The 72,089-nt window shown below is 35.8% G+C and overlaps 3 protein-coding genes across 3 annotated transcripts; all 3 read left to right on the forward strand.

Annotated features, from left to right (window-relative positions):
* The first annotated feature begins 4,059 nt into the window (after nucleotides 1-4,059).
* Nucleotides 4,060-17,356, forward strand: LOC132056227 (beta-ketoacyl-[acyl-carrier-protein] synthase III A, chloroplastic-like). The gene is made up of 9 exons (XM_059448321.1): nucleotides 4,060-4,461; nucleotides 5,495-5,659; nucleotides 6,739-6,887; nucleotides 8,242-8,378; nucleotides 9,624-9,729; nucleotides 11,692-11,810; nucleotides 14,799-14,863; nucleotides 14,942-15,164; nucleotides 16,842-17,356. Exons 1-9 carry the CDS (start codon nucleotides 4,358-4,360, stop codon nucleotides 17,061-17,063), a joined length of 1,290 nt encoding a protein of 429 aa, XP_059304304.1. The 5' UTR covers nucleotides 4,060-4,357; the 3' UTR covers nucleotides 17,064-17,356.
* Nucleotides 17,357-20,123: 2,767 nt separating this feature from the next.
* On the forward strand, nucleotides 20,124-27,265 carry LOC132056228 (uncharacterized). The gene is made up of 12 exons (XM_059448322.1): nucleotides 20,124-20,296; nucleotides 21,250-21,292; nucleotides 21,384-21,764; nucleotides 21,851-22,065; nucleotides 22,949-23,266; nucleotides 23,497-23,701; nucleotides 24,872-24,964; nucleotides 25,081-25,172; nucleotides 25,319-25,436; nucleotides 25,548-25,633; nucleotides 26,190-26,241; nucleotides 26,352-27,265. Exons 2-12 carry the CDS (start codon nucleotides 21,284-21,286, stop codon nucleotides 26,868-26,870), a joined length of 2,088 nt encoding a protein of 695 aa, XP_059304305.1. The 5' UTR covers nucleotides 20,124-20,296; nucleotides 21,250-21,283; the 3' UTR covers nucleotides 26,871-27,265.
* A 3,325-nt stretch (nucleotides 27,266-30,590) lies between these two features.
* LOC132056230 (SWI/SNF complex subunit SWI3A) lies at nucleotides 30,591-35,893 on the forward strand. The gene is made up of 7 exons (XM_059448323.1): nucleotides 30,591-30,791; nucleotides 30,871-31,460; nucleotides 32,656-33,135; nucleotides 33,731-33,888; nucleotides 34,824-34,873; nucleotides 35,042-35,205; nucleotides 35,461-35,893. The coding sequence occupies exons 1-7, from the start codon at nucleotides 30,737-30,739 to the stop codon at nucleotides 35,638-35,640; spliced, it is 1,677 nt and encodes a 558-aa protein (XP_059304306.1). The 5' UTR covers nucleotides 30,591-30,736; the 3' UTR covers nucleotides 35,641-35,893.
* Nucleotides 35,894-72,089: the final 36,196 nt, after the last annotated feature.

Here is a 72,089-nt window from a genome sequence, read left to right on the forward strand (position 1 = left end):
TGGTATCTTTGAAATAATATAGCGCTCAACATTAGATGGTGATGAGGATCTTGAATTCAAATCTGTCAAATGTGTACAGATATAATGATTGGCCAAATAAAATGCGCAGTTCAAGTATATTTTGTTTCACCTAGAAAAGTGATATTTTGGACCTATAGTCTAAGGACCTCAAGGTATAATGCCAATGGGGTACAAATGGGTTCTTGTATGAAAAGTAAAATGAAATCCATAAGATATAAAGTACGGCTTGTGCCTTGTGGCATAAAAGTTTTTTGCAAAGTCCCGACATTATTGTATGAGACGTATGTATTCTCCTATGGTGGATGCAATGGGGTTTCTTATTAGTTTGGCAATACATGAAAAGTTTGAATGCGTATGATTAATTGTTGTCAATATGGCTATAAAGACAACGGAAGAAAATCCATATGGATTTAAATTGTTCTGAAGCATACAAGGTTTACGAAAACAAAGCTTCAACAAATCTTTATATGGTGCGATTCCATTGAGTACCCCGATGGTTGTGATGTCGCTAGGTATAATAAAACATAATTTAGACCTCATGAAATGATGGGTATATTGGATCATGAACGATTAAAGAGATTACTGATATAGATTTGTTCATGCTAATAAATATTATCAAGGTTTTGTTGGTTGTGTAAAATGCAGGGCATTATTTTTATTGTTACATGAAGTTTGGTCTTCAAGTAAGTTACCGATTTGGATGTGAGAAGGATACTATCACATTATGACGTTCTATATGACAATCAATTATTGATACTTATTCAAGTCCTGCCAAGGTGATAGCTACTTACAAAACAAGTCGGGAATGCGTGTCTGGCCGAGATCAATAATTCAAAGATATGTTGCAATAGTATGATGTTTATTTGGAAACGAAGATTTTAACAATATTGTACGAAGCTTGCATAGCTCAATTAAAGAAGGATATAACAAAGGAGATGTATACAACACATTTCGTCAATGTTCTTTTCAGACATGATCTTCAACGGAAAGTGAAATAGATGTTCAAAAATACGTTCGATTGATAATTTGACCGATGTTCATTAAAGAATTACCAACCTCAGCATTTGAGAAGTCGGTATACAAGATTTGGACGTGTCGTCTCCAAGAATTAAGTGATATTTTTAATCGGGAGTATAATACGCGCCGTACTCTTTCCCCAACAGGTTTTGTCCCACCGGGTTTTCCTTGCAAGGTTTTAACGAGGCAGCAAGTAATGCGTATTACAAGATATGTCTACTCTTTTTCCTTCACTAGGATTTTTCCAATCGGATTTTTCAGTAACGTTTTAACGAGGCACATTATCTATATGGACGTCCAAAGTGTTATGAAATATTAGAATAATATGGTGGATGTCCAACTCCTAAAGAATTAACTCCTACTACTCTTCTCCATGACGTATAGTTTATCCTCCACTACTTCCTCACCATTACGTGGTTATTACTCCCACACCTCCATGATCTCCCCCATAACTATCCCATGATGTCAATTGGTTAATGTCATCTTTCGTACATCCTTTGTAACTCTACCTCTATGTAATAGTATAAGTAGAGGTATGTGACGTGATATGAAGACACACTTGTAGACACTTGAACACATTTGGATGAATAAGAAATCTCTCCTCTTCGTCTCTCTATTTCTATTGTTTTCATCCTTTACTATTATTACTCTTTTAGCTTAATTTTACAACAAATTGCACATTATTCATGTGGCGTATTTATTGGTTGTGATATAGAATTGATGAATGTGATTCTTTTTTTTTTTTGAAAAAGGAATATCATATTGTTAGGCACACATTGAAGATGATTTATATACGACGGTCGAAATAGCGTATCTTTCGGCTCAAATGCTTACACTCAGGGGTGGATCCACCCTTTGGGGGTGGGGTGGCATGGCACCCCCTAAATTAATAATTTTTTTATATACTTATATTGTAATTTGCTTAAATTAGGTTAATTATTTGATCCCGCCACCCCCAGTATTAAATTGACAAAGGTGCCACTACTGTAGACAATAAGTTTGAATCTATCTTAAACATTTTTCGACTCCGTTTTTCTTTTGTGCTTTTTACTTCCTTTGTACGGTAATTCCTTTTCGCTTCCTCCTAATTTTCTATTTATTTTTATTATTTATATCGCTTTCCTTTTTATTATTTTATCCGTTATATCTAGCGAGAACACACAAATAAAAACTTCAAAATCCCTTAAATTAAGCATTTCTCTTAATCTAAATGTGAGTATTTAAATTGAAAAACTTGGGTCTCAATGGAATTTTGATTGAGATCAAAATTCAATTTTTTTTTAATTATTATTTCTATTGTTTATTACTCCCTCCGTCCATGTTTACTTGTCTATATATGACTTGGGACACTCTTAATAAGCAATAAATAAAATGAGAAATGAATTGGAATACTTAATAATAAGGGTAAAATAGGTATAAAATGGTAAATTATGTCTTGATTTTTCAAACTATATAACTTACAAGTAAAAGTGGACATATATTTTAGTCTAATGGACAAATAAAATGGACGGAGGGAGTGTATTATAAAAATTTATGCTATTCTATAATTGTTAAATTTAATTTAAATCACTTTGCTACTTAAATTGTGATGGAAATTTCGTAAGCATCGCTTTGAAAAAATATGAAATTTATGATTTATTTTTGAGAACTTGTAGTTTATCTAATTCCAATTTACTTATGGGGTGTATTTACCTATTGAAGAGTTTTTTTTTTTTATTTTGATTGGTATAATTCTCTTATTGAAGATGTTATTTTACTTAAAAATTTATTTTTTAATATACATAAAAGATGCAAGTCCGTGAAAATGTTGATTTTAATTGTTGTTAATGGGTGCAATTCCTTGTTTAAGATCTTAATTATGTTCGTTGATTTTTGAGATGTAATTTCATATTTGCAAATAAAAAACCTATTACCGACTAATAAACTAAAAAAAGATGATCGATCGATCTCGACACGTTCCTAACAAGATGTACATCAAAAAAATCATGGCACCGCCGCCTTCAAATCCTAGATCCGCTCTCGCTTACACTTTAACGTTAGGAATGCATACAACGTTAGGAGTTATAGTATTTTGAGTAGGTTAGTTCAGACCCATACTATATGCAACCTGACAGAAATTAAATGTCACATTTTGAGCAAAAAGGAAATTGGTTACATAATTAACCAGATAGACCATTTATGATCCAAGTCCAGAAAAGGCCCAAACCAACTGAACCAAATAGAAGTCAGTCATTTCCCAGGTCATTCATAAAAGGTGCCGAATTAATACTCTCTTCTCGCATTTTACTTGTCATGATTTTTCCCACACTCACTAAAGAAAATATTAACTAAAAAAATAATTTAACTAAATTTATTCTATTTATTTTTTTAATCTAAGTTTAATTTACTCTATTTTTTTTATCATATTAATCTCTCTCCATACTTATTAAAAAGGGTAAAGATGGAAAAAGATACTCTCTCTGATTCAATTTGTTTGTCTTACTTTTCTGTTTAGTTTGTTTAAAAAAAGAATAATGCAATGTGAAGTTTACCAAATTACCCCTATATAATAAAAATAAATTACTTTTACCTTTTAATTAGAGCATGTATAAGGAGTAAATCTTTTGACATTAGTCCAACAATACCAAGCTTCTTATGCTATTTTTCCAATCACATTTTTGTTACTTTATTGTCTAAGGATAGAATTGAAAAAAAAAACTAGTCAATTTATGTCTTGGTTTCCTAAGATACACTTATTATGAGGCAAAAAAATTTGGCTAAGGTGACACTTATTATGGGACAGAGGGAGTACAATTTTTCTTATTTTGGTAACTCTCTAATTCCAACTTCATGATATATTTAAGAATATAAGATTAAAAAATATTTTAGTACATTTTAAATATATTTAATTTAAAATGACAAGACTCGATACTCTTCTTTATTTTCTTATTATATCTTGATTTTCTAAAATAATAAATAATTTTGGACTATGTATTTTTAGCTAAGAAGAGAAGTAAAATGGAACAAGCAAAAAAAGAAGAAATAGAGATACGCTAACCTATCTGTCAAACGATATTCCCATCAAACAAACGAAAATCGTGCAACCCACTTAGACAGTTTTAGGACGGAGATATCTATGAAAACAGCCCTCAACTGCAAACCAATGCATTTGATTCTACACATGGACGGAAATACTTAGATAACCACAACTTTGTTTTCCCTCATCAGTTCCCCCGTCACCATCTCTCTCTTATATTTCTTGCATTTGCAAACCCAAAAATTTGTATCACCCAAATTTGTACAGCTAATTGTTTGTTTGTTGACTTTTATTTTATTTGAGATGGCGAACACCACCATTGCTGCGGGTCCTACATTTTCCTTGCAACACCGTGTTACTGAACGTCATCACGTACTTGGCAGGGTTGGAATTACTACTCATAATCTGTGAGTATTATTATTATTATACCTTTGATCCGAGATCTGCTTAGGATTTATTTACCTAATTCGTGTTTTAACTCGTTAATTGTGCTTTGGTTTGTCAAGAACGTTCACGTTTAGAAGATGAGCGTAGCTGAGATGAGGATGCTAAGATGGATGTGTGGGCTACTAGGAGGGATATGGTTAGGAACAAAGTTATACGGGGTAAGGTGGAAGTGGCTTCCGTGGTGGAGAAGATGAGGGAGGCGAGCCTAAGATGGTTCGGGCATGTGAGGAGGAGGTGTGTGGATGCGCTAGTAAGGAGGTGTGAGAGTTTGGCTATAATAGGAGGTAGGACAGGTAGAGTTAGGCCGAAAGAGAACTGGGGAGGTGATTAGACAGGACATGGCACAACTACAACTTACTGAGGACATGACCCTAGATAGAAAGGTGTGGAGGTCGATGATTAGGCTAGAGGGTTAGTAGGTAGCCTAGTGGTCTCCATAGTAGTAATAGGTAGTAGGCGTGTTGTGTCGTTTCTTCAATGTGTATTACTATCTGTTACCTCATTTGCTTTTTATCGTGCTATTTTTGTTGCCATATTTCTCTTGATACCATGCTTTTTACCTTGATATTTGTTGTCACATCACTGTCTTTTCTTTCTAGCCGAGGGTCTATCGGAAACAGCCTCCCTACTATGGGGTAGGGGTAAGGTCTGCGTACATCTTACCCTCCCCAGACCCAACTTGTGGGACCACACTGGGTATGTTGTAGTTGTTTCTGTTGTTGGTTATGGTAATATTCAGAGTAGTTACCAAAAAAAGTTCTTCTACCCCTGGTAATGTATCTAATGAGTTTTCAAGGCTTTTACTTGTGATATGCTTTAGTAAAACATATGCTTTAGTAAAACAATCTCATCTTCTAATGCTTTGTTCCCGCTTTTACGTCATCAAATCAAAATGTTGAGCATATTTTCTGCTTCTGCTTTGTTATGTTGTTTATCGGTATTTGTTTGAGGGTTATTGAGTTATTGGTACATGTAAATGACGAATGAATATAGGTTCTTTACACCAGCAGCGCCTACTCTAAGGAGGAGATTTTGTCCATCTATAGACGTATTTCAGGTTGGGCAATCGTCCTCTGATGGAACCTTCAACAGCGTAATGTGTTCCAGCACTGTTGAAGGCGCAGATAAGCTTTCAACCGATCAGTCTCGAGTATCAAGGTAATGTAAAGAACATCCTTTCCGATTTCTTTTCAGAACATCTTAATTAATAAGATTTTCTCAGGTGTAATTCTGGACAATTATCACGTGGCCTTTTTCCTTCTGATTTTCTTTTAAAGTTATATTCTATTAGTTACATGAGTTTTTCCACCTGCTTTGATGTGTTTATATCCATGGTGGAATATATTGAAATATGATTTATGTGTTCTTCTTGATGCTAAATCAAAATTTTCGCGGGATATTTCGCGTTCAGAGAATCTTGATGTGGTTTTCAAATTCTGGTGCTCCATTGCACCAATTGGACAACTATACATGTGAGTTTCTGATGTTGCTGATTGATTGTGCTTTAACTGTCAATTATAAGGTTGAGCTCATTTTTACTAATATGCAAGTGAAGCAGTCTTTTGCATTGTGCATTGTGGCTTAGTATCTTAAAGAACCTATGAAATAAGTTACTCTAGATTGAAAACACAGTTAGACAAAGATTTTTGGATGAAGACAGTTAGACAAAGATTTCGAAGCAGCACTATGAGCAAAGCGCGGGGCACATGAAATTCTTTTGATTAGCAGGGACTAAAGAAGTTTACACGAAACAGAAGACATGGACTTGGCTAGTATGGGTTGGACACCCGCAAATTGAGCTCGTGAGAAGGCAGAACTATGGTGCCACTGTCAAAAACTTGGATCTATTATATTTTGAGAAAGCACAATGTTTTGGTGGATAGTTATGCCTGCTTGTAGAATCAGGCCATTTATTTCCTTTTTGGGTTTTATTTTCTTGTTTGCGAAAAGGAGCCTGTAGAGAAAGTTATCAAGTTGTGCCAATTTCTAGCTCCCTCATTGATTCCAACTGGAGATTATGAAAAAGAAAAACTCATATAAAGAAAGAGGGTAAAATGGCTCCAACTGGGTTCACTTCTTTCTATTTTTGTTATATTCGAGTGCCATCGTGGTGTATTTCATTGCCATATTAAAAATGAACTCTCATTTTCAACAAGCAGGCTCAAGTTTGTGTCAGAGCATTTCAGCTGAATCTGTGTTCCGTCATTCTTACCTTAATATTTTATTTGCTTGTTCAGGCTAGTTTACAGGGGCTGCAAGCTAATAGGATGTGGCTCTGCATTACCAGCTCTAAAAGTATCCAATGATGATCTTGCAAAAGTTGTTGATACTAACGATGAATGGATATCTGTTCGGACAGGAATTCGTAACCGTAGAATTCTTTCAGGCAAGTCTTTCTTTGAGTTCATTGCTTGTTAACTGACTGGATTCTGTTGTATTAGGTTCTAGGGGGGGAAAAAATTAAGCACCCTAGGGCTCTGGTCTAGTGGTAGCTGTGCATCGCGTGATGTGTGGATTAGGCGCAAAAGCCCGGTATATGTGTGGAAAAGGGTACAGGTGCGGGCCCATTATCCACTAAGTTTGGAACTGTGCATAAGTTGGCCTTGGGGGATTTGTCGGTTATAAAAAAGAAATAAACTTGATCCCCATTTGGGAGTGTGGTGCATCCGAAAAACAAGTAGCATGAGAAAATACTTTTTGGTGAATAATTATGATGTACATTTAGTTCTAGAGTTTTTATCAAAAGCACTTTGAAACTCCTTTCGGCCTATATTCTAGTATCATTAAAAAGATAATCTGCCCATTGTCAAATTAATAGTAATTCTAATTGACATTAAGTGGTAAATGCCACAATAAATTTTCTTTGTAAAGTGATCCTCCCAAACATCAAGCGTTAAAATAAAATTTATAGGAATGTTGGTACAAGCACTACATGAAAAAGTACCCAGCCAAAGCACCCTCAGAGGGCCCTAGTGTAATCTGTTAATTGCATATCCTTCTTCTTTGGTATATTTCCTTTCAGCCATTTCCTCAGAATATTTTTTGATAAGGTAAAATGTTCTTTGATAAAGCAGTACCTAGAGATTACTGCAAAAGGTTACAAAGTTCAAGATTACATCATCTGCTACATTAATACAGAATCAAGCGCTTCTGTAAATTCAGACATACTAATCACAGTATTTTCTCTATGCCAGCAAAATAAGCTTTGCAAATATCCAAACTTTATAGAGGCAATCATCTCCTTTCTTCCTTAACGACATCTTCTGTTTCTCTCGTGCCACACTGTCCATATGACACATAAAGGAATTAATCTCCAGATCTTCTTCAATCTTCTTTCCATTCTTTAATACTTCATTTTACTGTACATACTACAAATTTAGGTGATAAGATTGACATATTTTTATAGAATCAAATATTTTCAGGAATCATGATGCGTATCAGTGTTCTCTGCAATTTCCTTTCTTTGAATGTTTGTAGAACATAACCTTGTTTACTTATTCCAAAAATAAAAGAGTCAACATTTAAGATTTTGTGCATACACACGAATGGCACGGCAAAGACCAGCCACATGCATTAATTGGTTTGTGGTGTAAAAGATTTAAAATCAGAAATGCCTTTTGTGTGATGGGGGGTCAAATACCTCTATTTTTTTTCCCTTGAAAAAAAAGATGGAAAAAAATGTATTAACTTTTTTGTATTTAATGTAAATCAGCCACAATCTGATATATGCTTTTATACAGGCAAAGAAAATTTAACCGAGCTGGCTGCAGAGGCTGCAAGGAAAGCTCTTGAGATGGCAGAGGTTGGTCCTAATGATGTTGACCTAATTTTGCTATGCAGTTCAACTCCAGAGGACCTTTTTGGCAGTGCTCCGCAGGTATAACTTGCTAGAATAGTGTCATTATATTTCTGTACATTTGATACTGCAACAAAAGTCACCTTTCTAGTGGTATTGCCTGTCTTCCGCAGACCATTCAGAAGAGAACCTGCGATAGTGCTTTCTTTATTCCATGCCCATAACATGAGCTTTTGAGTTTAGACGTTTATTCTCTTTGCCTTCTGCTATATCCACTTTATAGAACATAATTTATGCGTAGTTCTGTGTGGATGATACTGTTGTTTATTATGCATTTTCTCATTCATATGCATATCAAAAAATGATCGACAACTTCTGAAATTTATTGTGTTTCATTAAAGGTCATGGACAACACTTCTACTTCCTCTCTTCATCAAAAAAACACTTCTACTCCCTCTGTCCCAATTTATGTGGCACCATTTCCTTTTTGGTCTTCCCCAAAAAGAATGTTACCTTTCTACATTTAGAAACAATTTAACTTTATGAGATGATTTACAACCACACATTTATATAAGGTTGTTTTGGACCACACATTTCAAAAGTCTTCCTTTCTTTCTTAAATTCCGTGCCAAGTCAAATGGTGCCACATAAATTGGGACGGAGGGAGTATTTATTTTGGCATTGTTGTTATACTTGAGTGTCACCATGCATTTCCTTGAAATTATGTGAAACAAAGAAAATACAGTTATGATGTAATGAGAGCTGTACTCTTTGTGTGGTAAAAGGTTTGAGCTATCCCCAAATTGAAAGGCCATTTGATGGATGATCCATCATCTTAGCATGTTATTTTTGACAAGGTAAGATAATTACTGTGGCAAAAGGTTGCTACTCGGGAAAATTAATTTGAACCTTTTCCCGCCATCATGATCCTACATCAGACAGTCCATATAGAAGTTCAACTTTGAGCTAAATGCTTGGCTCATTTAATCGGTGAATCCTTCAGAACTGCCTGGTTTTGCTGGTCACAAGTGACTGGCCAGCAATGGTGTTGTTAATGCTAATTTGTCTTTGTAATTACTCGCAATAGACTTCTGTTTCCTGCAAAGAATGTGTTTGCTTATTCAAGTTATTTTGGTTCTTATCTTTTTCAATGCTCTAGTTATATCATGCGTTTCCAACTGACTTGACTTTTTAATTCTGATTTCCCAAACTGCTTATCCAAATTAACTAAGTTGCTGCTCCGTCAAATTATACATTTAATCATGTTCTCTTCAGAATTTTCTTGGGGACTCTATCCATTCTTGTTTGGTACTTTTCTTTACTCAGATCCAAAAAGCACTTGGCTGCAAAAGCAATCCATTGGCTTTTGATATTACAGCTGCTTGTAGCGGGTTCATGTTGGGTTTGGTATCTGCTGCTTGCTATATCAGAGGTAGAATTTTGTAAAATTTTCTTTTTGATAATTAAGTTCTTTGTAAACTTTGCCATATAGGGATTGAATGAACCGGGTAATCAATCATCTTTTACTGGATATACCTTAGTGATCTGTAACTGAGGTTAAACAATTTGCTCTGTCTTAGATTCTTAAACAATGTTTTGGATGATTACTTAGAGATGATCTAAGGCTTGGAAGAGAGAGAGAGAGAGAGAGAGAGTATTTAAGTTTTTTCTAAGAATGAGTTAGCATAGGCTGTCAAGTTGTAACTGGGATAGTTATGCCTCTTGGAGGATTTCCCCTACCATTTTCCCAGAAAGCCTGTTCTGATTACTTCACTTTCTTATTTTAAGATCTCCTACCTAAGATTAACTCCTTGACGAGTTTTAATTAAGCAATTGTCTTCTCACTTGCAAAATCTTATATGTAACTTAAGTGTTTCATCATTTTTTTTTTTTTTTGGTAATTGCCTTCAAATGTCACGGGAGCTCCAAAACTTGCATTGGATGAATTAAAGATGTTTAACACTTCTAGATGGACCAGCGTTGCAGTCCATGTTCCAGGAGAGAAAGATCGATTTTCCAGCTGAATCCGATACACATGTTTAATGTTTCTTGAGGATTTAACAATGATCAATATTCCAGAAACCCAACATAGCTTAACCAGCAAGAACAGTGGAAACAACACCAATGGATGGCTACTTGGTCCAGCCTGTGGCGGCGTGGCCACACTGCTTCCCTAAATGCTCTGGACCTACCCAATGTCTTTTTGGTTACCGAGATCGCCGAGGGTCAGTGGGGCACGGTTTGAAACTCGATGGATACTGGGGCCCCCCTCTACCTTCCCCACTTAAATACCGAGCCTACCCAGTTTTTTTTTTCTTCCTTCAAATCCATTCTTTGTCACTGCTGTTTTTTCACTTGAATTTGGTGATATGATGGTAGCTGTTTGTCCTATGCTTTCACCATTCAACTTCTAGGACCCAGCTCAGGATTGTCTAGTTCGATAGATGTTTTTAATGGTTTCAGAAGTACAGATATGTTGCTTCTGCGCTAGAACTTCAAAGAATCAGATTTGCCATGTTACTGAGGAAATTGCTTGATCTCCGGTCTCCCTATCTTAGAGATTAGTCATGGAAGTACACTATCTGACTAATAGAAACAATGTGAACAAAATTTAGAGTCGTCAGTTGCAAATAGAGAACAAGCAAATGCCTGATTTTTTTTTGATCAGCCTCTAGGTGCAAATACCTCATTTCTGGATTATTGATGAACTCTCTTATTCTTAGTGTAGAGTCCTAAAACGGGTGGGCAATGTTTACTGCTCTATACCTAATTGGAGATGTAATGCCCGTTTGATGAACGATCTTATATGTTATTAGTAAGTCTAACAAAGTCCTGCTAACGTTCAGTATCACTAGTTATGTGAAGAAAAAAAAAACGATAGATCATTATCGTCAACACTTGAAAAGTGAAGTTGAGTTCATGCAGTTTGTGGATACTGAAGAGTGAAAGACAAATAGGAGGGCAGCTTTTCTAGATAAAGAATTGGAAATATATTAGCGATACTGAAATATTAACTTCTTGGATAAATCCTTTGGGAATATGGTTTAGTGAGTATTGGCCTTAAAGTTTTATTCTTTGCCTTAATATTAGTGGATTGCCAATACCAGCATAAAAAAAGAAAAAAGGGCAGCCCGGTGCACTAAGCTCCCGCTATGCGCGAGGTCCGGGGAAGGGCCGGACCACAAGGGTCTATTGTACGCAGCCTTACCTTGCATTTCTGCAAGAGGCTGTTTCCACGGCTCGAACCCGTGACCTCCTGGTCACATGGCAACAACTTTACCAGTTACGCCAAGGCTCCCCTTCGGATTGCCAATACCAGCATAACTACGATGTATTGATTTATATATTCATAAATATATGTTCTGCTAAATATTGAAATTCCTCTGTATTGCAGGTGGTGGTTTTAAGAATGTTCTTGTAATAGGGGCTGATGCTCTATCTCGCTATGTTGACTGGACAGATAGAGGGACCTGTATTCTCTTTGGTGATGCTGCTGGTGCTGTAGTGGTGCAGGTATGATAAAGTATTAAAGGAGAATTTAAGAATCAATTAGTATGATTTTTAGTTATTGCAGTTTCTCCAATGCTATCCTCAATTTTTTTTTCCCATTAAGTAAAAAGAGGGGTGAATCCTCTTTACTGGTTTAAGTACCACTATATTCTTCTGTACTCTTCTTGCAGTCTAAATTCGTGAAGTTCTTGAGGATTTTTTTCCTTCACCGGGGTTGAGGCTGAGGTTGGGTTGAAGATATTCATATTCACTGGACATGTATAGAATTAGAAAGGTCTCAGCCTCATCTCCATTTGCATTGGTTTAAATATTATGTGGGGCTGATTTACACAAATATCCACGTCTGTGGTCTTGTATTTAGAAGTTGACCACTTTTTCAAAATATACCAGTGATCTCAAGTTCAAAAGTGGCCACCTGGTCTGATGTTCAAAGTTCAAAACTAATCTCCAGACCACAGGTCTAATTTTGACAAAAAGGGTCAACTTCTTAATAGAAGGGCACAAAACTGACCACCTGGTGTAAATATGTGTGGTTTGCAATGAGTCTTGACACGATACATTTTTTGAGAAGGAAAAGAAACGTGAAGCTTTTTCTAATTTTGACAAAAAGGGTCAACTTCTTAATAGAAGGGCACAAAACTGACCACCTGGTGTAAATATGTGTGGTTTGCAACGAGTCTTGACACGATACATTTTTTGAGAAGGAAAAGAAACGTGAAGCTTGTTCTTTCATAGTCTAAAGTTGGTTTTCTTACTTTCTCTTTCGTATTTTGGGAGTTGTAGGTGCTATGCACTAAAGCAATTGACATTACTCTGGCTTCGTGTCAACTACTATGACTTCATGTCTCTCTTTTTTTTTACCCCTTTATATTTTAATATAAAAACTTTTACTTTGAGATATTTCCAATGTGTTGATTTTCCGACCTTTTCTGAAATTTCTAATTCTTGACAATACATGTGTAGATCTTTTTCTTTCATAGCTTAAAGTTGGTTTTCTTTGTTTTGCTTTCGTATTTTGGGGGGTTGTAGTAGGTGCTATGCACTAAGGCAATTGAAATTACTCTGGCTTCGTGTCAAGTGCTCTGGCTTCATGTCTCTTTTTATTTTCTCCTTATATTTTTCTTTAAAACTTTTAATATGAGATATTTCCTATTGTTGGCTTTTCAGACCTTCTTTTGAAATTTCTTATTCATGAAATGCTTATCTGTGGACCATTCCCAGGGTTTTGTTCTAGTGTTGAGAGCGCAATGTGTGATGTGCGGATTAGGCGCATGTCATGTATTCCCCTGCCATAGACAAAAGCGTGGTATTTAAGTGGAGAAGGGTAGAAGTACTGCCTCACTATCCCCAGAGTTTTGGAGCGTGTGCCACTGGACTTCGAGGATTTCTCAGTTATTAATAAAACCAATTTGTGGACCTACTCCAGCCAATTATTTACCCAAACAATGTACACTATCTTCACCGTCTCATAATGGAAAGATTTGCCTGCTGTGCACTCTAGAAGTCGAATCCTATGCAGTGTTGTTGGTCCATTGCTCTGTGATTACTATGGTCAACAAAAGAAAAGAGGAAATTTGAACTTGTCTCTATAACTTTAATACACAGTCATTTTGAAACATTCACGTCGCAACTGAAATGACTACAAAGAACCCATATGACCAATGGAGTGACTCCCAATTGCTGTAACCCCTAGTGGAAATCTTGGGCAGTTTTATGTGTTACCCTACTCCCTCCAGATTTCTTACCAACTAAGTAATTCCTTGTTTCTCTATAAAATGTTAAATCCGCTTCTGCGAAGCTTAAGTCTACCTTTTAATTTACACATCTTCTATTTGTACCAAAGAGAATACAAGTTCTAAACGAGAGTGATTGGTCAGAAGGAATTCCCAAAAAATGTGACGATGGATTATAAGATTGTTTGATGTTATTTTCTCCACTTCAGCTGGTAGTAAGTGGATTACCACAAATAAAAGTGGTTGTAAAGCCAAGGGGAGGACCAGAACGGTTTGAACTTCCCAAGAATTCTGGGAAGGGTTGGTGACAGACAGTCATAAGAGCGTCACAAATATGTGGAGAAAATGCTGATGGTGGAGTAAGAAACAATTTTTATTTTGTTTGGATAAAAGGGCTGGTTAAAGGTAGTGGTTTGCGTTTGTGGGGCCAACCTTTCGAGCTGGCGGATGGAGGTGCCTCAATTGTTCACACCTGTAAGCTCAGGCGTGGTCGGTGGGGTTGATGTCACTCATTTCCTTTTTCCCCTTTTCTCTCTTAATTAGCTTAATCCATCCAGTTAACCATTTTTTGGTTGGTGTATTAAGTTCGTAATGACCATGTGTTAGATATTTATAGGCCAGACAAGTAGGTTAGAGAGTGCCTCCCTGGGATTGGTCTCAGTCAGCCAAGGATTTCTCATGCTGTTGGTATAGCCGTCTGACCTGCAATTTGATTGGATTTGGTGTAAATTTTGAAATGGTCAATTAGGACCAGTTCCCCAACCTAACGTTTATTTCAAAATGATTCAACATACTACATGGATATTTTTTTTTCCGGTGTGTTCCAAGCCTGATCATCTGTGCACTAAGATGGATAACTGAGGGCAAGATCAGTATAGGCTTAATAATTCCTACCACTCCCAGTTTACCTGTTTGGTATTTTTTACCTCAATGGCGATTGAAGGTGGCTAGGCAACGATAGAACAGAGAATGTTCTTGCATCTTTGCAAATAAATAACTAGTTGGGGCTTTCAACCAATCTAAGCTTCTTCGCTATAATATACTCTTGATATACTTCATAGCTTGAAAGACAACATAGATGCACTATTGATTGAGGAGCTTTTCCCTAGTGAAGAGGTGTGACCTTGCATCTTCTTCTTGTGTTAACCCATGTTCTTGAGGCCTTGGTTTTTGTTATTTTTGCTAGCTAGTGACTGTGTTCAATGCTGTTTTGCAAATATCAGTTTCTCAAAATTTGCATAAATCCACACTCTTGTAGGCCTGTGATATTGGAGAAGATGGTTTATTTGGTTTTGACTTGCATAGTGATGGTGAAGGTCAAAGGTATATACTGTAACATTTAGGAAAAGTTCACCTGCTTTCGTCTTTAGAGGGCCGCTAAATGATTGTTTTCATATTCAGGCACTTGAATGCTTCAATCAAAGAGAATGAAACCGATCATGCATTTGGTACAAATGGCTCTGTTATTGGTTTTCCACCAAAAGGTTCCTCTTACTCTTGCATCCAGATGAATGGTAAAGAGGTCTTTAGATTTGCCGCCCGTGTTGTGCCGCAATCAATTGAAGCAGCTTTAGAGAATGCAGGTTTTCGTAGTTCCGAAATTGATTGGCTGCTTCTCCACCAGGTATAACTTTCTTTGGCACAAGTTTGACTGAGTCAGTCATACCTAAATATTGATTGATGACCTTTTCTTAGAAGCTGTTATGTTTGTGACTGAATGAATCTAATGAAATACATTTATGAACGATTAGTGAAAAAATGCACTAATACTTGTGATTCCTTCCTCCTCGTGTTTGTAGGCGGTCAGGGGCAGTTGTTAACATGCCGACTGTTAAACGAAGAAGTACCCTGATTTTAAAAAACAATTTTTGACCCAAATATTGCCGGAATAATAAACTTGAAGTATAATATTTTGTTCTCATTTCTTAGCGATGAAACAATTTAAAAGGTACCATAAAGCTCAACCTACAAAAGTACAAAATTTTAGTATCATGCAAATCATGGTTAGTGCTCCTATCATTATACTTCGTAGTTACATTGGATCCTGTTTGCCCATATTAAACCTCAAACATGCCGAAAGGTGTGCGTGCCTAAGGGATCGACCTTTACTTATATTACCACATAAATTCAATTGTACAATTACTCTATATTCTATCAAACAAAGCATATGAGATTGGGATTAGAGTTATTTTTCTAAGCTACTAGTGGATGTATGATGACTGCCTGAGAAATGCAGGACAAAAAGAACAAATATACTAACCATGGAAGTTTGAACAGAATATACATAAATATGATGCTGCCAGAGCAAGATAACAAGAGCACGTCTGTCCTGCGCCTTTCCCCTATTTACTTTTGAATCTGAGTCAGAAAAAAAATAGATAAAAATTATGCATATATTCTCATTTTCAAGTTGCATTAGTTACTTGGGTTAAGGTACACTTTGCCGCCTCATCCTTTTCAGGGGAGGCACATTATTTTTGAAATTCGTCTTCAACTCGCATATCTGTGGACCAAGTGACCCCGTAAATTTCACATGCATTAGGAAATCAAGTGTAAAAATGTGTTTTCCTTTTAATCTTTTCTATACTATGTTCATCCTTGTCATTTGTATTGGCTACACATTTTCTGGCAGCTTTTCCTGATTGCAAGCAATAAAATAATAACCGAGAAGAGAAAAGAAAAGGAGTAGAATAGTTGCCAAAGTTTACATGAGTTGCCTGTTATGGGGACGAAGAAGTGCAAAAGAGATTTTTCTTTATGAATGATTGCAGGAGAGGTTAAACCACGAAGAGAACGAAAAATTTAAAAGAGAGAAACAGAGGTATAGGGGGAGAAAAAATGATTGGTGTAGCACAAAATGAGTAATTTGATTGAAGAAGAAGAAATAAGTAAATAGTAGAAAAAAGAACAAACACAAAGTAAGAAAGAAAAGAGTAAGCTGCTTGTTGACAAAGCTGCAAACTGTCATGTGTTTGTAAAAGCACAATATGGTTATATTCCCGATTGCTTTATTAGCTTAACCCTTGCTTAATCTCTATGATGCACAATATTCTGATTATCCCAATTGCTTTATTGGCTTGTTTAGCATTGTATGACATAGAGAAACTCATTTCATGTTGAAGATAACATGGAGAAATCTTTGAGTGTTTTGAATCCGACGTTCCTTTCAAAAAAGATTTTTTTACAATTTATTGGCAAAGACAACTTGAGATAATTCACTGAAAGTTTCTTAACGCTCCTTACTAGTTATCATCCTGCATTGACTTAAGAGAAGCAACTTATTGGCAATGGCTGCATGCAGGCAAACCAAAGGATTCTTGATGCAGTAGCAACACGTTTGGAGGTGCCATCAGAACGTGTCATATCAAATTTAGCAAATTATGGCAATACGAGTGCTGCATCGATACCCTTGGCACTGGATGAAGCTGTTCGAAGTGGGAAAGTGCAGGCAGGCCATGTCATTGCTGCTGCTGGATTTGGGGCTGGACTTACGTGGGGCTCTGCAATACTCAGATGGGGGTAAACACTTCTGTGGAGTTTGGGGCTGGTCTCGCATCTGGATTCTGCAGTAATCGAATAGGAATGAAACCTCTCAACGTATGAGTAGAGCTTAAACATAGATGGAAAGAAGAGATGATAAGGTCGCATTTTCCTTTGTTTAGTCGTAGCTGATTCTGTAGGCTTCAATGGCAGAATCTCCTCTTGGTCTCTCGTCGTCTCTGGTTATCTTATGTATTAATTTTTCCTAACGTCAATAAATTATCAACATTTTGCCCCATTTTGAAGTTACTATTATTGAAGTACATGTATTCTGCAGATTTTGGCTACAATTTCTGCTTACTAGGCTTATATCTTTTCCAGTTTGTTTACATTCAGATTGGATTTGAGACGTGAATGCAGTGCATTCATGATATAATTCTCCGTAGGTTGTTCCATCTTTCGCTTAGTGCTAAGAAAACGCGCTCGAGTCATCACAAATTTTGATGTGTCAGATTCGAAGTAAAGTTTTCTGCGTGACATAATAAAGAAATGTGTAATATGGAACAAGCGTCATGAATACTTTAAAGACATGATAATTTATTATGACCTGTTCGGATTGCATCACTCACAGTGATAAGCCAGATTTTAGAGAAGGAAAAAAGGAAAAGAGGACGAGATATGGTTATTTTGGTGAAATTGACTCATATATACAACTAAAAAAGAAAAAAAAATGGCACCCCCGTTTTCGTCAAGCTCCAGTCACCTTCAACTAGGTCATCTATATTCAAGTATTCAACAGCAAAACTCTGTTTTTTGGTTAATCTCTAGTTTCATTTTAGCAGACAAAGTGACGCTTTCACTCTGGGTAATCTTTATGCTTAATTTCGTTTGGTCATCTGTCAATGTTGTTTCAATGAGTTTTTGTGTTCTCTGGAACCAATAAATCCCATCTTCGTCAACTTCCAATGGTGTCTGCAAAATTTTAGTGTTTTTTTTTTTCTTTGGCTGAATACGTATGCAACCCCTCAAACTTGTCTCATTTTTCCATTTAGACACCTTAACTTAACGTTGTTCCTATTGAACACTTTATCTTGTCAGAAATTGTACCTATTGAACCCTTTGAAAATAGTCGGCCCTAAAATCTAACGAGTGAAGTATACACGCACATGACATGGAAAAAGATCAATTGAAAAAAGGCATGTCAGCAAAAATTTAAAAAACAAAGAAAGAAAAAACGTGGCTCCTCTTCTCCAGCTTGATTGGAAAGGAGATATGGAAGGATAGGGGTGGAAGCGAATTTTGATGAACCCCTTTCACAAAAAGTATTAAATGCTTTGAATTTTCTTTAACACAACCCAAAAGCTTACTCAATGGTAAGGTGTTTTCATCTAGTTCGTCAGTTCGACTAGCATTTCAATTTATTTTTGCTTTCTGAAAAGGTTCAAATATGCCCTTAATGTTGAGCAATAGTTGGTCCAAATATGTCAATAGTTGGTCCAAATATGTTCTTAATTTAACTAGAGCCCCCAATTAACCTAAATAACTTAGTAATAAGCAAAGAGTAGCTAAATATGCCCTAAAAGTGTATGAAATTGAGCAGATACGCCATTCGTTAATAATACCCATGAATGATAATGAAATCCAATTTTCTCATATTTAACCAAGTTTAAAAAATAGCTTTTTTGGATGGCAACCCCATAGCTTTTTTAATAATATTGTTTCTTCGCTAAAAAAATCGACTCTTGAGGATTGCTGTTGTTCCGGAAAAATTATTGACTCAGACGGTATAGTTAAACTTTTAATGAAAGCCTCGCCGTTTTTTTTTTTAATAATAACATGACGGAAATGATCTCGTCATTAATTTGGGACACAAGTATAGTGTGGAAAATACATGAATCGGTAGTAAAAAACCCCAGGAAACTGAGAACGAAAATATATTTATAAATTATAATTTTCATCACCGAATATATGAACGTCTATTATATTGATATATTATTTACATCATAAATATGTAAAAGAAAATAACAATATTAACTTAAGCTAAACTATTTACCTTCAGACTTAGAAATGTGCTTGGCTTTAATTGTTACACAAGTATATAAGAAATGTTAGATCTATGCATGTTAAAGAAATGTTAAACTATTAAAGAACATATATCTACTCAATTTTGCTACTTTAAAGACATATTGACCCTTTTCCGCTTATTAATCAACTAATTAGGTTAACTGGGGTTCCCAATTAAATTAATGACATAATTAGACCAAATATTGAACATTAAGGAAATATGTAAGCTAAACTAGGGGTGTGCATAGTTTGGATAAACCCGAAATCCGAACATTTTAGACTTATATTTTGAAATTTTCAGATTCTAGATCGGATTTCTGATTTAACTTTTAAAATTTTTGGATTTTGGATCGGATTTCGGGTATGGAACTTCGAATTTTTGGATATTTGAAAACCGAATTACTTATACCTTATGTTTAGCCTACCCGACTATCCACTATATATTAGAGCATTACCTATTCATTATACATCAATCCATATATTCAAAAATATTACTAAGTTCAATATGTTTAAATTTGTTAATTTTAAAGATGACTACTTTTTATATTTTATTTTTATTTTTATTGTCAGTATATTCTATGTATGGGATGATTTTACTAAATTGGACTTGTTAATTATCAGGACTAGTGCTTTAGTTGCATCTTTGGTAATAGTTTTATTGATTGTATGAGTACTATTTATATAATTGTGATAGCAATAAGGAACTAACTATATATTGAGACAATTTGATATGAATATTTTATTCGGTTGTTCATTTTGTAAGAAGAAGAAGAAGCAATTCAATTTCTAGGCTGAATCGAAAATCCGAATTATTCAAATCGATTTATCCGAAACAGAACTTAAAAAATCCAATCCAATGCGAACATATTTGGATCGAATTCGAATTACATTTTGCGAATCCAAAAATCGAAATTATAATCCAAAATGTGCTGAACCCGATCCAATCGGACCGATGAACAGGCCTAAGCTAAACTATTAACAAATGACATATTCTTCTCAATTTCAAATACTTTAGGGACATATTGGAATTGGACCCTTTTGTTTTGCTTTTTAACTTCGACGTTTTTTTTTTTTAAAAATAAATAAATTTCAGATAGAGCTAACGATGTAGTTTGGCGCTCCTTTTAGTTGTTTTTCAAGAAAGCGTATAAACGTACAAAGCCCTAATTTTAGTGCCAAAGGAAGCAAAACTTTGCTGGTTGCACAAGCATTGTAAGTTCCCTTCTCTCTCTATTTTTTTTTTCTTTTCAGATTCTTTGCTGGTTTGTTTTTTCAATAATGAACTAGTTTGGTTTTCTGAGATTCTATTAACCTTGGGTTCTCAGTTTTAAGCGTTTGTTTTCTATTTCTTGAAATCTTTGTGTTTTTTTTTTTTTTTTTTTGTTGTTGTATTCATGTGTATATTTCATGTATTTGCATTTCCCTCAGTTCACTTCGTGTAATATTTTTAGAGAATTTGATAATGTTTAGTTTATGTCGTCATCTATCGAGTTAATTCCCTGGATGATCATTCAAGTTTCGAGAATTGCCTATTACAATCATTTTTGTTTCTTTTAGGATAGTAAAATCATTCAACTATTACTGTTTTCCTCAACAAATAAAAAACACCACAAAATCCTCAACCCTCCTAGTTGGTAATGTCATGTCATATTAAAGTTCTAACTTTTTAATGATAAACCTATTTAATTCATATATACATCATATCCGTTTAACCCAACCATGTCTTATAACTGAAAATGACCCGGTTAAAAAGACCCAAAGACGACTGTGGATAAAACTGGTAAAAAGTATATATCGACCTTCTCAAGATAACAAATTGTTAACAAAAACTATTTTCCTGACCCAGTTTGCTAAATGTGAAGCTCAAAAACTTTCATGAGATGCCACTACTTTATAGTTTATACTTCCTCCGGTTCAAAAAGAGTGTCCACTTAGCCATTTGGACACCCCTTAAGAAAATACTAACTTCTAGGCAAAAATAGGTAATTTGACTAAACACTTAATAAGGGAAAATGTGGAAAAATAAGGTTAATTCTTTCTTGATTTGGTGAGTGGACACTCTTTTTCAACCAAACAATAAAGGCTAAGTGGACACTTTTTTGAACCGGAGGGAGTACTACTCATTTGTGTTTTTAAGCTGTTCCTATTATTTATTTCTATTGTAGGTTGATATCCTTTGGAACAGCACTCTTCAATTCCATGAAGTTTGTAAGTCTCTTCCCTTCTCTAAATATTTGCTTTGCCTGCATATTGTTATAGTACATATTGACATCATGTTCATGGATTCCAACATTTGCAGACATGTTTAAGTGAGGGCAAGGGCTATTATTTCCCACCATGCCACATAGTTAATATATGCGGTTTCCGGGTGTTACTTGACTGCCCTTTAGACCTTTCAGCACTCGCCGTCTTTTCTCCCCTACCAGTTGTTACTTCTTCCCTGCTTGATGAAGAAACTTCAAATCATAGAGGCCAAAGTTCATCAAATTCGGAGTCTATAAGACGGGAAGTTGGAGAGTCTCTTGATTCCAAAAGTTTGATACAAGCTGAGCCTTGGTATAAAACTGTGACAAGCTTGCAGCTTTGGAGTATTTATTCCATAGATGTGGTACTAATCTCAAGTGCAATGGGTATGCTGGGGTTACCATTTCTTACCCGCCTCAAAGACTTCAGAGCAAAGGTGATAGAAAAGATATTTTCTTGCATTTATAGAATACAATTAACCTTATGGTAGTGAATATCCTTTTGATGTGGTTATCTCATCAGATATATGCAACGGAAGCAGCTTCCAAACTAGGGAAACTGATGATGGAGGACCTTGTTTCCATGCATATGGAGTTGAGACAATTCTATGGACCTGAAGAGTCTGGTTGCCCTCAATGGTTGACATGGGAAAAACTTGAACTACTACCTACAGCACTAAAGGATATTGTTTTAGGCATTGAAGGGACAGAACTTGGTGGATGGATGTCCATATACAGGTAATACTTCTTATTTCATTTGATACAAAGATCTGTTTTTGTCTCATTTCTTGTGGATTATCGCTGAATTTATTCCAATTCCAAGAGCTCGGATTGAATCGGTATTGCCGATTTGATCCAAGCTCTTTTTTCAATGAGCATTCTCAATAGTATGCCTTGAAGAGGACTCGAACCTTCACCCTCTTTAGCACGAGATTTTGAGTCTTTTGTGTCTACCGTTTCACCACCAAGGCATCAGTTTCAGTCGATTAGCGTGTTCAACTTACTAGAACTACTCTGCTACTTACACCTGAGTTTTTAAATTCTTCTTGTGCTTTTTTTTTTTTTTTGGGTAAGATTGACTTAGATTTAAATTTTCTAGGTGATACAAACACGTAGAAATGACGTATCTTAAAAAATGAGGAACACATGATGCAGGGGTCTCATAATTTTTTCATCAGTACAAACATACACTCTTTTCATCCTAAATTAGTTATACTAGTTTAAGTCAGTCAATAGTCTGCAATGATTTAGATCAACTTGGGGAGTTGTGCTTTTGCAATTGAGTTGTCTGCTCAACAGAGCAGACTATTACACTGGGACATCAAAATAGTAAGACTTTCAACCTGGGATGGGAGTGGAAGTATGCAGCAGAGTTCCATTTCTGCAACATATATATAATTACATGTGGATGCATATTTTCGAGTACAAACTTACTGACTTTGAAATGGATTAGAAGTTCTGTTACGAATTGGACTATTCATCCCACAGTCTGAAAGAAAAGAACCTGGTGCTCGTAGCCAGTAATCAAAAATGAAAAAGGAAGCAAAGAAACTTTGAAGTTTTATGTTTTTGTTATGGGATTGATGTTTATTGATCTACACAAGTAATGAGAAAATTTCAGTGCAGCTGATATCAAGGATTGCATGGAGAAGGTTCAATTCCTAAAGTATTTTGAAGAAGCCTGCTATAATGGCTCATTGACCATAAAAGCATTCAGTTCTGGTTTGGAGATAGGTGCTTGTAATTGGAAAATTCTAAGTCCAAAAGGAAGCATTATTTATCTTTCTGGCTCAGTCTTTGCATCAATAACTGCATCCAGTTTCGATTACAAAGCTCTTGAAGGAAGTGATGTTCTATTATATTCAGACTTCACAGCCTGCAATGATGTTGATGGTGAAAAGAACGACTTCCCTCCTGCTGCTGCCAGTTCCTATCCAAGGTACATTCCTTTTGTATTATTCAAGAAGATAATACATATTACTGAAGTTCTCCGGCATGCATACGTGAGATAAGATAATAGCTATATGCTTTTTCTTTTTTCCCTTTAAAAAATTATCTTCTCCTTTTCTCCATTCATTTTTTAGTTCATTTTTTATTCATCTTTCTCCATATCATTTTCATATTTCCTGGAAGGGAAGTAATGATCTTTGAAACTTGGAACATGTGCAGTGATACTGGCAGTGGTAGGGAAACTGAATCCTTGATTGATTCAGATGAGTACTCAGAAGAGATGGAAAAAGTATCTTTTGTATGTTCACTTGCTTTGAATTCTATTAATGATGGAGGTTCAGTCCTTATTCCCATTGGACGTCCCGGAGTCATGTTGCAGCTACTGGAACACATATCACTTTTGCTAGAATCTTCAAATTTGAAGGTATGGTGTAAGATTGCATATATGTGCATGTATACCAATTCTTCAACAAGTGACTAGGTGATTGCTGATCTAATTATACCTTATAAAAAAACACCATGTGATTAGGTGATTGTCATATCAATTTACCTTAGAAGATCGGTATTTTGAGCCATGTGTTCTGTAGTCTCGGGGTGGGAAATGCAGACGATGCTGAGAATTTTCGCCTCGAGAGGCATAAAGTGGCAGAGCACGCAAATTATACACAATAAGAATTAGATATATTCAACTAACTTGAAAAAAATAGAGAAGGGAAGAAAGATTGTTTGCTGCCATTTTTACAAGTTTGAAAAGAACTATATCTAGAATGAAGAAGAGTAACTTATTGCTTGAAAGGATGCAACTGCATTTCTAACAAAATAGCAGAGCAGTTTATCATGATATCTTTCCTGATTGAGGCCTTCTGCTTTTATGTTATAATACTAGATCTAGCGCAAAGAATAATGAATATTTATGCACTTATATTAGATTTTTTTTCTGCGTCAACCTTCAAAACGAAGAAGGAATAAAAGGAAAAAGAAAGAAAAACATAACTAGATATTCACATAGAATCCCGCAATAAGGAACAAGCAGTGTGATTTACCTTTGCTTTTTTTTTCTTTTTTTTTTCTTTTTCTGGCTGATAAATCTATAAAAGTTTCATTGAAATTTCGGGCTAAAATGCTCGTAGATAAGAAGTATATTGAAAAGTAGAAAAACTCCAACAAGATACAATTCTCTGTGAATGTCACCAATCTCCTAGACATAAAGGAACCTCATGGGTGCACCAAAAAGATAGGGATAAGAGGGTATTCCTCAACTGTGCAAAGTCACTTTGTACACCAAAAGAAATAAAGGAGTTGCCTTTGCTTTCAATGTTACTATAGTACCAAAGGTGGTTTTCTGATGCGTGAAGGAATGAACATAGAGAGATTCTTGTCTCCCATATATTATATGCACTCGTGGATTATTGCCATCCGTTATGCAAAAAGTTATAATTTGAATCTGTTTCTGATCAATACGCATGGACAAGAGTCTTCTTAAGTTTTGGTGCGATTTCATATCAAATAAAGTGCACTTAGTTGCGGATACCTAAGTTTTCTTCAGCTGGAATATGTTTTTCATGTATTTAAACTGGATTTTCCTGTGCTGTAGGTTCCTATATATTTTGTTTCTTCTGTGGCGGAAGAGTTATTGGAATTTTCCAATATCATACCTGAATGGCTGTCCAGTCAACGGCAAGAAAGAGTACTACATTAGCTTATCTTCACTATGAATCTTGTGGTTTTAATCCTTTGCTGTTAAGACACAGTTGAGCAAATAGAGATAACGTGTTTCTTTTTGTTTTACGTGTGGATCCACAGTTCTATGCTGGGCAACCACTATTCACTCATATTCAGCTGTCAAATGAGAAAAAGCTCTTGGTATCTCCTGCAATACATTCATCGAAATTCCTGTAAGATATTCCGTCCCCTCATTTCGAGCTATAAGCTAAAAGAAATGAGCATAGTAACCTGCTTAATAAGCTTGATGCGGACAGTATTTTGGCTTTACTACACTTTTTCTGTCCTTTTACATCTTTTGACTTCATTGTTGTCTCAGAACAAGTTGGCAGGAACCTTGCATAGTATTTTGTCCTCACTGGAGTCTGCGACTTGGCCCTGCTGTTCATCTCCTTCAACGTTGGTGTGCAGATCCTAACTCGTTGCTTATTATGGAGGTGCCTACCTGCAATATGTTTTTTTTCATAGTTTCAAATCTCATCCATCTGGTTGTTTGACTAATGTCAGGCTCGAATATATTTTTATGGTCAATGCATCACATTTCACAGGAAGGAGCTGATATCAATTTGACTTTCTTGCCTTTTAAGCCAATGTCAATGAAGGTCCTTCAATGTTCGTTCATCTCTGGAATAAGGTAAGCATACTCTATTTGATCCCCTATCTCAAGTGAAGCAGACAACACCTGTCTGGCATTTTAGCTCTTTGTACTTTTGGTGCTATATAGGTAGTTTATTCTCTAAGTTTGCAAGAACTAGGATTAAGAGGTGCCTTATGAAAAAGGAAGCAGATAAAAGATGCTTGTTGAAAAGGGTCCTGAATGTTTGATCTAAAGTCACTTCGCTTCTTACCATATGACTATCTTTTCTAGGTACTTTAATGGGGAGCTTTGTGAATTAATGAAGAACCATTAGATGCCCAAGGTTGTGCTTCTGGATAGTGTAGGAACTGTCCCCTTTAAATGTGAGTTAATTTATCCAGTAAACAATAAAGTTAAGTACTTACTGGTTTTATTTCTTATTTATGGAGGCTGGGGAGGCGGCACAGTGGTTAGTCATTTTCTTTAATCTTTAATTATAGAATTCACAGGAGTCATTATTTATTTCTATCTCAAATAGTATAAATTCTTTGCTCTTCAATTACCATTCTGGCTTCGACTCATTACAAATACAGACTTCATTTTCTATTTGCAGGCTAAAGAACACTATACCTCTACTAAAGATATTACAACCTAAACATGTGCTGGTAGGCTCTCTCTTTCTCTCTCTCTCTCTGCCCTCCCGCCTCTCTTCTGCTCTAAGTAACTGAACTATTGTACATATTCTCTTGACTATTGCCTCTCTTGCTCGTTTCAGGTTCCTGAGAGATTGAGGCCCCATATTAGCTGTTGGAAACTCAATTTTTCAGTCTGTTATTTCTCCGGAAATGAAACTGTAGTTATGCCTAAGTTGAACAATTATGCAGATACGGACATTGCCATGGACTTGACTTCTGAGCTGATCAATTATACAAAACTGATACAAGAAAATAGTACTGCAAGATTAAAGGGAGAGTTGCTCCTTGAGCAGGGAAAACATCGGTTAGTTCTTGGAAGCAAGCAAGTGCTTTCTTCACAAGAAGATAGGCCATTGCTATTTCTGGGTAGAGTTGAGTTGGACTCCCTTCTGATGGCTTTAAAGGAGATGGGGATGAAAGCAACTGTACAACATGCCCAGAGTACTGATGGATCAGAAAATGTATCAATTGTATGCATCTCGGAGCCCAATGAAGCCTTGATAGAGATTACAGCAACACGAACCATGATAAACGTTGCTGATGAGACTACCGCTTCCCTGGTTTCTGAGGCTGTTCGTAGCACTTCAGTTTTTATCTGACAGCAGATGGCCCTTATAGATACCTAGATGCCAATGGTTTAAGAAGATTGATCAATTTCCAGCTTCGAGGAGAAAATGATTCATTTAACTGGGAATGGTAGCTGGGAGTATTAACGAAGAGGAGTCTTGCAGCGTCCTTTTCCCAGTCAAGCATTGCCCGGTTGCCAGATACTGGAAAAGAGAGAACGCATAGTCTCTAATATTTGTGATACAATTCTGGTGGTACATGTACTTCGCGCCAAAAAACAAAAGATTTTCTTAGAAAGTAGATTTCCTTTAAACAAAGTTGGAAGAGTTGATTATACCAGATAAGTAACCATTCGCGGCTTGGTGATTTAACAACTGTGCCAATTCTTTGATGTCATTTTTACAATTTTTTTCTTCAACGCATTAAATCACTGAATGATGAGTTAACGTACTTGAACCTGTCTTTTTTCTGGTGAGCTCTATTCTAAGTGGACGTTTGGCCATAAAAATTATTCACTTTTTTCCGAATTTTTTTTCACTTTTTTTACTTTTAGCGTTTGGCCATAAAAATTATTCACGTTTTTTCGGAGTTGTATTCCGGAATATTGAAAACAAGAAAAATTTGTTTTTCAAAATTTTTCAATTTTTTTCATTTTTTTACACTACATTTTACTAAAAACTACAATTTCAAAAATTATGGCCAAATACAACTCCAACTCCAACTTCAAAAATTCCAAAAAAAGTGAAAAAGTTTTTGGTATTTATGGCCAAACGGGCCCTTATAAGTGAGAAGGCTTCCGTGGGTCGCTTTCTGCATAAAACACATCCAACTTCGTAAAAAGCCAACATTTGAATATGTAAAATTTAATTTTCTTACTCTATTAAACAATTAAAACATCAATTTCCAAATTGAAATGGGAGACTTAAATGATTTTACAACTATACTTCTGAGTCTTGTCATTTCCCTTTGAAACGAAAAAGCGTATTATACTATGTTGTGCGAAAGATATAAAACCACCTCTTTTTTACTAATTTGAACTAGGAGTAGTGGAGTACAATGATAAAAATTAGGGCTGGGCATGAATACCGAAAATCGAAAAATCGGATTGAATCGAACCGAATTTCAAGAAACCGAAACTGAAAGAATCGAACAGAACTAGTTTGGTTCGGTGTCCACCTTCAAAAAATCAAAACCGAAATAACCGAACCGAACTTTGATGAAGCAGAATCGAAGAACCGAAATTTAAACTGAAATTTAATACGTCACCCAAAAAAATTAAAATAGTGCTCTTAATCATTAAGTTTAAGCCCCAAAAAAATCCAATTGTAACAAACTCTCTTTTGCTTTTATATCCCTAATTTTCCACTTCAATTGAGAAAATCAAATATCCTTAACAAAGAAAGGTGACTAGGATGTGTCTTTAGGATTAATGTATGTCCTTTATGTATTTTCTTAATTATTCTTCCGTATGTATATAACACCTAGTAATCCTATATTATGGTTATGGTTTTCTGTTCTTGTGTATCCTGTTTGTTTGATTTTGATTTCAATTGGTCTGTTTTTTGTTTTATTGCTTTTTGATAATATGAATTAGTGTAAATGGAATCACATCTAATATCATATAAAAAAAACCGAATTGAAAAAACCGAAACTGAAAGAATCGAACCGAACTAGTTTGGTTCGGTGTTCGGTGTCCACCTTCAAAAAACTGAAACCGAAATAGCCGAATCGAAGTTTGATAAAACCGAATCGAAGAACCGAACGCCCACCCCTAATAAAAATTGCATTACGTAGCGAGCACCCTTATTCAAAATAGGGAAAAGGGTCAACTATACCCCTTTACTTTGTTTTATAAGCTAATTTTACCCTCCGTTAGTGAAAGTGAACAAAAATACCCCTGATGTTACCAAACTTTACACCTGTACCCCTATTTGGATGGAAAACCCCAAATCAAACCCAATTTCCAATTTCCTATACTGGAGCATTTCTTCCCGGAGGGGATTTGATGGGGGATTTGTTTAATTGGTGGGGCGGGGTGGGTCAACAAAGGGAGTGGGTAATTTTAACTGAAATTGGAGATTGGGTTTGATTTGGGGTTTTCCATCCAGTAGGGCTATAGGCGTAAAGTTTGGTAATAACAGGGGTATTTTTGTTCACTTTCTCTAACAGAGGGTAAAGTTAGCTTAATAAAAGAAAGTAGAGGGGTATATTTGAACCTTTTCCCGTCAGAATATATTCTGCTACTTGTTTCTCCTTCTTTCTTTAGACCGTCGTGTCAGCTTTAGACAGTTGGATCTAAAATTAAGTTTTACCAGATTGAACTGTGTTAACTTCAAACCTAGGTTTTGGTAGAGCCTACGGGGTTGTTAGGTAATGCTGGACAAGCATAAATGGTTCTGAGAAAAAAATCTAGTATTGCCTTATCGATTGTTTAGTTACTAATCCTGGAATAGGATATACCAGGATTAGAAATGGTGAATATACTCTTAAAGTCCCTCAAATTCTTTTTCTATTAAATAAGGTGGAGGTATTTTCGTAAACAAATAACTCATTCTTAGAAATTATGCAATGCATGTTATTTTTAATAGAAATAATATGAGGATAACTAATCAGAGCATACTAAATTCCGACCAAACGACCCTTAAATTCAGACTTGAAGTTTGAAACTTTCGTATTCCACGATAGTCAAAATACCCCCAACGTTTGACCAAAATGCCAACTACACACCGAACCTTTGTCCTATTACCCCCCGTTTTTTCGGTAACAAAATGACCTTTTTGTTCACGTGGCGAGAGCGTGAATACACGCCCAGGGGCGCGTGACGCTTTTAAAAAAGAAAGTGATCCGATATTCGTTTTTGGACGCCAACTAAGCCGCTTATGATGCCAAGTAGATAAAATTTGAACTCCCTCCATTTTTAGGTACTTCATCTTCATCTTCACCCTATTTAATATCCATCCCCATTTTTTGTTGTCAAAATAATATCCATTATAAACGAAAATCTCAACCGAAGAAAATCCACATATGATTCCGAACAACTTGTTAAAGAACAACTTTCCACCATAAACGAAAATCAAGAAAAAAATGAAAATCAAGAAAGAAAAAGGAAAAATCTGAAAAAAATAAGGATGAAAAATCTAATCTTGTTAAAGAAAATCTGATTGAAGTTGCTTGTTTGGATTATTTAAGCACTAATTCTTTGAGTTGATTTGGGAGAAAATTAAACTCCATTGCTAAGTCCCCAAATCAAATTTCCTAAATTCTCTTGTTTAATCAAATTAAATAACTTTGTTCTATTTGGTGTTAGTATTCCTTTCACATTTTGGTTTGTTTGGATTAGATTTGAGCAAGTTGGTGTGATTTTTTTTTTCAACTCCTAGTAAGATTAGATGATGATGATGATGATAAGTCCTCAAAGATGAAGGAGAATTGGGTTTTTTCGATCCTTAATAAAAATGGAGTATGGAAAATCGATATTTTTTTTTTTTTTTTGAACAAAGTAACTGGATTAATAAAAAAATGAAAAATTAAACACGTGGCACGTGGGCCGGGCGCGTTTTTTTAATATTTCGGGTTAAATACATCACGAAAAAAGGATATTTTCCGAAAAAAATTTGTCCAATTCAGACCAAACGACCCTTAAATTCAGACTTGAAGTAAATTTCAGATTATCTCGTCTAAACTCTAAAGTTGATATGAGACAGCTAAATTTTTTGTTTTTAAAAAAAATAAATAAACTTCGACTATATTTTAAATAGGGGTCCTCTAAAAGGGTTATTTGTGCATTGCCCCCATTACAGACTATGCAATACTTTATTCGTAGCCAGCCCTGGCTATAAGATTTGTGATTTAAGGGAAAAGGTAAATTCTTGCACTTTGGATTTTAACACTGCACCTAATGGACTCAACGAACGAACCTGAACACGACCTTTACACAATCCCAAGTTACACCAGTAAGTATAACAACCCACAACCCCCTTTATCTCTGTATTATTTGTCTATCTCTAATTTTGTACATTTTGTTCTTTTAAGGTTGGTTTTCTTGGCAAAGCATACACGAAGTAGAGAGGCTATCATTAAGAGAATTCTTTGATGGGAGTTCAATTACAAGAACACCAAGAATATATAAAGAGTATAGGGACTTTATTATTACATCTTACCGTGAGGATCCGACCCGAAGGTTATCATTTACTGAGGTTAGGAAATCATTAGTGGGTGATATAAGTGTGTTACATAAGGTGTTTACATTTTTGGAGAAGTGGGGTTTGATTAATTTTGATCCTAATAATGCTGAATTGCCTGTTGATGCTGTTGTGGAAGAAGAGGATGATAAGGAGGATGAGAAGTGGAGGATTAGGGTTGAAGAAGGGGCCCCACATGGGGTTAGGGTTGTGGCTGCTCCTCAATCTTTGAAACCCCTCGTGCCCGTGAGGGAACCGGTGATTATTGGTGGGAGGGGAAGGGGTGGTGGTGGTGATGGGGTGGATGGGGTAGTGAAGGTGTCGCCAATGGCGTCGTTTTCGGATGTTTATGGGGAGTTGGTGGAGGAGGGAAAAAAGGAAAGTGTGGTTTGTGAGAGTTGTAAAGATCAATGTGATTCGGGTCATTATGAGTATAGCAAGGTATATTCTGAGTTTTGTTGTGTAGTTTCTCTTTATTGTTTGCTGTTTTCGTTATTTACTTGATTACTAGTTACTATTCCCTTTGTCCCCATTTATGTGAAGGTGTTTGACTGGGCATGAGTTTAAGAGATAAGGGAGGACTTTTGAAACTAGTGCTCTAAAATAAGTTATATAAATTTCTGTGGGTAAAATGAGAAGTTTAGAGTTGAATTGTTACTCCACTAGATATATAAAGATGTCATTCTTTTAGGGACTAACTAAAAAGGAAAGAGTGTCACATAAATTGGTACAGATGGAGTACTATGTTTTTATCGCAATATAGCGATGGAACACAGTAGGTGTTCAAGAAATATCCTTTTGAGCTCAAAATTGACACAAGAATGGTATGATCAGGAATTCAGCATAATGTGGTAGATCACTTTGACTAAGTTAGTGAAATTGTATGGATGAGTACTCAAAATGCTTTTCTGTAGAACTTAGATGAGCTGCAATGTTTAATTAAAGTGAAAACGGGTTAGTGGATTTAAGTTGAAAAATTGGTGGGTTTAACTTTTAAATTAAGTGATATATGTGGCAAATCATAATAAGTCACGTGGCTATTTTAAATTGCAAAGAGCCACCAAGGTTTGGGGTATTTTTTTTTGAGAATGATAACATAGTTTGAGGGGTATTCTTGAGCCAAAACAAATAGGTTGGGGGTATTTTTAGACCAAAAGGTGGATGGAGGGTATTTGTGAGCCATTTTTCGTATGTTAGGGGTATTTTTGACCCTTTTCCGTTGTTTATATAACAAAAGACAAAAAAGTTGTTAGGAGATCTATTATGTTTTAACCTCGACCCAAAATACTCTCTGATGAGACTATCTTTATTGATGTTTGGTAAATTATTAGAAAAATTACAAGGCGCTGACTCTGCTAATCATCATAGAATTAAGAACCCCTAAATAGACCACGTTTCTTTGTTTTGCAATTGCTTGTCGGTTTCTTATAATATTTTTAGATCGGGTAATAAATAAGATGTGTATGCCGGTGGATTGATGAGTTGTCGGGTTGATCGGTAGCATTTGTCTTGTATATAATTAAGCTACGAATGCTGCCAAAAAAATGAAAAATAACCTCTAAATCTACAAGATGCTTGAAAATCGGTATATTTAGAATAGTAGCTGTCTTGATTGCTTTTTCTTTGTTTATGTCAGGATGCGAGCATTAATTTATGCGAGAAGTGCTTTAAAAGTGGTAATTATGACAAGAACAAATTGGCAGATGAGTTCAAGTTAATAGATGGTGCGAGCCCCAAAGCTGCCTGGACTGAAGCAGAGACTTTACTCCTATTAGAATCTGTACTGAAGCATGGTGATGACTGGGATCTTGTTGCTCAAAATGTCAAAACAAAGAGTAAACTGGATTGTATCTCAAAGCTTATACAGTTGCCATTTGGGGATCTTATGCTTGGTTCTATTCATAGAAAGCTTAATTTTTTGGACAAAAATGGTGAGGTAAGTGGCGTGGATCAAGCCCAACCTGCAATAAGTGAGTGTGGAGAAACTCCTGCAAATCAACCTCACGAGCAGAACCAGGAGCATCAACAGAATGGAGATGCTGAAAGCGAAACCCCTCCTCTCAAGAAAATACGGAGGGCTCCAGTTTCAGAAGCCAGTAGTTTCCTGATGAAACAGGTTCACATTCTTCTGTTACTGTGGACTATTTCTTTTACGAGTCAGCATCGTTGCCTTTGTGTCTAGTTGATCAATGATGTTCTATTTGCCTAGAAAATTAAATGGAGCAAATAGCCCAATGTTTAACACGTGACTTCATCAAAAAGAAATGCTTAAAACAGGATAATAGGGAGTCCGCGAAGGAAAACATGCTATATATGGCTGTTTTAAACATTCCCAGATGGGAAAAGAATTAGATTTGCGGTTTGATAAGTAAATTATTGAGAAAACAACAACAGCAACAACATACCCAGTGTGATCCCACAAATGGGGTCTGGGGAGGGTGGTGTATACGCAGACTTACGCCTACCTTGTGTGAGATAGAGAGGCCGTTTCCGATAGACCCTCGGCTCAAGTAAAGCGTTTTCAAAAACATGTTTGACAAATACAAGAGTAAAAGCTATTGTGAAAATACTGTAGAGAAGACAAGTACTGAAGCAAAAATAGAAGCAAATTACTAAAACGTGATTGGAATTTGCTCCTGAGGTCATCTTTGCTTAATTCCACTTTCACCATTTATTAGTCTTGTAAACGATTGGTGATCTGTACTCTTCAGGTAGCTCGCATCTCTGGTGCTGTTGGTCCACATATCACAGCATCTGCAGCTGAGGCTGCTGTTACAGCCCTTTGCTATGAGAATCAGTGTTCAACGGACATTTTTGATGAAGATGATGATGGATTGGGATCAATTGCTGATATCAGTGAGACAGAGAGGTAATTAGTACTCCCTCCGCCCCTTTTTCGTTGGGATAAACATATAATACTCCATCCATTTCAGATGACAGTTTTTTTGATAAAGTATTTTTTTTTTTGGGAACCTGCAGCCACTACCCTTCGGGTGCGCACAGGGTAAACCCATCTCCTGTGCAATAGCTCGCATTTGATAAAGTAATTTTTTTTTTTTTTGAATAAAGGACAGTTTATCTGTCTCCTTTGCAGAAATGGTTACTTTTAATCCAAAAGTACCATTCCCATTATAAGCTATTTAGAACATGTGAATATTTTCAACTTTCTTCTCCCTCCGTCCCAATTTATGTGAAGGTGTTTGAGTCGACACGGAGTTTAAGAATGAAAGGAAGAATTTTGATATTTGTGGTCTAAAACAAGCCAAGATATATATATGTGGCTATAGATCATCTCATTAATGGTAAAATGGAGTCTTCTTTGAAGGAAGAGAGAGGACTGATCGGGTGAGAAGTCCGATTGATGACTGACCTCTCTTCGGCCTATGAGAGGAAGTTTAATGTTAAATTGTTACTAAATATAGAAATGTGTCATTCTTTTTGGAACTGACTAAAAAGGAAAGTGTGTCACATAAATCAGGACTAATAATGTATAGAGGGTAATTTTGAGAAGTACATTAGGACCTCCTCTTTTCTTCAATTGTTTTAAAAAGTGAAGGTTAACAAATAATATGGGGCAGAAAGAGTATGTAACTATTGACTTGTTGTGCAAATTTGTTCAGTCTCTGTGCAGTTCCTCTTGTATGATTCCCTGTTATGTATGTTCAGCATTCTTTTGTTTTTGATGTATGTTCGGCATTCTTATGTTTGTATCTTGCTTTCGTTACGTCTTGGCTTAATTATCATTACACAGTTCTAAATTTACTTTGACTCCTTTAGCATGAAAGTGAATTGTCTTATTTACAGGGCGAGTCAAGTTGAAAGTGCTGAAGGGGAGGATAAGCCCGCCAGATCAGGTATTTGGCATGATATGCATCATTTTGTCTCTTTAACTTCCAAACAGTGTATCAGACTGTAGCAACTGCTAAAAGTTGGTTCATGGTGATCACCTGCAGTCATGTATTAACATGTAGACATGGTTATGATCTCTTTTTATTAACTTTGTGGTTCGATTGTGTTTGCAGAAACAGAAGTAGCAGTCTCTCAGAGAAATACTATACCACTAACTTTACGTATGAGGGCCGCAACTGCAACTGCTGTAGGTGCTGCTGCTGCTCACGCCAAATTGTTGGCCGATCAGGAAGAGAGAGAAGTAGAATATCTGGTTTCTACTTTGGTTGAAGCACAGGTGAGTTTATGGTTTGGTTTATAATAATGGTGAACTCAGAACAAGTTTCATGGGAAAAGGAAAAAAATGGAAAAAGCCTTCTCGAAAATGGGAAAAAAGACTGAAAAAGGGGTTGGGAATTGGACATGAAACACCTCTGCTTTATTATTTTCTGCTTCTGTACATCTTCGCATTTTCTAGCTTCTTAGGTTCATGGTACTTTTGTTCTTTTATCTTAGGTTGGCTTGGCTTATGTTTGTTTCTACTTATACGTAGGTGAAGAAGTTGCAACGCAAAATGAAACATGTTGACGCTCTGAACCTGATGACGGAGAAGCAGCATGGCCAAATGAAGGATTTAGAAGAATCTTTAGTTATGGAGAGAATGGACATCTTGCAGAACATATTTAGTGCCGGGGTATCTAGATGGAGGGATCATGCTTCAGTCAAATCTTAAAGTAACAGCATATAGCTTGATGTTTCTTGATGAATATCATATACCATGATGTTGTAGAGAGATCACCCTTAGTTTGCTTCTTCAGATATTCTCTCCTGATGATGATAGTCAATATGTGCCTGATTTATATTTCAGATGCCTTTACTGTTCAGTACTTCACTTGAACTGTACTGACCTTTTAAGTTCCATTGCTACTATATTACTTGTTTAATCATGGCGAGCCTAAATGAACTGGATAAATATTTCAATTGTGCACTTTGGATTATTGGGAGGGTAGCTCTGCTGCTGCGGATCAAGCACGATATCATTCAAATGTTGGCTAGAATTATATTTTCCACCTTTTTTGGTCTTAGTTTGAGTTATGAGGGTAATATTTTGTTGTGAAATAGGAACAGAGAGTTTATTGTCAAAGTTACGCTTGGCCGCTTTGGAGCACCACAAGAAGAAACGGAAAGAGCCAAAAACAATGATAATATATTGATATAAAACCGAACAGGCAAAGATGCTATTGATCTAGACCGGCACTCAGATTCTGCTGACCTTCAGCTTAAGAATTTGTATGGAAGTTTTTCCCCGAGCATACAAATTCACCGCCATATGGTTGACTGGCAATTGTTAGCGATTCCGTCCATACAAATGAGTTGTAGCCTGCAATCCGAACTGAGGATGGGTTTTTGGGGTTAGCTCTCACCTTCGCTGAATCTATCCTTTGTCCCGGCCATTGTAGCATGGATAGACTGCTTATTATGTGAGCTGGGATAACTTCCTTTGGTAATTGGTAGTGAAAAACTTCAAGAAAGCACCCTAAAAATAAATAGACCAGAGCTAAAAAAGGTATATGAGCAACTCCTTAGCTTGCCTATAATACAGCTTATCCATCGGATTAACTCACGCATCTTCAGCTTTTGAATTTATCCTTTTCCTTTTTTATTTCTATTCATAATTATATTCTTCAATGCAAGTCTACAGCAGTATCAAACAAAAGGATCAAACAGGAATATATATATATAAATATAATCAAATAGGATGAACCAAAAAAGAAATAAGCAGAAGCACTTCTTGCTAACAAAGCGAATCAACATTTTATTGAAAGTAGTCGTTTGATTACACACTAATAGATTTACCGACTTGTGACTAGCTAGCTTTCTGTTACACTAGAAATTAGAAACCCAACAACATTAATACGCCTTCCTTCCCTCTTTTCATGCAATATGAAGAGAAGTTGGAAGGAACCTTATTTTAAATACTACTTCCTCTATTTCATTTTATATGACAATCATTTTTCCACTGCCATATAAAATAAAACGGAGTATTACTAGCTGATAACAGCTTCCATGCATGGCTGGTTCTTAATTTGAAGTATAAAGTATTATCCTAAGCAGATGCAGTATTTTCCTCTAGGCCCGGTGGCACAAGTTGCACTTTGGTATTTGCCCTTCAATGCTTTCTTGCATGCACCTACACATTCTGGAACTGTGCATGGATTTATGTTAATCCCAATTGCACTCTCCACAATCTTTGGAGCCCAAATTAAGAGCCCAATTGCCATAATCACCATTATTAGCACAACTCCACTCTTCTTCATTGCCTTAACTTTCACTAATTTGATTAACTTGCTCGTTTTTTTTTTCTCTTTTCTTTCCTAACAAGTACTTGCATAGAGATGAATTTTCACGTGTATTTATAGTGAACATTTTGTAGTCCGATGATTTTCCATCAAGTAGGTAACCCAATATTTAATTGCATCCTATAGTATTGTATTCCTCTCTTTAGTATAAAACAAATAAATTAAGATACGAAGTATCAACATCCCACTAGCCATATATCTTTATTAATGTTAATATAAGCTCTGTCCAATAAGGAATCAACGTTTTGGCGATTCCTTTGTGCTTCTGTTCCACGTATAACGTACCAGTTCGGTTTTTCTGGTGAGCTGATGGGACCCTTGGGCAAAATTAAAATTGTGTTTTGTGTATTAGGCATAGCAAACTGTCCAATCAATACAAGTGAATAAACGGAAAATTCTGTTTTTGTGTGTCTTTTGCATATTTGGAAAATGAATTGGAGCACCACTACGTGTTAATGTTATGATTGCAGCAGTAAGAAGAGAGAGCACTAATATAAGATTCAGGTGATTACTTTCTTGATTATGGCCCCAAAAGATACGGACTAGCTTAAAAGCAAAACTGTATCTTTTGAGTTTCTAAAGTATGAAAAATGGGATATGAATGAAGTAGGTGTTATTTGGTAGTTCGTTGATGGCGTCAGAGCCGAATCTAGGATTTCTATAACATGGGTATACCACTAAAAAGAAAGAAAAAAGAAAATATTAAGTGAGAATTGATCCGTATTCCTCTGGATAAGCAAGTCACCACTAAACCAAGTGCATCATTTAGGCCATTTGTTTGCATTATGATTAAGCTACATCTGAATTTGAATGCACATCTGAATGATTAAGATGTCGTCTCTAGATCTGAACGCTGAGTGATTAAGATTGTTTGTTTTTCAACATATGAATGTGCATAATTTATTTATTTTTAAACATAATAAATATGCATTTTAAATAAAAAAATAATTAAATATAAGAAACAAATTATAAATTTAATAAAATAAAATCATTATTTGATTAAAAAAATGAAACATTTACGCTAGTGATGATGGAGATGGTCTGCAGCGGTGGTGGTGATGGTTGGTCCTAGTGGCTAGTAATGGTGGTGGTGATAGTTGTGATGGTGGAGGTGGTTGATGTTGTAGTGACTGGCTCGACGATTGGTAGTGGTGGTGGTGGTGGTGATGGTGGAGTTGGTTGATATTAGAGTAGTTAATGGTGTTGGTGGTGGTGGCTGAAGAGTGTGTGGTGATTGACCATAATGTTGTTGGAAGTTGGAGGCAATGCTAGTTGTGACGGTGGAAGTGGTTGGTAGCAGGACTTGGTTATAGTGGTGGCGGTAGTGGTGGTGGCAGTAAATTTAATTATAACGATGGAAGTGGTAGGTGTGGTAGCGACTAAAAATAGTTATTGGAAGTGGTGGTGGTTGCCGGTGGTGGTTGTGATAGCAAAGATGGTTGAAGGTGGTGGCTGGTGGTTGGCAACGGTGGTGGTGGTTGTGATGACGAAAGTAGTTAGTAGTGGTGGCTAGTGGTTGTTGACAGAGTGATGGTGACAATTATCTACACAAAAATACTTTTTAACGATATTAAGATTTCATTCAAAATCTTAATGATTAATATATATTCAGACCAAATAAGTACTTAAATCTAAATGTATATAAATGCACTTAATGACTTACGGTTCTGAACCATTCAGATTCAAACCTCCATTAAGTGCAAATAATGTCTTTTCAAATCTAGTTGTTTTTAAGTATGGGTGCCAACAGATAATATTAGATCAACTAATTTAGTATGCAATTATAACATTATCTTTTATTTGAAAATTTTCTCTTAGAACTTTAATTCCAAAAATAAGTTGAAACCATCAATATTATAGTGATTATTATGCCTTAAAAATATTTAATGATAAAACAAGTACTTTTCAAATCTAAGCGTTTAATAATCTAATTAGATGGGCATGGAAAATATTTACAATGTTCACTGAAAGAATTGAGAAAAAGGGGTACAAGTCAAAATTGTACACAAAATTGACTCAAGTTTATAAGTTAGGTGAATTAGACAAATGAAGTAGGATGTAACTACAATGTTATTTGGCTACATCCTCAACGACAGTTATTTCGATCATATTTTAAAATAGTAGTAGCTGTAGCATAAACTTTGAAAAATTGTGATAATGATTTGTGAATAATTTGGCAACAAATAAATAAAAGGATTCATTTTTTTTTTGGAGCAAGATTCATTTATCACTCATTATAAGCACAGAATTATTTATTTTGCATGCTACTGACAGCGTTTAAAAATTAAAAAGAAGTGGTTAATTGACAAACTTGAGGTCCTGAGACTATATCTCCCTGACATTGTAAAAGAAGGTCGTGACACGATGGTAAAAATTTATTCGTACTAAATGTTACTTCAAATCATGGATACATACTATATATGAATATACATAACTATTATTTAACCAAGGTTAATTAATTTATATATTCATTATATTAAATTACTTAACTACAATAAATTGCATGAATTTAATGTAAGCACCCGATGCGGATATCTATCAGGACAAAAGGAAATGTGTATAATGGAACTTCTTTTCTCATACCACTTATACCAAAAGAAAAAAAATTCTAATCTAAAACGTAAGAAATGCTTTGAAAGCACGCAGGCTGGTTGATAAACAAATTATAACTTGCAATGAAACTGAGAGGACTCCTCCTTGATGATTGGTCAAACATCTTCCTGCATCTGAGTTTTTTTCATTTTTCTTCTCCATAATCATGATAATCTTCAATATATTTATTAAACGAAGAAGCATTAATTCTTACTAACATTTCGATCAAAGACAAGAAAATTGTCTATTTTATTAATTACACGTTAACGAAGATTTGCTGAATAGCTTACTCATTGGAGAACTAATTCAAAGTTGTTTAAGATTTGATATTTGATAATCCCTCCATCCGTTTACTTGTCCTGTATATTAAAATAAATGTCCACTTTTATTTGTCCAGTTTGGAAAACCAAGAGAGAAATTTACCATTTCATACCTATTTTGCCCTTGTTATTAGTAATTGTTGAGTTGGAAACTTCAAATAATTGTTAGTGGTTGCACAACTTTTAAAGTATGTTTGATTGATTTCAATCATTAGAAGGCTTAATAATAATAAGGGCTGATATAGTAATTCTCTTTATGACATCTGATTTATGGATTGAGGAAGTAGCAAGTAGCTTGTTTAATTAATGTCTAAATAAGATTTATAGCCAAATTCAAACAGAAATAGATTTTTTCACTTTCTAATCATATTAGATTAATAGATTTTTAAATCAGAAATAGAACATTACTTCATTGATGAGATTCTAACTATTACATTACGGAAACCCAACATGCCCTCTTTCCCTTCACATGATATGAAGTGATAACATATAGATCTAGTCTTCATGTGTATTTATAGCAAAAATGTTGTGGTCTCATGATTCTACATTAATTAAGAAATCCTGTTTGTTTAGCCAAATCCAGCCCATGATAATGTAATCTAGTCCTTGATCTATCTTTCTGTATTTAATGTAATATAGTTTTTTATTTTTATTTTTTATATATACATATATGTATATATAAATATGTATATGTATGTATGTGTGTGTATATATATATTTTTGGCCAAAGTCATAAGCGGCCCCCTAAACTTATCCACAGATTCCTCATGGCCACCTAAAACTAAGCTTGTTCCAATTGAACACCTAAACCCCTCCGAATTTGTAGCATTTAGACACCTTTTTTACAATCAGCAAAAAATATAAAATGTGTGTATTACACTCGCGGTGACGTGGCAAAATGACCAATTAAAAAATGACATGTGGCATTGGGTCCGTCCAAAATAATTATAAGTAAAAAAAAAAAAAAAAAAAAAAGATCATCCCCCCCCCCCCCCCCCCCCACACCTCCCCCCTCCCAAAACCCCGCCAACACCACCCCACCCTACCATTCCCCTTTCTTCTTTCTTCCTCGTAGTCGTAGAAACTACCTCATTACCCATCCATCCATCTCTTTCTCTTCCCAAGCCATGTCCGTTCACTTCCAAAATAAATCCCCCTCTCCCCTTTCTTCTTCCTCCCTTCCAAGCTCTAATATTTTAATTTAATGTCTAATAAATAGTTTTGTGTACGGTGAGAACCTAATTCTCTCCTATTCAACGAAGGTTCGTTTTATTGTAAGTCCGTGAAATTGAATTGAGGGTGAGACTGAGCTAGTGACTCCGTGAGATAGCATCCGAAGAATGTTCGAAAGGATAAACCTAAATCAACGGAAGTTATCTTCACCTGATTTATCGTCGGAGATCGCCCCACCAACGGACGTGTCCGACTATATCGCAGCTGTTCTTATCCACGTGAGGGTTCATGTCTCCTGTTTCGAGTAGGAGTCTTATATTATTTAAACGCATGTATCAGCTCCATTAGAGGGCATCACAATCTCTACAATACATCCTAGTTGCTAATAGAAGTTCTTTTTCGTAAAAAACCTTTGCCCCAGTATTTCATCATTTTGTTCCGTTCTAAGCTTTAATTGTCCGCGCAACAGTCCGAGGAAGGAATTTCTTCAATCGGACCTAGGGAGCATAATTCGAATAAGGATCTTCTCCCACCGGATTTACCATCCCAAACTCAGGCTCTTTATTTTTTTTGCTTTTTTGCTTCGTTAATTCTTTACTCGTATTCGTTGACTCTCTACATTTGTTATTAAGCTTAAGTCACGTATCCTTTAAACCGCGTACAAATTCAATTGTTGCTCTTTTAGGGGTAAACAGTTTGGCACCCACCGTGGGGCTAAGGATAATAGTGATAGGCTTGTATAAACGACTTTCACTTGCTTTGTTCGTTTTTGTGATTTCAGGTTACACGATGTCAAACCCAAGCCGATCTGTTCATCTTAACGAAGATGAATCCAACGGACATGACACCAACCTTAATGGGGTGCCAGTCAATAATGCACCCGCCCTCGATCCGATCAACAATCAACCGGTTCAAAACCCGCGTGTTGGTGCGTACAGGCATGGAGCCCCTGGAGGAGAAATGGAGGAAATTAACTTACGTTTGATTTACAATTTGTTGCAGGAACATAATGTTACCATGCAGCAGCAACAGGAGGCCATCGTTCGACTCCAAAGGGACCTCAGCGATGCGCTGACACCGGATCCGGATAGAGTTTCTGACCAGGTTCGAAGGGAAGTCGAGGTCGGTGAGAGCCAGGACAGGCCGATCGATGAGCAGTCTGATGTAGTAAGAATGCTCAAAGCCTTGACTAAACGAATGGACTCCAACGAGAAAAAAATGGATGACTACAATTCTCGGGTGGATCAAATTTCTGGAGCACCTCCGATCCTCACTGGACAAGAAATAAAATACATCGTGAGGAGGCCTTTCCCTCCCAGTGCGGCACCGAAGCTGATCCCGAAGAGGTTCAAAATGCCAGATATACCGAAGTACGACGGAACCACCGACCCTCAAGAGCATATCACCGCATATACATGTGCCATTGCCAGCAATGATCTCGAGGACGATGAGATCGAATCAGTAAGCTTGAAGAAGTTCGGTGAGACCTTAACTAAAGGGGTGATGCAGTGGTACTATTCACTACCCCAACACTCCATCCCCTCCTTCGAGTTACTTGCGGATGCCTTTGTGAAGGCTCACGCAGGGGCACGTAAGGTGCAAGCGCGGAAAGCGGATATATTCAAAATCGTTCAAAGGGACGATAAGCGGCTTAGGGAGTTCGTTACTAGATTCTAGCGGGAGAGAATGCTGCTACCCCCGGTCCCTGACGAATGGGCCGCCCAAGCGTTCACAAAGGGGCTCAACTAAAGGAGTTCCAACTCTTCAAATAAATTGAAGGAAAACTTGTTGTAATTCAGTGCTACGACTTGGGCTGATGTGCATAACAAGTATGAGTCGAAAATCAGGGTAGAAAATGATCAGCTTGGGCTTCCACCGGGTCCGGTAAACCGGGTGAGAGGTGATAAATCGAAGAGGACGTTTGAATCGGAGTACAACCCACCGGACAGGTACCACCCTTACCCGTCTATGAGGCCTGGTTTCAGATCCTAGAAAAGCAGGACCAACTCCGGTAATTGAGGAGACAGACGCGTCGACCGGGGAGACAAACGGATTATCGAGGTACGTCATACAGGGGTCTCTAATACAAAACCAACTTTGCGACGACCTCGCATATAGGAGAAAAGCTGAGGTTATCAGAATATTACTTCAATGTCGACCTCTCGACCGTGGTAGCAGTAATCGAAAAGATAGAAGGTGCGACACGGCCAAATCCTCTCCGAACTGATCCCTTCCAACGGGACCCGAAGTTGATATGTGACTACCATGGTATCCACTGGCACCAGACCGACGATTGCAGAGGTTTACGGGATGAAGTGGCTCGGTTGCTTAGAAACGGACACCTAAAAGAATTTTTAAGTGAACGGGGAAGAATAACTACAAGAACAAAGAAGCCAACAGAAAAGCTGAGACGGAAGAACCCCAGCACGTGATCAACATGATCATTAGCAGGGTCGAGATACCACGAGGACCTATCCTGAAGAGAACAAGATTCTCTATCAAGAGGGAAAAAAGGAACAGGGACTATGTACCGAACGGATTCATTTCGTTCAATGATGAGGAAGTCGAAAGCATCACTCAGCCTCACAATGATGCCCTAGTAATCTCTGTACTTATTTATAAAACTCACGTTAAATGTATCTTAATTGATCCAGGTAGCTCGGCGAATATCATCCGATGGAAGGTCGTCGAACAGCTCGGCATGTTAGATCAAATCATACCGACAGCCAGGATCTTGAACGGGTTCAATATGGCCAGTGAAACCACCAGGGGAGAAATCACACTGCCCGTGAGTACAGCTGGGGTTGTGCAACACACCAAGTTCTATGTCATTGACGGGGAAATGAAATACAACGCCCTATTTGGGAGGCCATGGATACACATGATGAAGGCAGTGCCATCAACATTGCACCGAATGCTGAAGTTTCAGACCCCCGATGGGATAAAGATAATACGGGAGGAACAGTCCGCTGCCAAAGAAATGTTCGCAGTCGAGGAAGCCGTACCAAATGGGCCGAAGACAGATACAGATGGACGCACCAATGCCTTGGGTACAAGCGAAGGGACCAAATAGCAATCACAGAACGAGGTGGTAGAGGAAGAAGATGACTTCGGTGTTCCAAGGTCCTTCGTTTTGCCGGATGAATCCGATGCAACGAGGTCAACGGTAGAAGAACTAGAGCAAGTTGTCCTCTTCGTCCACTTCACGGATAGAAAGGTATACTTGGGCACGGGTCTCACCCCGGAGCTCAGGAATGATTTGATTGAATTTCTTAAAGCTAACTCAGATTGTTTTGCATGGTCCCATTTAGACATGACAGGAATCCCACCGAAAGTAACGACTCATCGTTTGAGCTTGGATCCGAACTTCCGCCGGGTCAAACAAAAACGAAGGCCAATGTCGGAAGCTATGCATGCGTTTGTTAAAGATGAGGTAACAAAATTGTTAAAAATAGGATCCATTTGGGAGGTAAAATACCCGGACTGGTTAGCCAATGTTGTCGTCGTACCGAAGAAAGGTAACAAATTCAGAATGTGCATAGACTTTAAAGATCTAAACAAAGCGTGTCCAAATGATTCCTTTCCTTTGCCTCACATCAATCGTATAATCAATGCGATGGCTGGACACGCCCTCCGAAGTTTTCTTGACACATACTCCGGGTACAATCAGATTCGAATGAACTCGGAGGATCAAGAGAAATCCTCTTTTATAAGTCAATACGAAACTTAGTGCTACAACGTAATGCCCTTCGAATTAAAAAACGCCGGAGCCACCTATCAATGCCTAGTTAACAAAATGTTCGAAAAACAGATAGGGAAAACAATGGAAGTTTATATTGATGACATGCTAGTTAAGTCCCTGGAAATAGAGGACCATTTGAAGCATTTATAGGAAACCTTTGATGTCTTGTGCAAGTACAACATGAAGCTGAATCCGGAGAAGTGTGCCTTCGGAGTAGGATCGGGGAAGTTTCTAGGGTTCATGGTGTCAAATCGAGGAATAGAAATCAACTCGGATAAGATACAAGCTATCGAGAACATCAAGGTATTGAAAACGTGAAGGGTGTGCAAAGATTGACTGGGAGGATCACCGCCTTAAGCAGATTCATCTCCAGGTCCTCTGACAAAAGTCATCGTTTTTTCTCCTTGCTCAAGAAAAAGAGTGACTTCGTTTGGACACCCGAATGTCAACAAGCCTTGGATAAGTTGAAGCGTTACCTGTCGAGCCCGCCCTTATTACATACACCGAAGGCCGATGAACAATTGTACCTATACTTGGCCGTGTCCGAGATAGCAGTAAGCGGCGTACACGTCCGAGAGGAGAAAGGTACACAATTTCCAGTTTATTATGTTAGTAGGACTTTAGGGGACACCAAAAAACGCTATCCTCACATTGAAAAACTTGCATTAGCATTATTGAGTGCATCTAGAAAGTTAAAATCATACTTTCAATGTCACCCCGTATGTGTAATAACAACTTACCCATTAAGAAATGTAATACATAAACCGGAGTTATCTGGTAGGTTACCAAAATGGGTAGTAGAAATCAGTGGGTATGACATCGAGTATAAACCCCGAACAGCCATAAAGTCTTAGATCTTGGCAGACTTCGTGGCGGATTTCACGCCTGCACTGATACCCGAGGTTGAAAGGGAGTTAGCGCTAACCTGGGGTAAATAAGTCGGAGTATGGACCCTACATACAGACGGTGCATCCAACGTAAAAGGGTCCGGGCTCGGTATTATACTGAGAAGCCCAGCCGAAGATGTAATGCGTCAATCTATAAAAACATCCTCGAAATTGACTAGCAATGAAGCCGAGTATGAGGCTTTGATTGCAGGTTTAGAGTTGGCCCGAGGGTTGGAGCTGAGGTCGTTGAGGTGATGTGCGACTCCCTCCTGGTCGTAAACCAAATCAATGGGACTTTTGAGGTGAAGGATGATAGAATGCAAAAATATTTAGAGAAAGTTCTAGCCGTCTTGCATCGGTTCAAAGAGTGGTCGATCCAAAGACACTCCGAGGGAACAGAACACAGAGGCCGAAGCCCTAGCAAATCTAGGCTCCTCGGTTGAAGCCGAAGGGCTAAGCTCGGGTGCAGTTGTTCAACTAATGAGTTCAGTTATTGAAAGCAATCAGGTTGAAGTCAACGCTACAAGCTTGACTTGGGATTGGCGAAACAAGTACATGAATTATCTAGCAGATGGAAAGCTGCCCTCGGATCCGAAGGAATCACGCGCATTACGGACTAAAGCAGCAAGGTACTGCATAGTCGATGGTAAGCTGTACCGACGCTCCTTCTATGGCCCTCTCGCTAGATGCCTAGGTCCCGGTGAAGCCGACTATACAATGCGAGAGGTACATGAGGGAACATGCGACAATCATTCTGGAGCCGAATTGCTAGTTCACAAACTCATCCGGGCAGGATACTATTGGGATCATATGGAAACGGATGCAAAAAATTTCGTCCGCAAGTGTGACCAGTGTCAGAGGCACGCCCCGATGATACATCAACCGGGTGAATTGCTTCATCCAGTACTCTCCCCATGGCCCTTCATGAAGTGGGGAATGGATATAGTTGGACTTCTACTATCAACACCTGGTAAAGCTCGTTTTATATTATTTATGACTGACTATTTTTCTAAGTGGGTTGAAGCTCAGGCATTTCAAAAAATTCGAGAGAAAGAGGTCATCAATTTCATATGGGACCACGTCATTTGCCGTTTTGGCATTCCAGCCGAAATCACTTATGACAATGGCCGTCAATTCATAGGGGCCAAGGTGAATGATTTCCTCGAGGGATTGAAGATAAAGAAAATATTATCGACTCCGTATTACCCAAGTGCAAACGGACAGGCGGAATCCCCGAACAAAACTATCATTCAGAGCCTGGGAAAGCGCCTCGATGAGTCTACGGGTAGATGGAAGGAACTCATCCCCGAAATACTATGGGCGTACAGAACGACCCCGAAGTCAAGTACCGGCGAAACACCATTTTCTCTTGTGTACGACACAAAGGCTCTAATCCCGGTAGAGGTAGGCGAGCCCAGTTTCAGATTCCAATATGCCACGAGGGAAGCAAACGACGAAGCGATGGCTATAAAGTTAGATTTGACGGAAGAATTGCGCGAGGCCACTTTAGTCCGTTTGGCAGCCCAAAAACAACAAATGGGCAGATATTATAACCAAAGGACCAACCTTCGACACTTTCAAATCGGGAATTTAGTCTTCAAAAAGGTGAAATTACATACGAAGAACCCTAAAGAGGGGAAACTCGGGCCGAATTGGGAAGGACCGTACAAGGTCACCCGGATAACGGGAAAAGGGTCTTACCAGCTAGAGACGATGGACGGACACACCTAAAGAGATACTATTGCTAAGGTTCGAATTTCACTTTTCCATCGTTTAAGTTTCTTAAAACTAACCCATGCAGGTTGTGGAACAACGAACCAATATTAACGGAAAACATGTGTTGCACTTTTTTCCCTTAGTTTGGTTTTGTCCCAATTTGGGTTTTCCGGCAAGATTTTTAACGAGGCAACGACGTACAATATGTTACTTGAAATATTGAAGACTAGCTTCGAGCCGGGACCGGGGACTCCCCGGTGACAACGATAGTGTTCTCTCTTCTTCATACTTCGAAGTTCAAACACTGGGGGCTAGAGTATGACCCTATGAAATGTGAAACCAAGGAAACAAATAGGTTATTTGTAAGGGCCAAACGACCGAATGAGTCGTGCACGGATAGGTTATATCTAAAGGCCAAACGATTGAATGAGTCGTGCCCGGATAGATCGTTTGTAGATAGCCAAACGACCTAATGAGTCATGCCCGGGTGGATCACAACAACTGCCCTGGGATTATGTAAATACTATGATTGTGAAATAAAGAGAACACTTCGGTTAATATTTCCATTTAACTTAAATACATCCCGTTGCTTCCTTATACTCACCTTAAAAGTCCTGAACCGAATAGGCCTAGGGGAATACGGACTCGAAATAAAAAAATATATTCATCACATCGATATGAAAAGTTGCGAATGAAATTACAAATCACCAAAAGATCATATATATACCGGCTAAAACATGCCGAGTCAGTTTTTACATCGGCCCAAAATCTGCCGAACCATCTACAAAATTACATCGGCTTAAAACATGCCGAGTCCAAAAAAAAAATACATATAAAGTTATAATACTCCTCTCCCGAGGAGGCAAGTTCTTCTGAGTTCGAAGGGTCTTCTCCGGAGCTTTCATCGTTAAAGGCCCCGTTGGTCTTAGCTTCTAGTTCTTCGACCTTAGTAATCTTATCATCAATACCATCGAGGCCTTGTTCCTGAATCTCACGGAGGGTATGGACACGAGTCAACCATTTCATATGCTCGGCTTTGAGAATAGAACGACTGGTGGTTGCTTCTACATCGGCGACGACCTGCTCTTGGATACGGCGACGAGCTACCAAGGCTTGGTCAAGTCGAGTGGTGAGATCCTTCACAGCCTCAGCCTGATCATCTGCTTCCTTTTGAGCCATTTTTAGAGCCTCACCGTGGCATTATGTTCGGCCGTTAACCTTCCAAATTCGGCCTTAAGGGCATCAAGTTCTTGCCTAACCTCTGAAATGACAGCTACTCGCTCCTCAAAGGCTTCGGAAGTGACCTCGGCCTCCATGGCCAGACGATCCTTATCCACTCGAAGGATGACATATTTCTCACCCAAGGACGTCAATTCATTTCCTACTCGGAGGTTCTCTTCCCTGGTAATGGCGAGTTCGGTTATTGCCACCTCGAGTTCGGCTTTGGCGACATCAAGATCGGCCTTAACAGCATTTAGCTCGACCTTAATAACGGAGATACCCTGGGACTCCGCAAGCCTCTTCTTTGCATCTAGCAACAGTGTTTTAAACTTGTTGGTTTCACGACCTTGAGCATCGAGTTGACCTCGGGCATCATCAAGCTGACTCCGCAGCTCAGTACATTCCTTCGAACCCCGTAGAAACCCCTCGTGTGCCACCACCACAGCCTGCATTCGATGACATTAGTAAACGAGGGGAAATTCACCTAAAAAAATCGCTGGTACATACCTGATTGCTGACATGCATACTCTCGTTCATAAGACACAGCCACGATACCTCATCCATCTTCTCACGATCCTCCTGGGATACCAAAGGACGAAGATAGCTAGACACGCCAAACGGATGGGACAAAAAGTGAGTGTCTTCGGGCATAATGATGAAGGTAGATCTCGTCCTCCTCGGATCGACACTCGAATCAGGAAACGTGCCTACAAGATGAGGCCGAGAACCCGAATCAGTACTGTACAGAGGCCGTCTCTTGCCTTGATGAATCGGCAAGTTAAAACCCGTAGGGTCAGCCTTAACGGCATCTACGAGCGGGGCCTCACCCAACATGCGCTCAAGATCTTCCCCGGCACGGGAAGAGGTCCCGGGAAGATCAGCAATGTCCGCAGTTGGTTCACCTCCAGAATGATCGTCATCGATGGAGATGACATCGTCGAAAATCATGATCGGGCTCTGAGAGGGTTGTTGAAAGGCAACGTCGGGTAATCCTTGTGGGAGGGTTATCGGTGGCATCTCCGTGCCGGTCATAGTGGGACTGGCAGGAGAAATTTAGTGCACCCAACAGGCGATCAAGAAATCATCATCTTGATCATCTCTCAATGTCCGCGAAGGCTCACCTCGAGCCGCGACCTGTTTCCTTCTCTTAAGGGTCTTAGAAGTAGAGGGATTGGAAGGTCTACTCCGCTTTCTACTTGAAGCCACCTCGGCTATGAGTTGTTCGGAGTCAGCCGGGTCGAATATTGAACTTCCCCTCGGAGAGGGGGGAGGAGGATCCCTCAGTTGAGTCATGTTCCGTTTCACTACGAATAAAACAGAGTAAAAAAAAAAAAAAAGGGTGCCGAACAAAACTCACCCTCATGACTTTTCACCACCCATTTGTCCTTCGACAGTTTGGCCCAAAGATCACAGTTCGTGGGGGCACTGAGCCATGAGGTTCTCAAGCCATTCCACTTCCGAGCTTCAAGGCAAAATGAATGCATAAGAAATAGCGAAAAAACAAATCAACAGGGCAAAACGTTAGAATAGCTTACGCCGTTTGTTTCACTTCTCAGGGAAGGGGAGATGGCTCGGAGGGATAATCTCCTCGGTCTTCACACGGACGTAGCGTACCAACCACCCCCGATCCTTATCGTCTACACTAGAAAGTATGGGATACTTGGCACGTTTTAGCAATTTCACGATTCCCCCGCGAAAGAAACGAGGAGAGTAAAGCCGAATCAAATGATCAAGTGTAAATGGAGCATTGACCTTGTTAGCCAAGAATAAAATGCATATAACAACGCGCTAAACATTCGGTCCAATTTGTCCTAGGAATAATTCATAAGTTCGGCACATATCTAGAATGACCTCGTCAATCGGTGGGTCCAGATTAAATGTAAAAGGGAAGGTGTACACACTCGAATACCCCTCCTTATATGTGGTTATGTCTTCATCAGGGCCTGGGATCGCAATGTGTCGGACTCACTTCCCAACCACAGTTAGCCCGAACTTTTGGTATAAGAGCCTTGGTGATAGCCGAAGGATAACACCGAACATCGTGTCCTTGGTCCGCAGTGTCTCCCTTTAGGGGCTTTTCCGGAGCAAATTCGGAATCGAAGTTGAAAGCCGATGGCATCGCGTCTTGTCCTCGGGGTTCATAGGGAACTTTGGCCTTTGCAACAGGGGCACGAGGGGAATCAGATGGAGAATTTTCTCGTGACGACGATTGCCCAAAACTCATTTTGAAATATATTTGAAACCAAACAAATAAAGTAAAAAACAAGAAAGGGATGAAGATCAAGAGGCTATTTGCGAAAGTTTTCAAGAACAAGAGAAGAACCAAGGTTTGTTCTTGAGCTTTTAGGGAAAACGTGGAGTTGAATCGTTAAAAAGATTCTGTTAGTAAGGAAGGAAGTGAGGAAGAAACGAAGAAGAGGCAGAAATGAAGAGGAGAAGGAGGAAGACATATATATAAGGGAGAAGCAAAACGCTTCCCATTCGGCGCCTTTTGCCCGACTAGTCGTGAGTTGACACGTGCCGAAATGTGCCCAATCGGGAACCGACGCATCCTTCGTGTTGGTGAAATGACGTGATGCGACGTTTGGTTTTCCCGCGCATTCCCGATGAATCACATTCAAATCTAGCCTCTCCGGGAGAAATTAAGTTCGGTAATACAAATCGAGTTCAAGTTCGGTAATGGAAATCGAGCTACCATTCATGAAAACGGGTCCATTAAACATCCGATTATAAAATTTTACATCGGTCTGAAACCAGAAAGAAAAATTAAGCAAACCTACTCCGGTCTAAACGATCGTACATAACTATAGCTATCGGTCGAAAGAATCGAACAAAACAAAATCTAATAACCCCGAGCGCTATGCTTCATCGATCTTAGGTTCACTACTCCTCGATAAAGCCACTTTAAGTTGGTCATTCTCTGCTCGAAGATGGGCGATCTCTTCGAGAAAATTCAACGGTATCCGAGTTGGCGGAACATCAGCCGGGGGCACAGCCTCCTCGTTGTCATCATCGATCTCCACTATTGGTGCCGAACCTTCCCTAGAGGACCCACTTCGAAAGATCCGGCGAGATCTTACCCTGGCACCAATTCCCAAACTGCCAGCTAATGCCTCTGTTGTGGCCCTTCTCTTCGTTACCTTTGCCGAACTAATTGTGCTTCCCTCGGCTACATCCTCGGTCTTTACTTGAGCAACCTTTACCTTCGAAGCTTTCTTCACCGGAAGCCCTGTCATGGGTGAAACGTGATTAAACATGTATATGAGACGGTAGCAAAGAATCGAGATTAACCATAGTTCTTGCCTCTCCATCCGATCGGGCCTAAATCTCTCCAGGACCGGCCTACGCGCTCAGCAGCACCCAACACATTAGTTAACCACTCGAATATCCCCGGTAAAAGCTCAGGTTCAACCACAATTAGTTCGGGATTCCATTCTTTCGGTAAAGGACGAGGTTGGCACGTTGCAATTGGGCTGTTCTCATAATGATGAATCGATGCAACCATCCCCGGTCAAAGTCATCCTCGGGGTCAATCAGGCCCCTAGGGCCCCGTGAGATCAAGTGTACAATGCCCCCACGAATGACCCGGGGTATGTAAATATGGATTAAATGGTCGAGAGTAAATGGGACTCCGGCCATATCAGCCAGAAACTGAATGCAATAAACGAGTCGCCACACTTGAGGAGCAATTTGCCCTACACAAATACGGTAATGTCGGCATATGTCCTCGATCACTTGAGGAATTGAAAGCGTAAATCCGATGGCGAATGGGTAAGTATACACGAGGGAATAACCTGGGATGTGGTGATCAATCCGCACTCCCTGCTCGATAGGCAAAATCTCCATATCACTGCCTAAGTCACATTCTCGTCGAACCCTAGGAACTGTATCTTCGGTAACCAAGGATGAAAACTTCGTCACATAGTCGTAGTGATGACAAACCTTGCAATCATCCTCAAAATTAAACTGAGCCGGAGAGATTTCGGCAGCTTAAAGTTCGAGGTCAGTAAGACTAAGGTTCGGGAGTTGGTTCGGTGGGGACGGAGAGATTGGAGAGTGAACAACGTCGGTTAACAACAATGAAGGAGAAGACATCTTGAAACAAAGCCATGCCAAAGTTTACAGAAAGTGTGAAGAAGTGACGCTATGTGTGAAGAAGTGATGCTATGCATGGCTTTATATAGGGAGGAAGTTGAAGTTAAAGAGACTTCTAGCATCTTCTAGAAACTTCTAGTAACAGTAGAATATGGAAGACCACAAAGGAGTTGTGGAATGCATGTTACCAAACCATGAAACGGCGCAACATTTACTATGCTCGAGCTCGTGACCGGTGGTTATCCGATCGCGGGCGGTTACCCAATTGTATATGGTTACTCGATCGTAGTAGGGTTTCAATACGAGAATAACAGGGTCTCTTCGATCCATTTCCCGGTTCCACTTCTTGACTCCAAACAATGGAGGGACTATCTGTGTACGGTGAGAACCTAGTTCTCTCCGATTCAGTGAAGGTCCATTTTATTGTAAGTTCATAAAATCGAACTGAGGGTGAGACCGAGTTAGTGTGTCCGTGAGATAAAATTCGAAGAATGTTCGAAGGGATAAACCCAAATCAACCGAAAGTTATCTTCACCTGATTTATCGCCGAAGATCGCGCCACCAACGGATGTGTCCGACTATATAGCAACTGTTCTTATCCACGTGAGGGTTCGTGCCTCCTGTTTTGAGTAGGACTCTTATATTATTTAAACGCATGTATCAGCTCCATTAGAGGGGATCACAATCTCTACAATACATCCTAGTTGCTAATAGAAGTTCTTCTTCGTCAAAAACCTTTGCCCCAGTATTTCATCATTTTGTTTCGTTCTAAGCTTTAATTGTCCGCGCAATAGTCCAAGGAAGGAATTTCCCCAATCGGACCTGGGGAGCATAATCCGAACAAGGATCTTCTCCCACCGGATTTACCATCCCGAACTCAGGCTCTTTATTTTTTTTTTTTGCTTCGTTAATTCTTTACTCGTATTCATTGACTCTCTACATTTTTTATTAAGCTTAAGTCACGTATCCTTTAAACCGCGTACAAATTCAATTGTTGCTCTTTGTGGGTAACTAAGTTTATGGATAAATAACTTATTATTTTAAGAATGAATTAATGGAGTAATGAAAGAAATAAATTTTCGTAGAAAATGTCGGATATTACAGAGGTTGGGTTTAGAGCTTGTTTTTTTAGGGTGGTTTTCGATGGAAAATAAGGGCGTTAAGGAGTCTGTTTAAGGTGTAGGGTGGTAACGATGGTTGTACAGTGGTGGCGGGTTGAAGGTGGTGCAGTAATGTTGAAGGGTGGTGTTTAGGGAGGGTTAATGGTTCTAAGGTTCAAGGAACAGGGAAGCCACGGGAGGGTGGCGACGGGGTGGCGAACGACGGTGATGGGTCTGTTTATGGTGAGTAGAAAAATTGAAGAAGAAAGGAAAAAGCTATTTAAAATGAAGAGAGGAGATGAGGGAGCGTGGTTCGTGGTGGAGGGATCGGAGTTCGCGGTGGCGGCAGATCGCGGAGGCGGCGGGAAGGAGAAAACGGAAGGTTAAGAAGGGAGAAGAAATAAAAATAAATGAAAAATAGTAAAAAATAATGTCTTTCATGCTCCTCTCTTGTGTATTAAACACACTTCGCCACATCGCAAAAAAGTATCTATTAGGTACATTTTTTAATAGTGCGGTGTTCAATGGAAAATTTGTTTGAAGTGGCCACGAGAGATACGTAGGACATGTTTAGCGCTCTCTATGACTTTGACCTATATTTTTGTATGTATATGTGTGTGGGAATAAGAAAGGTGATGTGCAATTGCCCACAAGTCTGCATCTATGTTTATTTTTTTCCTGATTTTTTTTTAATTTCTAGGAACTGGAAGAAAATTTAATACATTTTATTTATGATATTCCTTGTTATTATCATTTATTTTTATTTTATAAAAATCTCTCCCATTTCCAGCTTCTTCTGCTCTTTTATTCAACTTTATTTATCTATTATGTAAAGCTTTTGCTTTCTTTTCCAAATTTGACGGCCAGAAAATATGCATAAATTTAAAGACATTCACATAAATAATGGATTACTTTGGGCAAAAAAATTCAATTGGTTTAAATAATGGAGTACTTGACTTTAGATTGAACTCATTCACAATGGCCTTGGCACAGCCTTCTAATTTGACCATTGGGGTTACTGAAATTCAATGTCCTGAGCATATAAATAAGTTTAACTAGACATCAATAACATGTGACCCCTGTGCAAACCCGGGTATCACAATGCATTTTCTAGCAAGTGGGGAAACGGGGACAGAGAAAACCAATACTCATATCACATAAACTTAAGTTCAATCTAAAGTCAAGTAGCCTGAAATGTAGCTGGAATTGAAACTGACACTCAAATCTATTACACCAACAAAAGAATTTAAGTTCAATTTAATCTCCATATCTTAATTGAAAATGTAGATGGTATGATAAAATTATTAAATTCATTAGCAATTGTCACAAGTCAAATCTTGTGGCATAAATTGGCACAGAATGAGTTATGTGTATAGTAGAACCTAGCAAGTTCAACACAAAAAGTGTCGTCAGCGATGCTACAAATTTGGTAGGATAAAAGATTACCGACACACGGTATTTTTGCATCAAATAATTACTATTAGTTTGGTTTAAGTCATAAGTTGAGTTGATATTACATGTACTAAATAGCCATGATTTAATGATAAAAGTATACATAAACAACATATCATATCCATATCATATCATGTACTCAGTCTAGTGCAAGCAAAAGGCATGCGCAAAACATGGAGGTTTAAGCAACTCAATTTAATACTTTTTCTCGTGCCTCAACATAACTCTTTACCATTTGCAAAAAAAAAAAAAGATGATTCTACAAATATTTCTTGTTTTTTATTTTCCAATACCTTACATAAAAAAATAAAAACCGCTTGCGAGATTTGATGTAAAACTAAAAGAATTGCAGTGTAACTACAACTTCAGTGGTAGTTATTTCAATCATATTTTAAAATAGTAGTAGCATAAACTTTGGGAATTTGTGTTAATGATTTGTGAACAAATTGGCAACAAATAAAAAAAAAATCATTTACAACTCATTGTAAGTACATAATTATTTATTTATTTGTGATTTGAGCAATTATGAAGCCTAAACGATGATTTAGTGACTGCTTTAGTGACTGCAGCTATCTTGAAGTTAAAGTCATCGCTTTTAGATCACTAAAAAGAAATGACTTTGGGTCGTGTACGATTAAATTTTAAGTTTATGAGTTTTGGATTCGAGAAAAGCACCTTATTGAATACTTGATAAGTTGTTTATACTTCCTCCATTCCATATTATTTGTCACATTTCCATTTTGCACACCCCTTAAGAAATCATAAATAAAAAATCTTGTTTTATTAAGTTACTCTCATCTCTTTTTAATAAATATGCACTCTGTTTAAGAACAAGTCTAAGTCAATCTTATTAGTATTTGAACAATTATAATATCAACCAATAATCACTTGTTTAAACTCTTCAAATTTATAACTCCTATGCTATGTAATTAGTATTGGTTATTTTCAAGAACACTTAGGGCCTGTTTGGAAAGCCACCCAGGTAATTGAAATTGGGTGTAATTACACAGTTTGGCCTGTTTGTTTAATTACACAGTTTGATTGGAATTGGATGTAATTGAGAGGGTGTAATTACACTCCAATTCTCGAGGGGGGGGGGGGGTGCTGAGATTGGGTGTAATTACATCCTGTAATTACAGGATTACTTTTTAGTTTATTTCTTTTTAATTTTATTTTAATTTCTTTTCTTTTCTTTTTTAATTTATATTTTATTTCTATTATTTAATTATTTTATTTTATTTTAATTTCTTTTCTTTTCTAATTTATTTTTTATTTCTATTATTTAATTTCTTTTTTATTTTTACTTTTTAATTATTTTTATTTTTTAAAATATATTTTTCTTTTTATAGTATTTCTATTTCATTTCCTTTCTTCTCATTCCCAACCTTTACTTCTTGTGGTTCCATGTAATTGCTCGTATTTTTTTTTGTTTTTTTATTTTATTCATTTAGCATGACCTTGTTAATATTCTAATTTTTGAAACTACATCTCTTAATATTAGAAAGAATGAGTCATCAACAAACTTGACATATAATGAGTGACGTTATTAAAGTAGAATTTCGTTGTGAATGAGGTCATAGACTTATATTTTCCCTTTCTTTTGAATTATAGGAGTATTTAGTTATGTTACGTTGAAACTTACTTATGTAACGTTGGAATTTGACATAAGAGTATTATGTTAAATTTTTTTCTTTTGGATTTTGAATTTAGGTTACATTTTCGATTTTAAAAATATTTACTTTAGTACTATTGACTTGTTATTTCGCATTGCATGCTGTTTATTTTTCACTTGCAGTTGATAGAATTATTGTCAAACATTTGAAAAGTACATTAGGACCTCCTCTTTTCTTCAATTGTTTTAAAAAGTGAAGGTTTACAAATAATATGGGACAGAAAGAGTATGTAACTATTGACTTAATTGGAGCCCAAATTAAAAGCCCAATTGCCATAATCACCATTATTAGCACAACTCCACTCTTCTTCATTGCCTTAACTCTCACTAATTTGATTAACTTGCTCTTTTTTCTTTTTTTTTCTTTTTTTTTTCTCTTTCTTTCCTACAGTGGCGTACGCAGGATTTTTCATAAGCAGTGTCGACATTTAAAGTATTAGCGAACAAATAAATAAATTACTATAATGATGTCATATTTTTTAAAAAATAAACTCATATTAAACTACAAATTCAAATATCGATTCAAATAAACCTTAAATAATTTCACCACAAAAGAAAACGATGGATGGTTTCAAGAAATTCCAGCTAAAAAGCAAAAAGAATGAAAAAAAATATTAAGTGAACTAACAATAATTAAAAAGAACAGCACACAACATGTTTAATCTCCGAAAATTTGAAAGCAACTTTAAAAACTTAAAAATGAAAAGCGTGTCAGCCAGGTTTCAAACTCATGACCTCAATGGGAATGTGGACACGCTACGCCACTGAGCTACCGGAGTTATTTTGCTAAGCAATGTAATCTATTTTATCTTAAACCTATATTCTGTGTTGCATAATATTATATATTTATAAAAAAAAAAAATCCGACCAAACAGTGTCGGATGACACCCCTCGGGTACACGTGCGTCCGCCCCTGCTTTCCTAACAAGTACTTGCATAGAGATGAATTTTCACGTGTATTTATAGTGAAAATTTTGTAGTCCGATGATTCCCCATCAAGTAGTTAACCCAATATTTAATTGCATCCTATAATATTATATTCCTCTCTTTAGTATAAAACAAATAAATTAAGATACGAAGTATCAAACATCCCACTAGCCATATGTTAATATAAGCTCTGTCCAATAAGGAATCAACGTTTTGGTGATTCCTATGTGTTTCTTCTCCCCGTGTAACGTACTAATTCGGTTTTTCTGGTTAGCTGATGGGACCCTTGGACAAAATTTTAAATTGTGTTTTGTGTATTAGGCATAGCAAACTGTCCAATCAGTACAAGTGCATAAACGGAAAATTCTGTTTTTGTGTGTCTTTTGCAAATTTGGAAAATGAATTGGAGCACCACTACGTGTTATGATTGCAGGAGTAAGAAGGGAGAGCACTAACGTAAGATTCAGGTGATTACTTTCTTGATCATGGCCCCCAAAGATACGGACTAGCTTAAAAGCAAAACTGTATCTTTTGAGTTTCAGTATAAAAATAAAAAATAGGATATGAATGAAGCAGGTGTTATTTGGTAGTTCGTTGATGGCGTCAGAGCCGAATATCGGATTTTTAAAACATGGATATACCACTAAAAAGAAAGAAAAAAGAAAGTATTAAGTGAAAATTGTTCCCTATTCCTCTAGATAAATAACTTAGCACTAAACCAAATGCATCATTTAGGCCATTTATTTGCATTAAGATTAAGCTACATCTGAATCTGATTGCACATTTGAATTATTAAGATCGTTTGTTTTTCAACATCTGAATGAGCATAATTTATTTATTTTTAAACATAATAATATGCATTTCAAATAAAAGTAATTAAAATATAAGATTTTTTTTAATAAAGTTAGTAAATAAAATCATTATTTGATTAAAAAAATGAAACATTTACGCAATGACGGTGGAGATGGTCTGTGGTGGTGGTGGTGGTGGTGATAATTGGTTCTAGTGGCTAGTAATGGTGGTGGTGATAGTTGTGATGGTGGAGTTGATTGGTGTTGTAGTGACTGGCTCGATGTTGACAGTCGGTACTGGTGGTGGTTGTGATGATGAAGTTGGTTGGTGCTAGTAGTTAATAGTGTTGGTGGTGGTGGCTGAAGCGTGTGTGGTGGTTGACAATGATATTGGTGGTATATTGACGTGTGTGATGGTGGAAGTGGTTGGTAGTAGGAATTGGTTGCAGTGGTCGTAGTGGCTGATAGTGGCAGAGACAATTGTGGTGACAATAGATTTAATTATATTGAAGTGTGACCATCTCATCTGAAAGCTTAAGCTGTTAGAGAGAGCACACTTTATTTATTTAATTATATTCTCAACACGCCCCCTCACGTGCAGGTCTCATCTTTCTTTTTTCATGGGCCAAACATGTGGAATTCTTTTTGATAATGGGTGGCGGCAAGATTGATCTCAGGACCTCACGTGAGATTCGATCATGTAAAGTTGGCGTCGACGGATATGCTTCAGTAAATTATAATGATAGAGGTGGTAGGTGTGGTAGCGACTGACAATAGTTATTGGCGCAGTGATGGGTGTCAGTGATGGTTGTGATAGCAAAGGTGGTTGGTGGTCGGTCATTCAATGACCTTAAAATCAACAAAAATATATTGCTTTGAGTAGGATTCGAACTCGGCTTCTTCATGGCTTAACCTAAAGCCTAAAACTTTTTAATCAAAGCATCAAAATCTTTTATTGTTTCCTAGGTGCTATTTATTATTTTATACCAAAATTTCAATATTTTCTATATGTCTACATAGAGTATCCGCCACGGTTAATGGGTGCTCGAGCACCAAATTCATACATGGGTCCGCCCTTGATGGTGGTGGCGGCTGACAACAGTGTTAGTGGTTGTGATGACGGAAGTGGCTATCTACACAAAAATATTTTTCAATGATATTAAAATTTTGTTCAAAAGATCTTAATGATTAAGATCTATTCAGATCAAATAAATGCCTAAATCTAAATGAAAAATAAATTCACTTAATGACTTAAGATCTGAACCATTTAGATTCAGCTCCATTAAGTGCAAATAAATGAGGCCTTAGTATTTTTTTTAAGTACGGGGGACAATAGATAATACTAGATCAATTAATTTAGTATGTAATTATAATATTATCTTTTACTTGAAAATTTTCTCTTAGAACTTTTAATCTATATATAATATAAAGCTAGGCATAGACAAGGTGATGTGGCACCTCTCTATGACCACCATTCCTATTTATCTTTTTTCTCCTTTTTTCCTTAATTTTCTACTATCTTATTTTTAAAAAGCTAAAAATCTCTAAATACATTACCCAATTAATGATGAAGCAAAACTGAAAGTGTCTAAATGCACTACCCATTTAGTAAGGAGACACGTCCTTTTGGAACATTTGTTAGAATTAAAGCACATTCAAGTAAATGAAGATGAGAAAGACCAACCTTTCATCCACGTTCAAATCTTCTTAATCACATGCACCTTCTCCTCTTCTTCTAACCGTTTGATATGGCTATTCTCATGGGACTCAAAAAAGACATTATTAAATTGAGTAGCAAAACATGTAGGGGTCATCTGGAAGATACTCCTTTTGGGACTATGCAAAGGTGTCTGTTTTTGGCTTATAATTTAGGCTTTACATGGCCTATTTCTTTGTGTCATAATTGTTGCATGTGTTTTTAGAGAAATTAGTTCTTTTTCAAATTATCCTTCTTTATACATGGTTGAACTTTTAAAGAGTTTCTCTCTATATTTTGATATCCTGCTTCTTTTTTCTCACTACAACAAAATGCATATATAGCTACAAAATACATTGTAGCTAAATATGAAAATTTCCGTGGCTAAACACTTTAGGTACAATATTTCTTTCCGTAGCATCCGTAGCAATATGTAGCGTAGCTAAAAGTTAGCTACAGACTTTACATGATCCGTGGCTAGGGACTAATACTTATTGCTACGAATTCTTTTGTGTTGTAGCTGTGACGGTAAAATGTTCTTGCCACGAAAAATATATTTATAGCAAATAATTTTATTCGTTTGCCACGACAAATAAAACTTGTAGCAATCTTTATATTGTAGCTACAGTGTGTTCTTTGGTAGCAAAAATTTTAATTTATTTTCCACGAAAATATAAATTTGGTGGCTATTTTTATAGTTCAAAGCGTGGCAACAAAAATACATTTAGCTACGAGTTCAAAAATCTATAGCTATGAAATATATAAATAATCGATTCTTTTAGCCATCAAATATAAAAATTATAGCTAAAAGTTTTTTTCATTTGCTACGAGAAGTGAAATGCGTAACCTTGTTTTTGGCAATTATATATACAAAAGCTACGAAATCTAAAATTGCATCTCTACAAAATGAAGAATATGCCACAAAGCATTGTTATTCAGAATAATTCTTCTATATGAATCAAAAGTTTTGGATTATAAAATAGGTCTCAAGTTACACATTTTTACATATCTAAATTTTCAAACATTCACAATACATAATTCATCTATGACACCAATTACAATAGCATTATCTTGCTTGAGACTCGAACCACCACGATCTTCTGATTTCTCTCCTCCCACACAACCTCCAATTGCATCTTAATTTGATCAATATCTGCCCAGTTTGTCATTGCTGCTCTAGTAATGCCATAAATTTGCTCGTTAATTTTGATAAAGTAAAAACATCAGAAATATAACGAATGACTATATAAATATATCTAACAATTTATCATATATTATGAGAAATTATATATCGATTAAATTCTCATAAAAAATCTTTACATATCTTCATAAAAAAACTCTAAGTAATCTTAAAAGGGATATCAAAACTCCAGTTATTTCATATATATTTCATTCTTTTACACTAAGAGTTTCTTCTAACAAAACCTCAATTAATAACAGTGAAACATAAAAATATTAACATGAGCAACAACATCCCTAAGAATAGCAAGAGAGTTCATTTTCGACTCAATAAACTGCAAATATTAAGTAGGAAAATCAATTACCACCAACCTTGAAAAATGAGCAAGATTAATTCCATCAAAAGCATCTCCTGAATCGCATATTAGAAGCTTCAATCAAAAATGAATAAAATATTATTAATATACCAAACTAACAAATGAACATAAAGATTCAAACTTTTTCTTCTCTATTAACTAAGAAGAAGAATAAAAATGCTTTTACCGATCCAACATAAGTTACAAATGAAAGTTGAAGTGTACATTAAAAACAATAAAGAGGAATGAAAAAAGTAACCAAAAAATATGGTGACAAAGAGTGAGATCCGCAAGAAAAGAATGAGATTTAAATAGGAGAAAAAAGTGCTCAAAATCTATAACATATCAGCTATGGAGATCTTGTTGATGTAGATATAATACAAGAGGAACCATCACTTAAAATATATACAACATTTTTGCCCCTCCATTGCGTAATTAAAAAAAAAAAAATCAATTAGCCTTCTCCATTGCATAACACCAAAGAACCCCTTATAATCTTTTGATTAGTAATAAAGATTTGTGTTGAGAATTGACAAAGGAAACGTGGAGGGATGTGGCGGCTGGAGAGAAAGAACTAGGACTAGGTTTTGGACTTTTTGACTTTACTCAATTTCCGTTCTTTTCTAGTTTTGTTCTACTATATAACTTTCTACTTTTTTTTTACTTCTTTATATGCAAATATTGTAATATAAATAAATGTAAGTAATACAATTAAGTACTATTACCGATAAAAAGAATCATAAGTATATAAGTATGTTAAATAGAATGCCACAAATTAAATATTTATATGAATAAAATAATACAAAATATATTTTTCAAGTATCATGTCGCCTAATATATAAAAAAGTATTGAAAAATACTTAAGATATTCAACAATGAAAATTAAATCTACTAAATATATTGATAATATATTTTATTTAAGCTATAGTTAAAACTATTATAACACTTTTTATTGAATTATCAAATTGTTAATTATTAATATTGCAAGAAGATCATAAAGTTAATAATGTATATGCTATTTAAACTTGATATTAGCAATCAATAAACAAATACAAGAACATAATTATTTAAATCTAATCTATTTAATTAGTATTAGATATTTAGTTAAATTGCATTTGAAGATTACAAGTAATTCTTCGCTTAATACACGTTATTATTAGCTAAGTTAGTGTTATATGCACTCTATATCAATCATACATTTTATTGAAATTTTAAAATATAATTCTGATAATTTAGGTATTATAAAATGTTCAAATATAGTCACGAAAGAGACAAGATTCCTACTATATTAATCATAATAAACTTTTAATTTTTTTTATTTAGTATGTATTTCTACATGTAACACTTTTTTTATATTGAATTATGATAGTATTAGTTCTATATCTCATATTCTATTATTTTAATTACATCAAACTATTAATATTTAATGCTCAATTAGATTTATGATAATCATTAAGTTATTAATATTGCAATAAGATCATAAAATCAATAATGTATATGCTTATTTAAATTTAATATAATTAATAATCAATGTAGCGCACGCACACACATATTTGTTATATTGATACTTACAAGTAATACTTTATTAAATATAAAAAAAATTATATGTATATCAACCATATTCTTAATTTTGTTGAATAGTATCAGAATTACTGAAATGTTACAAATATAATACAATAGTCACAAGAGAGGTAAGACCTGATCTTGTATACAAACCATGTTAAGTTCTCAATTGTTAGTTTATGGACAATGAATTTTATGACAATTAATAAACTATTAAATTAGTAATAGACCACTTTTTTTAATTCTCTAGATTAAATTAGTAAAGGACTTTCCATTATTAATATAGTTGTTTAAATTCTATGTAATTAGTTACTTACATTATTATTGGATATAAATCAATTGTTATTTTTATTATAGTTGAAACTTATAGATAATACTTATTTAATAAGTATTATACTGTAATCACTTTTGTTAATGGACTTAGATATCAACCATATTAAATTTTTAATTGTTAGTGTAACTAGATATAAGAAAAACATTATTCTTAAGTGTTACATAAATAGAAAAATATAGCCTATAAAAAATTATTACAATAATATTCTTGAAACTAGATTTCATTTTAAATATTAGCTATAGATTTGATAACTAAAATGTATTTTTCTTTAAAACTATTTTCGTCAAAAATAATATTATTAGTTTGTATGTGCTCCTATGTCAATTATATTAATTTGAAGTGCTTAATTAGATTCCTGATAACTATCAAGTTATTAAAATAGCATTAAACCATTGAATTGACAACTTTTATTTATTTAAATTGATATAAAGTGATCAATAAATAAATACAAGAACATAGTTATTTAAATTTAATATACTTAATATTCAAAATGTAATAAATATTATTAAATTTTATTTAAAATTACAAGTAATTCTTCGTTTAATACGAATTATGATATACTAGTTAGCATTGTTATGCACTTCTATATCAATTATACATATTATTGAAAATTTAAAATATAATTCTTAATAATTTAACTATTATAAAATGTTAGATGAAGTCAGAAATGAGACAAGACCCTGTGCAATATACGAATCATATTAAACTTTTAGTTTTTGAATTCAGTATATAATTTTATTTATGATAATCAATAAATTCTAAAGAGAATATATGATTGTACACTATAACACTTTTTATTTTCTAAATTAAACAAACACAATATACAATGCAATTGATACGATATTATAGCTGTTTAAATTCTATTCATTTAGTTATTCACATATTAATTAGGTAAGACTTATTTTTTTAACTATTATTATCAAAAACCGATGTTACTTTATAATATTATTGAAGACATTAAATCAAAATCATGGCCACGCATTACCATGGCTTTGTAGTACTCGAAGCAAAATTATTTATTTAGCTAAAATATTTTATTTTAAATAAATTTTTGTGGCTAAAAGGTTATTATTGCTACCATAAATCTCAAGTCGTGGCAAAACTAATAATTAGCTATGGAGTTTATTATAACAAAAAGTTTGTGGCTATATCATTTAACTATTGCCATAATCTTTTATAATTTGACGCAAAATGTTTATTTAGCTACAATTTTTTGTTTCAAATAATTTATTGTTGCTAAAGGTTACTATACTACGAAGTTCCAACTCGTGGCAAAAATAATAATTAGCTACTCTAATTTTATTATAGCTAACATTTTGTGGCTATATCATTTAACTATTGCCACAATTTTTTTATAACTCTCTATATTTATTTAGCTACAACATTTTGCTTCAAATAATTTATTGTGGCTAAAAGATTACTATCACTAGAGTAAGTTTCAACCCGTGGCAAAAAATTTAATATTAGCTACGATATTTTATTATAGGCAAAAAAATCTGTGGCTATATCATGTAACTATTGCCACAATGTTTTATAACTTGAAGCAAAAATCCTTATTTAGCTACAATATTTTGTTTCAAATAATTTATTGTGGCTAAAAGGTTACTATTGCACGATGATTTTATTGCGTAGCAAAAACTTATGATCACTATAAAAGTTTGTCGTAGCAATAAAGTTGTAGCTATTTAGGTAATTATTGCCACGATTGTTAGCAATTATAGCAAAAATGAGGAATTAGCTTTGTCAATTTGATTCTTGTGGCTAAGAAATTTTGCAAATTGTAGATAGCTACGGAATTCATATTTTTGTGGCTATTACTAGGTAATAGCTACGATTTTTAAATTCATAGCTTAGATTTCGAGCAAGATACCCTCACACAGATTTCCAAATGAACTTTTGGAATATGCTGACTATATTTTTCCCCCCTTTTTGGATTTTGTATAAAAGAAAGTGATGAAATATTGTAATCGGCAAAGATCAAATTATCTGACGTTGTGAGTATTTCCAAATGTATTTGATTTCAATTTTTGCTGAAATGGGAGTGAGGAGGAGAGAAAAGAAAGGCAATATAATAATTAGGAAAAGAAAAAGAAAAAAAGGCAAATAATAGATTTATTTATGCATATGTAGTATCATATTTCATATGTGTGTAACCACCATTTAAAGTAAGTGTTGAATAATATAGTTGGCAAAATTTCTTATTTATTCCTTTATATTGGTGTACATATTTCTCATAAACATCTCATCCACATAGTAAATTGCGGTAATGAGAATATATATGATCAAGCAAAAATCTTTTCCTTTTCTTATTGAAATATTTAAATAAAATCCTAAAATTGTGAAGCTGATTTTAACTTAATAATATTTCCTAGAAATCTTAAAAAAATAATAAGACGGAAGAGTTAAATTTGTGCGTCTTTGTCACATCAGTGGCATATGGTACTTGCGACATATGAGATGGGAGAAAAACTAAGAAGGTCATTTGTTCGATATTGAATTTGTAAAGTTGTGTTTCTTTTTTCCTTAATTTGGTATCAATCTTGAAAATATAAATAGAACAATAGATAGTGTTACAGTTGATTAATAGAGAAAAGATTGAAAAAAAAATAGTAATATATAATAATGCATGTGAGAAGCGTGGACAACAAATTTGTTCAGTTAGAAAAGAAGGATCTGTTGATATTTCCTTCCTGTTACTTAGAAAACAATACTCTTTTCACAAAATTAGTGCATAATTTAATAGATGCTTTTGGTTGAAACAGATGGTTTTCAAAGGAGTTTCATACATAGGACAAAGTTCCTGATGCTTCCTCTCTCACTTATCTTCTCTAATGTAAATTTTATCATTTATGAATAAATCTTGACGTGGTATAAGAGTCGGAAGATCACTTAATGCATTTTTTTTTTCCTATGTTCATTAGTCTCTGGAGATTGAGAATTGATTCATGAGGGTGATCTTCGTGAGACTTGTGTGTGGTTTGGCTGTAATATATAGGTAGAATTATCTCATCGCATCACCCAATTGAAATGCTGATTTGATTGAAAGATTATAAATATTTATTTTTAATTTATTTTTCTGTGGTTGATACTGTTCTTATTAAATGACGTCATTCTGTTTTAATTACTGATATTTTGAGTCTGAAATTTTTTATTGCAGCGATTCTATTTTTGCAATTTTGGTTACTTCCCATTTTGTTTTCTTTTAATCAGAACTTTTTGAAAAGGAAGTACAAAGATATTGCTCATACCATCAACAATGTGGAACTTTTTTTTAAGAGAGTGTTATTACTCAGAGTAACGTGTTACATTTATAATTTGTAAGAGAATTTTTTCTACTGCCACGTGAAGCGCGGACAAGTACACTAGTTCCAAAATAAGTTGAAATCATCAATATCATAGTGATTATTATGTTTCAAAAATATTTAATGTTAAATAATGTCTTATCAAATCTAATCATTTAATTTATGTTTCAAAAATATTCAATGTTCACTGAAAGAATTGAAGAAAAAGGGTACAAGTCAAAAACTCACACTTGTACACAAAATCGATTCAAGTTTAGGTGAATTAGACAAATGAAGCAGCATGTAACTACAATGTTAATTGGCTAGCCACACCTTCAACGGCAGTTATTTCGATCATATTTTAAAATAGTAGCATAAACTTTGGAAAATTGTGATAATGATTTGTGAATGATTTGGCAAATAAAAAGGATTCATTTACCATTCATTACAAGTACAGAATTATTTATTTTGCATTTAAAAATTAAAAAGAAGTGATTAATTGATAAACTTGGAGGTCCTGAGACTAGATCTCCCTGACATTGTAAAAGAAGGTCGTGATACGACCGTAAAAATTTATCCGTACTGAATGTTACTTCAAATCATGGATACATATTATGTGTATGAATACACATAACTATTATTTAACCAAGGTTAATTAATTTATAATATCCACTATATTAAATCACTTAACTACGATAAATTGCACGAGTTTAATGTAAATGTAAGCATCCGATGCGGGTATTTGTCAGAACAGAAGGGAATGTGTATAATGGAACTTCTTTTTTCTCACATTCGAATCTAAAACGCAAGGAATGCTTTGAAAGCACACAGGCAGGTTGATAAAAAAAATTATAACTTGCAATAAAACTGAGAGGACTCATCCTTGATGATTGGTCAAAACATCTTCCTGCATCTGAGTTCTTTCATTTTTCTTTTCCATATCATGATAATCTTCAATATATTTATTACTAACGAAGAAGCTTTAATTCTTACTAACATTTCGATCAAAGACAAGAAAATTGTCTATTAAAATAGCCGTTAATTACGCATTAACGTAGATTTGCTGAATGGCTTACTCATTGGAAGAATAACTCAAAGTTGTTTAAGATTTGATATTCCCTCCGTAAATTTTTACTTGTCCTGTATATTAAAATAAATGTCCACTTTTACTTGTTCAGTTTTAGAAACCACACCATTTCATACCTATTTTGCCCTTGTTATTAGTAATTATTGAGTTGAAACTTCAAATAATTGTTAGTGGTTGCACAACTTTTAAAGTATGTTTGATTGATTTCAATGATCATTAGAAGGCTTAATAATAAGGGCTGATATAGTAATTTCTATTTATGACATCTGATTTATGGATTGAGGAAGTAGCTTGTTTAGTTAATGTCTTATAGCCAAATTAAAAAAGAAATAGATTTTTTCACTTTCTAATCAAATAGATTTTGTACTATTTAAATTAGAATTAGAACATTACTTCAATGATGAGATTCTAACTATTACATTACGGAAACCCAACATGCCCTCTTTCCCTTCATATGAAATATGAGGGGAAGTGAATATATTGAAGTTTATAATAAGTACTTAAAGCAGATACAATGTCCTCCTACAGGCGCCGCCGTACATATCGAATTATGAAACTTCTTCAAGATTATATTGCATGCTGCTTCACATGCAGGCGGTGTACATGGATCTAATTAAGTCAATTTCAATAGCAATACTCTCCACCTTAATTGGAGCACAAATTAAGACCATAATCACCATCATTAGCACCACTCCACTATGCTTCTCTAATGCCTTAGCCTCCATTTCTCACGAGCTTTTTTTGTTATGATATGAAGTGATAGCATATAGATCTAGTTTTCATGTGTATTTATAGCAAAAATGTTGTGGTCTCATGATTCCACATTAATTAAGAAATTCTATTGTTTAGCCAAATCCAGCCATTGATAATGTAATCTAGTCTTTGATCCATCTGTATTTAATGTAATCTAGTTTTTATATATATATATATATATAAAAAAAATAAAATAAAATTGGGAATAAGAAAGGTGATGTGCAATTGCCCATAAGTCTGCATCTCTATTTATTTTTTTCCTGATTTTTTTTTATTTCTAGGAACTGGAAGAAAATTTCATACATTTTATTTGTGATATTCCTCGTTATTATTATTTATTTTTATTTTATAAAAATCTCTCCCATTTCCAGCTTTTTCTGCCCTTTTATTAAACTGTTTTTATCTATTATGTCAAGCCTTTGCTTTCTTTTCCTTATTTGATGGCCGGAAAATATGCATAAATGTAAAAACTGTTCACATAAATAATGGATTACTTTGGGGCAAATTTCAATTGGTTTAAATAATGGATCAGTTGACTTTAAATTGAACTCATGCACAATGGCCCTGTCACAGTCTTCTACTTTGACCATCCTGGTTTATTCATTAAACCCCAAAATTAGATACCGTCAAGTTTCTTAGCAACCACATTAGATTATTACCTCTAATCAATAATCCATTTTGTATAATTCCTTACCGCCTAAATTGCGGAAGATTCATATGATGGACTAAAGAGACTGAAATTCATTGTCCAGATCATATAAAATAAGTTTTAACTACACATCAATAAACATGTGACCCTGTGCAAACCCGTGTATCACTATGCATTTTCTAGCAAGTGACCATTACTCATATCACATAAACTTAAGTTCAATCTGAAGTCAAGTAGCCTGAAATGCAGCTGGAATTGAAACTTAAACTAAAATCTATTATACCCACAAAAAAAAAAAAAAATTAAGTTCAATTTAATCTCCATATCTTAATTGAAAATGTATCTGGCATGATAAAATTATTATATTCATTAGTAATTGTCACAAGTCAAATCTTGTGGCATAAATTGGCATAGAATGAGTATGTGTATAGTAGAACCTAGCAAGTTCAACACAAAAAGTGTCGTCAGCGATGCTACTAATTTGGTAGGATAAAAGATTATCGACACCCGGTATTTTTGCACCAAATAATTACAATTAGTTTGGTTTAAGTCATAAGTTGAGTTGATATTACATGTCCTAAATAACCATGATTTAATGATAAAAGTATACATAAGCAACATATCATATACAGTTTAGTGCAAGCATGGGGCATGCGCAAAAGAGGGAGGTTTAAGCAACTCAATTTAATACTTTTTCTCGTGCCTCAACATAACTCTTTACCATTTGCATAAAAAAAGATGATTCTACAAATATTTCTTGTTTTTTATTTTCCAATACCTTACATAAAAAAAATAAAAACCACTTGCGAGATTTGATGTAAAACTAAAAGAATTGCAGTGTAACTACAACTTCAGTGGTAGTTATTTCAATCATATTTTAAAATAGTAGTAGCATAAACTTTGGGAATTTGTGTTAATGATTTGTGAACAAATTGGCAACAAATAAAAAAAAAAATCATTTACAACTCATTATAAGTACATAATTATTTATTTATTTGTAATTTGATCAATTATGAAGCCTAAACAATGATTGTGCAAATAAGATCTCATGACCTCTTAATAGACACTGCTTTAGTGACTGCAGTGACTTTAGTGTCAGAGATAGTTAGAATTTTAAGTTTATGAGTTTTGGATTCGAGAAAAGCACCTTATTGAATACTTGATAAATTGTTTATACTCCCTCGTTCGATATTATTTGTCACATTTCATTTTGCACACCCCTTAAGAAATCATAAGTAAAAAGTCATCTTTTATTAAGTTACTCTCATCTCTTTTTAATAAATATGCACTCTGTTTAAGAACAAGCAATACAAGAAAGTATCGAAATCGCAACAAATTTTTTTATATTTGGCAACAACTTAGTTTTATTGTTGGCAAATGATTTTTTTATTGCCAAAGAATTTAATTTTGTTGCCATAGTATTGATTATTGTTGCAAAAAGTACTTTTGGCAACAAAAAAAATTGTTGCACGTTGTTGCAATAACAGCGGTTGGGAAAAGTTCATGCAACAAAATATATTTTTTTGTTGCCAAAAGTACTTTTTGCAACAATAATCAATCTATGACAAAAAAAAAAAAAAATTGTTGCCAAATATAGTTTTTCTTGTAGTGAAGTCTAAGTCAATCTTATTAGTATTTGAACAATTATAATATCAGCCAATAATCACTTGTTTAAACTCTTCAAATTTATAATTCCTATGCTATGTAATTAGTATTGGTTATTTTCAAGAACACTTAGGGCCTGTTTGGAAAGCCACCCAGGTAATTGGAATTGGGTGTAATTACACAGTTTGGCCTGTTTGTTTGACCAGGTAATTACACAGTTAGGTGGGAATTGGACGTAATTAAGAGGGTGTAATTACACTCTCCAATTCTTAAGAAGGGGCTGAGAATTAAGTGTAATTACACCCTGTAGTTACAGGGTTATTTTTTAGTTTATTTATTTTTAATTTTATTTTAATTGTTGACACCTAATTTTTGACCTCCCATAACTTGTTTTTATTACCCAGAGTCCTTGAATATTAAACAGAGTGAAATATGTGTTTTTAGAATTCAAATTAATTTTATAAAATTATTTGGAAAATATTTTACCAATTTTTTGTTTGATAAAGTATTTTCTATAATATTATAAATTAATCTAAGTGTTTTACAATTATAATGTTTTGCTAAATTAACCAAGAGAAAATAATTTACAACAATTATTTACTTAAGGGTTTAAATTGTCAAATTGTCAATT

The sequence above is a fragment of the Lycium ferocissimum genome, chromosome 5 (assembly GCF_029784015.1).
Source record: "Lycium ferocissimum isolate CSIRO_LF1 chromosome 5, AGI_CSIRO_Lferr_CH_V1, whole genome shotgun sequence".
NCBI classification, from domain to species: domain Eukaryota; kingdom Viridiplantae; phylum Streptophyta; class Magnoliopsida; order Solanales; family Solanaceae; genus Lycium; species Lycium ferocissimum.

What these genes read in the sequence shown, in the direction of transcription:
- LOC132056230 (XM_059448323.1), top strand. Translation starts at nt 30,737, where the DNA reads ATGGACTCAACGAACGAACCTGAACACGACCTTTACACAATCCCAAGT. An exon ending in CACAATCCCAAGTTACACCA is followed by an intron (nt 30,792 to 30,870) that starts GTAAGTATAACA and finishes TGTTCTTTTAAG; the next exon opens with GTTGGTTTTCTTGGCAAAGC. An exon ending in GATATCAGTGAGACAGAGAG is followed by an intron (nt 33,889 to 34,823) that starts GTAATTAGTACT and finishes TCTTATTTACAG; the next exon opens with GGCGAGTCAAGTTGAAAGTG.
- LOC132056227 (XM_059448321.1), top strand. Translation starts at nt 4,358, where the DNA reads ATGGCGAACACCACCATTGCTGCGGGTCCTACATTTTCCTTGCAACAC. An exon ending in GATCAGTCTCGAGTATCAAG is followed by an intron (nt 5,660 to 6,738) that starts GTAATGTAAAGA and finishes TTGCTTGTTCAG; the next exon opens with GCTAGTTTACAGGGGCTGCA. An exon ending in TGCTGCTTGCTATATCAGAG is followed by an intron (nt 9,730 to 11,691) that starts GTAGAATTTTGT and finishes TCTGTATTGCAG; the next exon opens with GTGGTGGTTTTAAGAATGTT.
- LOC132056228 (XM_059448322.1), top strand. An exon ending in GGATGGATGTCCATATACAG is followed by an intron (nt 22,066 to 22,948) that starts GTAATACTTCTT and finishes AGAAAATTTCAG; the next exon opens with TGCAGCTGATATCAAGGATT. An exon ending in GCTGCCAGTTCCTATCCAAG is followed by an intron (nt 23,267 to 23,496) that starts GTACATTCCTTT and finishes GAACATGTGCAG; the next exon opens with TGATACTGGCAGTGGTAGGG.